The 72089-nt window shown below is 41.3% G+C and overlaps 2 protein-coding genes across 2 annotated transcripts; one reads left to right on the top strand and one right to left on the bottom strand.

The window, feature by feature from the left end:
* Window positions 1-33104: 33104 nt before the first annotated feature.
* LOC149313533 (dnaJ homolog subfamily B member 9-like) lies at window positions 33105-41922 on the bottom strand. Its single transcript, XM_089519258.1, has 3 exons — window positions 41676-41922; window positions 35157-35383; window positions 33105-33915 (listed from the first exon to the last, which is right to left on the bottom strand). The coding sequence occupies exons 2-3, from the start codon at window positions 35371-35373 to the stop codon at window positions 33482-33484; spliced, it is 651 nt and encodes a 216-aa protein (XP_089375384.1). The 5' UTR covers window positions 35374-35383; window positions 41676-41922; the 3' UTR covers window positions 33105-33481.
* Window positions 41896-51409, top strand: THAP5 (THAP domain containing 5). The gene is made up of 3 exons (XM_089519257.1): window positions 41896-42097; window positions 45080-45269; window positions 50410-51409. Exons 1-3 carry the CDS (start codon window positions 42015-42017, stop codon window positions 51394-51396), a joined length of 1260 nt encoding a protein of 419 aa, XP_089375383.1. The 5' UTR covers window positions 41896-42014; the 3' UTR covers window positions 51397-51409.
* Window positions 51410-72089: the final 20680 nt, after the last annotated feature.

Here is a 72089-nt window from a genome sequence, read left to right as displayed (position 1 = left end):
TTTCTAGCAAAGAGTTCTAAGTACTTCATGAAACTACAAATCTGAGAATCCCATAGAAGGGCTTCAATACTTTTAAAGTGGTATGGTGCAGATATAACTGAGTAGCATGCATACATCTCAGATTTCAACCTATTTTGGTTCTTTAAAATTATATATATACAATATACAAGATGCTATTTTTTAATGGAAAGGAGGTCTGGAGGATGCTGGAATTTCATATCTATTCAAAGAGTTTGGAAGCAATGTTTAGGTCCTCCAAACTGAAATTCAACTTTTGAGCCATCTTATATGAGACAGTGGAGTGACTGTAGCTGCTGATAACTTGAAGTATGTGTCAAAATGGAAAGAGACTAAAGGCATTCTGTTTTGATCTGTTAAAACAGCTTTTCACAAGTTCTTAAGAGCTTTTAAAATGAAACAGAACTGAAATTCTGGATTGTGGCAACTATTCTGCCTGTCCTCTGAAGTGATGGCTTTTTTCATCTTTATGGTTTTTCTGGAAGGCGCTAATTTGACATGTAAATGAATGGGAAAAATGGTCTAGAAAGGGTGTTCAAGCCACAGAACAGGGGAATATAGGAGCTAATCTGCCAGGAGTCTCATAGAAAATTGATCTGCTGTTGCCCTCTACTGGATACCTCAATTTACTTTGAAATGACCCACAAATAGACCATTTTCCAGCTTCCATTAATACCTTACCATAAAACAGGATATTTTCAATTCTGCTGTATAGGGGGCACACTACATGCAGCTGCATCCAACTGCAGGGCATAGGCCAATTATATGAAATTCAATAATTCACTGAGACTAGCAATATTGCAGCTTCTGGCAAAACACCATTAAAGGAATCATGGAATTAGTCTCTGCCCTATTCCATGCTCCAAGAAAAGTATGGCTAAAGCACATCTGGATAATACATGCAAACAGTGCTTGAAATAAGTCAGTTTTATTTGTTGTTTGGACACAGTTTTTAGTTGTTCATTAGTAGTGTTTGTACTTTTTCACTGTTATTATAAGCTGCCCCAAGAACAGATTTGGTTGAAAGGTTGTCTAGACATTCAATTGATAAATATTGCAGAAGACATCTTCTGAGTTCTTCTGAGTTCTTAGCCCAGCCATCTTACACAAATTTTAGACAAAACGTTCAAGTAACTAGTTACCAGTAATGTTATCATTTTTAGTAACAAGGGCATAATAAAGTTATATTGCTAGTAAGAGTGAGGTTTATGTGACTTTCGTGAATGGCCTTGTGTTCTTTCAGCACAAATGGAAAGAACCTTTCTCATCTTTAGGTCTCCACATAACTGAACACCATAACCATCATTGTAATTTCTCTTCAACCCTCTGCCATTGTGGTTTTTCCATTTGATTTTTTCCTCCACATTTACCTTCTGGGAAAGGAGCTGGTTTGAGGACATCTACAGAGTTCTTTCCTTACACAGCTCTATGAACAACTCCACCTGTCTGTATTCCATAAAATACCTGTGGTTTATGGTATGTGCTGATTGTGACAATAAGCAAGTCAAACATTTTCACAGATGCCTCTGTTTACAATGTCTTGATTATGACCACCTTTTCCTGGTTGCTTTGGTCTAGCTGACATTGGGGGCACCGGGAATCTATTGTACCCCGATTCTTTATTTTTTTTGGGGGGGGGGAATTACATGAAGATGTGTATATGTCCATTTTGTTTCTTCATATTCTGTTTATCCATCTTCAGTTTCTCCATATTCTGGTCAGATGGTGGTCTCTTGCCCAGAGTACAAGATCCAGTTTTTGCATAGCCACCTCTATTAGAGCGATCCTTGGTTTTTCCATGACCAACACCATCAAAAGCTTTGCTATAATTTATAATACGCAAGCTGATTTTCTTCTGAAATGTTCTGGTGTGGTGGCCAAATATTTGAAGGGCTATCACATTGGAAATGGGATTTGCTTGTTTTCTGTTGCTCTAGAGGTTAAAGCCTAAGCCAATTCATTTAAATTACAAAACCCCCACATTTTGGGGGAGCAGGATAGATTCCATTGGAAGCTGGAGGAATTGCTTTTGTTTGAGGTTTTTAAGCAGGTCCAATAGTGGCCATCTGCCAGGGATACTTTATCCATGGATTCTTGCACTGGCAGGGGGCTGGACTAGATTGGAAGAGGGCAACTGTTGGGGGTTAATGGGCTACAAGATCAGAAGGCTTTGGAGGGCTGCAGGGGGGAGAGGCAAAATTCCCTTCATGCTCTTTAGACATACTCTTTAGGGTGTGTGCAAAAAAGGAAGGGAGGGAGGGAGGTTTTTGCACCCAAATGCCCCTGAATACTGTCTAAGGGGCATAGAGGTATTTTTTGCCTCTACCCCCCCCCCCCCCCGGCCAGGTCCTTTAATTTAAAAAAACAACAACAGCGTTTTCTGTCTTTTTTTACAGCATTTTTACAGTACTTCTGTAAAAACATGACAAAACTGCCTCCTATGCACCTATAGCATGTTGGGGCAATTTGGGGGCAAATATTCTGGAAAACGTTGAACCCTAGGGACCCTGGGAATGCACAACAATTACCATGGGATCATATGCTGAACGTGATTGTCATTTTGCCCACCTTTGGTGTAGATGACACCTGCTAACTTCCAAGTCTGTGATTCTCCAGATCTGTTTTCCACATCCCATCCATAGTGTCTGCAAGCTTGCTTTCATGCCTGTCCTTGTTTTTCTATAGGCTATATGTGTTTACTTCCCGTTTCATCACCCCCAGTCAGCATGACCACTGGCAGTGCTGCCTAAGGATAATAATTGTTGTAAATAAGATGTGCAAAGTGTTTACTTCTTCTCAGTTGGCTACTCTTACTTGTGAATGAACACAATAAGTATAGTTTCTTGCAATATTTCCAAGGCAAGGTGCAGTGGGAGCAGAAAGAAGGGCTGCAACTATCCCTTGGTCATAATGATCCAGTTTTTAAAGTGTTAGTGACTATCTCATGTTGCTCTGTTCTGTATTTGCCTATGTTTAAGTTTGTAGGAGCCCCTAAGGAATACTTGAAGGTGGTTCTAAAGCCTAGCAATTATTGTGTTGAACATGCTGCATGCTATTATGCACTTTAGTATGTTCTTTGCAATTATGCACGCATAATGAAAATACATGAAACAATCTGAAAATCCATAACTGGGGGGGAAATGGTCCGAAGGTTGGTGGCACCAAGTGATGAGTTTTGCAGAAGTGATTCACTAACTGTAAAACTCTAGCCTTACTAAGAGTTTTCAGAAGGTTAAATAATAACACATCTATGTATCTACAAAGAAGAAGATCTCTAACATGTGAAGGAGGTTAGTAACAACTCAAAGTGATTTATTACTGAGATTTTTTTCACTGAGAGAGAAGTCCCTATCTTATCTTTACTGAAAACAAAGCCATAAAATAGCATCTGGATTACAAACAGCATCTGCTGAACATTAAACAATGTCTAATAGAGTTCAAGATGAAGAAATTCCCATTAATAAAAAGGAGTTAGCACAGTATTTTTATACCCTCAAAAGAGAATTGATGGCAGTCTGGGAAAATTTATTGGATTCAAATTTTTCAGAGCATGGTACTCAACTTGATGTTATTTTAAAAATCCAATGTCTGCTGCAAATTAAAACTGGAGGAGATTAAAAAAATCTAATCTCAGAATATTTGAAATCAAGGAATTTCAAATGATGCAGGATAAGGCAAGATGGAAGAGTTTATATCACAGTGGTTTACAGCTTTAATGCCTGAGTTCCCAATTAGGATGGGATTTCACTCTTTTATTCTAACACCTTAGGAGACAGGGATCCAATATATATCGGTCTCCCCCTTTTGCTTATTTGCAATGGCAGAACTGATTAAACTGGAGTTGTACTTGCCAAAAATATGCTGACCTAAAGATAACACCATAGAAACTGGGAATCCAGGATAACTGCTAAAGACTGACAACAGTAACTAAACCAAATTCTGCAGTCTGAAGCAGAAATGAATTCTGAGCTGAACACATCTCTCTGCCTCTTAACAAGTTGAACAAATTGAAGTCTAGCTAGGAAGATTTTCCCCATTATTATTAACTTTATTAATACAGGCTGAGATTAAGCATGTTTATCTACAAGATGCAAAGCTTTTTCATCATGTTTTGTGAGCACACTCCCCTCACAGTTGAAGTGGAAATGCAGAGCTGGAGTTAACTAGGTTCTTAGGCTTTGGCACTTGGGGAGAACTCTTCCATAGGAAGACTTAATGTTGCTGGCCTATGGGAGGAGTTGGCAGGTCCAAGACTGTAGCCCCTGCTGCTAGGGCAGTGGAGGGGAAATAAGGAGATTGAGAATGACAGTGGTCATTTCTATTTTGCTGTGTGAAGCATTACATATGAAGTTTTTGTAATGTGTGTTATTTAGATATCATCAAACTGAAAATAGTTAGATATCTTCAAACTGAAAAGTCCCCTGAATGTCAAGGGAATCTACTATCCATTTAAGAGGGGTCACCCACAGATGACAGTTAAAGATCTTAAGCCCATAGTTCTCACCTTGCAAGACTCTAGAGGGCATATCTAGTTGTAGAAGGGCTCCTAGATTTAAAAAATGCAATGGCTTTTGCCATAGTATATGCAGAAAGATGGGCCAAATGCAATTTTCCCATAAATTTTCCAAGAATTAAATAATTTTGCCTCTGCGACCTAGTTCTGGGAGTATCTCAACTGGAAAATTCAAGGGATGGATACCACAACAAAACAAAAAAGTCCTGAAGAAGCATCCGGTAGATGCTGATATGACAAAAATGTTTCAATTGTTTCAGGCTTACAGTTTGAGAAACGTAAAGGCATAGTTACATCTGGATGATTGTTCTACTTTTTACTTTGCATTTCATAAAGTTTTCACCAGAATGGACATGATCTTTATTATGGAGGATGTAATACATAAGAGGTGGATGTGGTGGCTTAGTGGTTAAGATCCTGACCTTGACAGTTGGAAGGTCAGCAGTTCAAGGCCCAAGCATCACATGACAGAGTGAGCTCCCATCACTAGTCCCAGCTTCTGCCAACCTAACAATTTCTACTATATTGTTCTAAACAAATTGTTCTTATTTTCACATTGATAAAGTTACCTTCCAATTCTGCTATAACTTCAGATATGCCTTTATCATCCTAATATATTTGCTTCTTTACTTGTATATTTCCAAATCAGTAATCCCACACATCCGATTTTGCTACAGGTCATTTTTGACAACACTGGCTCCCTCGGTTTAGTAATAGAGATGAACACCACCCTCAAGAACAACACCAATCTTATCAAAGGGGAGACCTTTACCTTTTAAATCATAAGTCTGTAGAAACAGATATAGGCCCGTTACAAACGGGCCTTTTAGTACAGACTCAGTCCGTACTAGGGTTAGGAAGGTGCAGTGCTTCCGCACCCCCCTAACCCTAGTACAGACTGAGTCAGTACAAAATGGCGGCGCCCCATCTACATGGGGGCCGCCATGATGACGTCACAACCACGCTGCCTCTATACGAGGCGGTGCGGACATGACGTCATCGCGCCGCGCCAGGGCACTTAGTGTGCCCTTTGCGTGGAGCAGGAAGGAGCTCCGTTTCGGAGCTCCTTCCTGGTTTGCATCGCTGGGCGCAGCCTTCACATGGCTGCGCCCAGCAACGCAAGGGAGAAAGGGGCCAAGCGGCCCCTTTCTCCTCCTCCCCGCCGCCATGGGGTGTCCTTGGGGCTTGAAGACCCAAGGACACCCCTTTCCAGGCTGCAGGGAAGCGGCCTTTTGCCGTTTCCCTGCAGCTTGGAAAGCGGCGGATCGGGGCCTCAGCGGCTGCCGTTCTGGCCACTGAGGCCCCGATACCCCGGGGAAAGGGGCGGGTACAGGCCACCGCGTTTTGGCGGTCTGTAACCCACCTTAGTGATAGATCATGGCTCTGACTTTGGGAGTATAACATTTTCTCCACAAGTTGTATCTACACCAATAGGGAGGTTTAGTTCATTGTTGTTATCTACTCAACTGTGTGAGCAAAGACTGCATTCAGGATTAGAACATTATAAGGATCAGAATGCCTCCAGTGCTGTCAATGGGAGTTTTTGATGGAAGGCTACGAAGGCTGTTGTCTGTGGATTACTCATCAAAGAACTGAGCATTCTCAAAGGCAAAATTAGAGATCAGGTGGCAGCCTGGAAACAAGAAATTTTGGATTTGTCAAGCAAATCTCATGAGACTCGCTCTGACAGAATTTGGAGACATATGAACAAGAAACATGCTGAATAAAACTTACTTCATATCAATAGGATCACTATGGGGATGTTACTTTTGCAGCACATACACAAATACACATAGCACATGCATAACCACACACAAACACACACACACATAATATTTGATAGTATGTAAAGGGTCCAGTTTATTGTCTACGTGTTGGATAAATTAATGAAAAGACAGGTGAAAAATAAAATAGGAGTCATAATGGATGAAGATGGAACTAGGCTTTATGTTCCTAGAAAAATTCAAGGTAAATTCAACTCTTATTTACAGAGCCTCTACAGAAAATGCAAAAATATTAAAGATTGTCAAATGGAGGGGAGGGGGTTACGTCCCTCTCTGCTGAAGCCAGAGCAAATGGAAGAGGATCTCCCCAAAGGAAATTCAAGAGGGAATTTAAAAAAAAACTTAAATCAAATGATTCTGCTATTCTCAGGGTAATTTTACAAACACTTTAGAGGGAGGTTGCTCCTGCATTTACAAATTATTTTAATTATATTCTAGTGGCTGCCTGACTTCCTGAAACTTGGATACATTCCAGAGTCATTCTCATATTAAAACTGCATAAAGACTCATTGAAAATGAACTCTTAATTTCCAGTATCTTTATTAAATAATAATTATAAGATGCTTGCATCTATTATAATTGCCTAGCTTACCATATATACGTCTAATCAAAAATGGGCAAAATCCTGTTGGGCAGCTACAAATGACACACACATCTTAAGAGGCCAGAAGCTGCACCAAAGCTGCGCTCCAGTCCTTAGGTCTGGAGTGTGGCTTTGGCACGGCTTCTGGCCTCTCAGGATACATGTAGCATTTAAACAGTATATCTCCAAAGTGACCCAAAGCAGCTTTATTTTGGCCTGTCTGTTTGGGCCCTCTGTCCCAAATTTAAATCAATTCTTTCTAGAATTTATTCACCATCAGTTCCTGAAGCATAGATCAATGATCTCGATTCTAGATCCTCTGTAATAACAAACGGTACTCAACATAGGTGCTGGTTATCCCCTCTTCTATTCACTTTAGTAATCAAACTTCTGACTAATTACATGACATCTGTTGCAGATATCAATGGGATTGAAATCCTGAAATCAAACCATATCATTAATCTTTATACTGATAATATGATTTTGATATCCAATAAATCTATGGAGGTCATTTGTTACCTTCCAGTTATATTGAAGCACTTTACAAAATTATCTGGACTTGCTTAGGCCACATCCACACTGCAGAAATAATCTGGTTTGACCCCATTTTAACTGACATGGCTCAGTGCTATGAAATTCTGGAAACTGTAGTTAAGGTACCAGAGCTCTGCTTAAAACACTTAAAATTTGGGTAATAGGTAATAAAGAAATAGAGAAAAGGTAATAAAGAAGCCTTTATTTTCAGTAACCATAAAACCAGAATGCTAATGTTCTCAGATACATACCAGCTTTAAGGGAGTGGATGAGGGATCCCCCTTTTAAAAAATTATTATTAAGCATATCAGTTTTGCCATTTATTTACTTAGGTCAATAAAAAGCAAAATCAACACAAAATAAACTGGAAAATCCTTACTTAATTCACAAATAGTTGACCAAATTCCATTTGTGAGAAAGAAGTTGTTTAAATTTGTAAATTGCCCTTATTCAACATTAAAAGCAGCATTCCAACCATGTAAATATAGATAGCTTTGATGCCTGGTATTTCAACATTTAAACCACTATACTGTCATCTAGGGTTTCATTTAGTGGGGGAAAAAGAAATCAATGTAAAACACCTTGATAAAGTAGGATTAAGTAATGTCTGTGATTTTTATACTGATGTCCAACTTCTAACACGGGATTTATGGGAAAAACCACTTAAGGATTCAAACATAAGTTGGCTTGCACAGTGTCAGGTTGGTAATTTTATCCACAAAATGCATATTAAAACTGAAGCTTTATGGAAGTTGTCCCATTTGAAATGTTAGATACAATGGACGTTTATGTTAAGTGATTTGTCCTTTTATATGTAGTCTGATTAATTTTGATATGGATCCTCCAGACAGTCTCAGAAAAGTGTGGGAAGCTGACTGGGTTATTGGTCTAGATAAGGAAAATAGTACGTTATGTTGGGGGAAATTCCCTTTTAAAAGAGTATCTGCCTCAATAAGGAGAAATATAAATAGCATTTGTTCCTGGTGCAACTGTCATATTTTTGATGGTGAGGCTGAAAAATTAAAGGTTCTTTCTAACATTTATTATTGTACCGTAGTACAGTGTCTAATCTCTGAGATGCAGATTTCCTTGAAATAAATAATACTAGCAACCAACACCATTCAAGACTCCTGAATGGCCCTCCTGGGAATTTTTTGAGGAGGTAATGCAAAGCTGTCTCATAAACTCTTAATTGGTCATTAGCTACTAGGTGGGTTATTCCCTGGTTGTGGAAAGATTTAATGGGGATATCTATAAAGGCCTGGAATAATAAGGTGTGGCAATTAGCTTTGATTGAAATTAACCTTTAAACTCCAAATGGCTAAAGGAAAGAAATAATTTTACTTATGATCTGGAATTGTTTTATTGAATTGGGTGGAGAGATAGTGCTGGATTTTCAAAGGTATTCAAGTCTTTCTTTTTAACTGTGCGAGAAAACACTTTTGGCATTCTTAACTGTTACAGTAGGACCTCCATATCCACAGATTCTTTATCCATGTATTCAAGCATCGATGGCCTGAAAGTATTTTTAAAAATTATAAAGAAACTTGATTTTGCCATTATATATAAGGGACACCATTTTACTATCCATTTCATTTAAAGGGACTTGAATATCCATGGATTTTGGTATTCGTGAGGGTTCCTAGAACCAAACCCTGGTGGATATCAAGGGTCCATTGTATACTGAGGTTCTGTGCATTTTAATACGAGTTGAAGATCATCTGTGAGTGAAGGAGAGGGAGTTTGCCAGCTTGCTGCTTAAAGCAATTGCCACCTCTTTTGCTCTGGGACTCCTTAACCACATCTGAGAGAGTTCATTTTTGAAGGAATGAAGCCCAGATAGCTATCGCCAGCAGGTTCCCCAGCTGTATTAGATAAGTTACTTGGGCTAAAGGATTTTAGGGTGATAAGGCTTGCTATGTTTTTTGACCCCAATATGGGAGATAACTATCTGTTGACTAGCCAGCTCAAGTCTGGCTGGTACACATGAGGCACTACAAATCTCATATGAACCTGGAAATCTCATGTGAGAACATGTAATGAGAAGTCTTCCTCTTATTTGACTACCAGTGGTCTTTATGTGCTCCTGTAGTCACCTGTAGAGCAAAGAGCAGAGATGGCACCAGCTGCATTTGAAAAAGAGTGATCCATCAGAGATAATTTTGCTGCATACTGAATACTCCAAGGGCAATATTTTTTGAGATTATCACACACAGCTTCTGCAGTGCAGTATTCATGTTTTTGAATAAATGTACTGGTGTTGAAATAATTGTTATTGCACCTCCACTTCAGTATCACTATGGTACTACACTGCAGTGGTGTCACTGGTGGCGGGGGTGGGCAGGGGATGCAGCCCACAGTGGGTTACACCCTAGAAGGCGGGATGTATCTAGTCAGCCTCCCCCGCACCATCCCCCATGCTCTGTCCCCTGCACAAACTCCTTCATCTGTGCACATGCACCATTCTATCCTTGCTTGCACCACTTCTCCCCCCACATGTGGTGCTCTGTCCCTGCATGCAGCACTCTGTCTGCTGAGCACATGCGTGAGCTGCTCCATCCCACATCCATGTATGCTGCCCCCATGGACACTCTGTGCCTATGTATCATCCTATCATTTTCCTCATCAGGAAAAGGACAGGCCACCATGGGGAGAGGTAGTACATGCCAACTTCCAGGTCCTGCCCCCAGAAATCCCACCTCCCAGAAGGCCCACAGATAGCCCCGCTTGCCAGAAGCTTCACCCTTCACTCTGGGTGACACCACTGCTGCACTGTATGGTGCCTCAGTATCTGCACTGCCTGATTTCTACCTTCTCCTGATTGCTGCCCTGCTTAGGGTATGCAGATCAGTCTTTGAGAGGGAAAGAGAAATAGGACAGAAGAAGGGTGGGGGGGGGGGAGATCAGGTGGCAGGGGTTATCAAATTGGGTGGGAGGAGTGAGGGGAAGAGAGATAAGAAAGCAGCAGTGGGTTGGCGGAAAGAGAGCTAAGTTTAGACTCACAGGAACACAGAATCTCTGTAAGGGTGGGATACTGGTTCCAATGATCTGCTACAGGAAGCTGATGGAACTGTATAGATTCTGGATGACTTTTGGGGATTTTCCTGTCACTATGACAGGTGATTATGTCAAAGTCTTGACTGACATCTAAAATGAAGAAATGGCTAGGGCAGTGGACATGATTGCCCCCAAGCATTCCTTCCATGGAGTGGAGCTAAGTAAGGCCCTGCTGTACTGGGGAGTTGCCAGCAATTAAACAAATGGGACAGAAACTAGAGGATCAATGGCAGAAAATATGGTGCAAATCTGACTGAACTCATGGACTGGAGCCAAACCAACCTTTTTGCTTTCCAGGTAGCTGGAAGTGATGAAGCAAGTGAGACAAAGACGAGAGTGATGTTGGCAGAAGACTCTGTGCAAACACAGGCGAAAACCTACCTGAAGGCTTACTCCATGGCAGTGCAGGCAGTAAAGATTTTTTTTCCTGCTTACATTGCACCTTTGAAGAGCTGTCTAGTGGAGATGGTTTGAGTAGTCTTGGATGTATTACATATTGCTCCCCTCCCCACCCACCCCGCGAGAATATAACACAGATGACTTGACAGTTCCTGTGAAAAATACGCATGGCATTTTACAGATAAGACCACTCAGATCCATTCCAAATTGGATGCCATAGTTGATACAGTCCAGATGGCTATAATTTTGGCTTTTGCTTGTTCAATAATAATGGATTCATCATGAACATGAGGACACGATCCTTAGTGAAGATGAGAGCCACCACTTATTTGCTAGACCCTTGCCATACTTGGCTCATCAAAAGGACTAAAGAGGGAGTAGCCAAGGGTGAAAGGAGTAGTTAATACCTCCTTGCAACAAGGTAGGATCTCAATGAACCTAAAGGAAGCAGTTTTAAGGTCTCTAAAGGGAACGTCTTTAAAGCCTTCCCTGGATCTCTCTGGGAGCCTTTAGGGCTGAAGGACGGGGTATAAATACCATAAATAATAAATAATACATAACTGTCAAACAGTCAGTATTACATTTTTAAGCAAAGAAATAGAACATATAGTGGCCACTGATTCATGGAAGAAACAGGTTATTTTTAATTTCAATCTATTTCAGATCTGGTTATGGGACAGAGAGAGCTTTGGTCACCTTGGACAACCTTTGCAAGAAATTAGACAGGGAGTATATGTCCCTATTTCTTCTGCTGGACCTATGGGTAGTTTTTGACACCATCAACTATGGTATCCTTCTGGGATTCCTTACAGGAATAGGCGACATTATTTTATAATGGCTCCCTTCTTTTCTGGAGGGACAAACCTAGAAGGTGGTAGGGGGAGATTCCTGTTGCCTTCCCTAGTCATTGGTCTGTGAAATCCCGCAAGGCCCTTTCTGCCCCTCACATTATTCATTATGACCACTAGGAGAGGTCTTATGGAGGTTTGGGATTCAGTGCCACAAGTATGTTGATGACATTCAACTCTATTTCCCTTTTCTTTCTAACTCCAAAGAAGCTGTTTCTGTTCTAAACCAGTGTTTGGTCCCAGTCGTGGACTGGAACAAAGGAGAGTGAACAAAATAAAGTTCAAGTCCTGGTAAGCCAGAACTACTCCTGGTCACTCAAAAGGCAGATCAGAAAATGGAGATCAGGAAATAGAGACCAGGGAGTATGCGCCACCCCTGAAAACCCAGGTTCACAGACTCAGTACTGAACCTGGAGGTCAAGATTTCTGTAGTGGCCAGGAGCGTTTTTCTAAATTTAAAGTTAAGGCCTCAAGTATACCTATTTCTGGAAATGCCTGATCTAACCATAGTGGTGCACACCTTACTTGCATCCCAACTGGATTATTGTAATGCACTCTATGTGGACCTTCCTTTGAAGAGTATTAGAAGACTTCAGCTGGCACAAAGAACTGCTGCCAGAGTGTTAACTGGGGCTTGCTGCTACTTCTTTGATATAACTACTCCGTGGGCTGCTGGTCCATTTCTGGGCACAATTCAAAATGCTGGTTATATTCAAAGACCTATACTGATTTGGTCCAGGCTATCTGAAGAACCATCTGAAGATCTCCTTCTCTCAGCCCCAGTACCCTCCCAGGCATGTTTGGTGGAAACAATGTAGATGGCCTTCTTGATTACTACTCCAAGACTTTGGAACTCCCTCTCTAGGAAAACTAGGATGTCTCCCTCCTTGCTCACTTTCTGCTAGCAATTGAAAACTTTTCCATTCTTTCACATTCTTAGGAACTGACGGTAATGGGCTTTTAATACTGGGTTGTTTTTGTTGATTTTTATATTGTCTTTCAATGAATTTTAAACGGTTAATGATGTTTAAAATAACTTTTATATACCTGCCTTACTGATGTTTTTATATGTTTTTTTAAAATATGTACTGAGTTTAATAAGCCATATTGAGTTCCATTATTGGGGCTGGGGGGAGACGGTATATAAATCAATAAATAATAATGGTGGTGAGGTTATGATGATAGTGATGATGATGACCAATAATGATGATATAACTTTGTGTACCACTGTTTTCAAATTTAAAAATTAAATTTCAAAATTAAAAAATCAAACAGAGACTCTAGAGAGTCAGTCCAATAAATGGAGAAACAGACTAGCACATACCTTCTAGGCCTAAGACCCGTGAGATATATCCCCCTGGTGTTTTGCATAGCCCTATCTGGGACACACTTTAATATCCAGAAGTGAGTAATCCACAAGATTGACAAGCAAATTTTCTGTTTCTGAGTAACTGCTTCTGGAAGATGAGAAGAAGAAACCAAATCTTAATGAAATTACTCAGTCGGGCAAGGGCTTGATAGTTACTGACAAAAAACCCTGTTTAATAATAACTACATTTCAGCCCCTTTATGACACAGTTTTCAGAAGAGATGTTAAATCAATGTGAAAATGAAAGCCCTTTATAAGAAAAACAAGCATCTGTATACTAGTCCTTACAAATGAAAAGCAATCTGGAACTGGTTCATTGAACTGGAGGAGAGAGAAAAAAGCAAGAGACTTCTAAACAGAGGTAACTTGCTCAGAGATGAAAGGGAAAGATCAAAGATTCAAAAGCAGTTGTTAAAGCTGGAAGAAGAATTGAAGACAAGCATTGAAAACTGGGGAAAGGGGGAAAGGGCTCTTTTTTTTATTAATGATCAGTAGTTTCTTGATTCTATGGCCCAACAAATATAACTTCAGAAACTTTGAAAATAGCATCTGTATCTTTGAAGTGAACATACTGTATCAGTGAAGAAGGATGACTCTGCAGCTCCTGCACACAAAAAGCTTTCAAAAGACTTGCAGATGTGAATACTCCAAATCCGAACAAGATGCATAAGGTAGCCTTTAACCTAACTATAATTAAGGTAGCCATCTTCAGAGGTTACATATTGACCAATACAGTTGTTGGCAAAGAGTAATTTCAAACCAACATACCATACAAAAACATACATTAAGATTTCCTCTACCAACCACTGTTACAGAACTGTAAGGAAAACAAATCCATCAAACAATTGTTTCTGATTTTGCAGAAGAAAGCTGTAAATCAAACAGCAATGGCTGGGTTCTCAATTCTGTGCTGAGGGAAAATTTAGATGAATGAACCTGTCAATGTCAGCTGACACAAGGTTCATAGAATAAAGGGGGGCAATATATACTGTAAATGCATTGTTAAGATAACTAATTCACATAAGTGGGAATCATGCCTGCCTTGGCTTGTACAGCACCCCTGTAGAGAGGCGAAAGACTTTCAAGACCATCTGGGGATGATGGAGGGGGGGCATCGGCTTTCTGCTTGTTTTTCCATTTATTACCTTTTTCTCCACTGTGGAGAATGTGTACCTATTTTCAACTAGGTACAAATGAGTAGTGCTTCTTTGCATGATTGAAGCCCAAGTCAGTAGACTCCTCCTGCTGGATAGTGTCAGCTACCAGGGCTGAAAGATACAAATTCTATTGTTTTATAGAAGGGAGAATTACCTTCTTATTGACATCTCCATATCATATAAGTTGCTAACCATTTGGAGAGGGATGTCTTGTCAACAGAGGGTGAGAGAGAGAAGATGGGACTCACAGATCACATAGTCCTGTCCTACTGGATAGATGGAACTATGGAAATGTTGTGCTACCTTCAGGAAGGGATTCACATTAGCATGTTAGTTGCCCCAAACCTGTCTCTCGGTTCAAATAGCCTGGTAGCCTTTAGTGACCATTCCCACAGGTTGAAAATGCTCCTGTTCAATTCCAGGTTTGTGAAGTATGCAGTCTGCAAAATTTGAATGTGTATATCTGATGGAGGTTGGACAAAATAGAGTTTCTGTTGGTACAATAAAATCTCTTGCACACCATACTCTTGATTTACATTCTAGGGTGGAATTTTCGGAAAACAAACAGAGGAGATGCAACCTAAGAGAGGGTTGGAGGACCAAGAGAGGCAATATAGGCAGTGTTCAGACCGCTCATTTGGGGCGGCCTGCACCCGTCCCTTTCTCCGACGGATCGGGTCCTGAGCTGCCACAGCGGCAGCCCCAGAGGCCCCGATCCACCACTTTTCCTGACCTCGGGGAAGTGGCAAAAGGCCACTTCCCCATGGCCTGGAAAGGGGTGTCTTTGAGCCTTCATGCCTGAAGGACACCCCAACAGCAGCGGGGAGAGAGAGAGAGAAAGGGGCTGCTTGGCCATTTCTCTCTGTATCGCTGGTGTGGCCGTTTAAAGGCTGTGCCAGCGATACACACAGTAGAAGGAGCTCCAAAACGGAACTCCTTCTGGTGCCGCTGAAAGGGTGCCAAGACGTAACGGCCACACTGCGGCCATTATGCCAAAATGGCAGCACCCGTGTGAACAGGTGAAAAAGACACCCCCAGGCAACCCTAGTACATACAGAGTATGTACAAAATGGCCCATCTGGACAGGGCCATTATTGCCTTGATTCCTGAAGTGTTCTCAGAGGTTTGCAAAACACTGAAAGCCAAGCCAGTGACATGGTTCAGTCGCAAGGTTTACTACTATTAGGGCTGCATCTGCACTGCATAAATAATGCAGTTTGACACCGCTTTGACTGCCATGGTTCAGTGCTATGGAATTCTGGGATCTGTAGCTTTGTGAAATATTTAGCCTTCTCTCTGGTGCCCCAGTATACTACAGATCCCAGGATTCCATAGCATTGAGCCATTGCAGTTAAAGCAGTGTCTATTTGCATTATTTCAGCAGTGCAAATGAAGCCTCAGTGTCTCAGTGAGGGAGTCCAGATTTATTAATGAAGTGAAAAGAGACACCATCTTGGCAGGAGCTAGAAACAAGGGATTCCTCTCTTACTAAGACAATTTGATACAGGTTTTACAGTATTTATGCCTGTAGAACCTGCAAAATAGAAACATAAAAATAAATAAAAATATTTCCATCAATACCAACACAAGCAAAAATTGAAAGAAGAGTTTAAAGTATCCCAGTTATCCCATGAAATTAATAGCTGCTGGGAGATGCTATAAATTTCTTAGTTAATCCCAAAGGTGCTACTGGATACTTTTGAGTCTTTTTATTCTGAAACAGACTAACATGGCTATCTCTTTGAATACTTTGCAGATTTGGCAGGTAGATTTGCCACCCTACAGTTCCCACCATGCACCACCATTGGCTATGTTGAGTGGGGATCATAGGAGCACACGATCCCCAACCTATTCCCTGCCCTAGAAATAAACACTTCAGAACACAGAAAATTTGAGCAGTTTCCATTGTATTTTGAAATTAATCTGTCCCACTTTCTCTTAATATATATATATATATATATATATATATATATATATATGCGCTCTGCACACTGAAGAAACTACAAAGATGCTTCGAACAGACACATTCACTTCTTAGGTTGGCTTGGCTTGAAACATGCATAGTACTGTAATCCAGGGACGTAAAGAATACTTGCAAAGTCTTTCAATCTTGATATTTAAAAAGCTGGTTCAATTAATCAAGACATCTTATCAAGGAAATAGTTAAATAAAAGAGAGAGAGAAAGAGAGAGATCATATTTTGGGGCTTATTTTTCTTTAAAAAATGTTCACAAAAGACATAAGTGCACAAAAGAAACAAAATGATTCTTTTTTCAGAAAAAAATCAAAATGTGAAAAATTGTCAAAGGCGCACACAAACTCTTATAATATTGGCCAGTGAGGCAAAAACTTTTGAAATTATCCATTCTTGCATACAAGACTGAACTAAGCAAAGACTTTCATCACTACAGTTGTCACTGTCCCATTGAGAAGGCACACATGTTCAGGAGAGACACAGATTCTCCTTCAAAGGCCCAAAATTATCCAATGAGTTTCATGGCCTAGTAGGGGCCAGAATTCGGATTTCCCAAACTCTATTCCTGTATTCCAATCACTATGCAATATGGCCTTAGCAATTCAATGGGAAGGATGGTGGGCCATTTCCCCCCCTGACCATTCCCTCACTCTGTGGCCCTATGTGCTCCCAGAACAGTTGCTCTGTTTTTGGAAGAATGGAGGAAGACTTTCAAACGGTGTGGGAAGTGGCACTGAGGGTAACAGAGAGAAGTGGGAATGGTAAAAATCACCTCCGCCTCACTTTTCATTTCTTGGAGCATCCTGAATGTAACTGTCCTTGGGAACATCTCTGCTGGTGGGAGAGAAGTCTGGATCTAGCCCAGTGGAGATGAGCTGACAGAGAAATAATCCCATCATAATGAAAGAAAAAACAAGAACCGGAATAGAAGACAGCTGCCAAAGCGTTGCAGTTTTAATGACCCGCCACAAGATGGAGAGTGGATTCTTTTCTTTTATAAACTCAGCATTATTTGGTAGTAAAGTCTCCCTTGAACACTTTAATTTTAAATTACCACATAAATTCAAGAATTAAACAGCAGGACCATTTTACTATGAGCCAGAAAAGAAGCATTTCAGAAGAAGACTTTGGTCTGTGGCTTTATCATACCTTTAAAGGATCTGACAAGAAGCAAGCATACAACCAAGTCTACTCTTCCACAGTTTGTATGGGATTGATATTTCTACTGGCATGATGATCAGGCAGTAACACACATCTTTAGTGTGCACTGTATGTAGAAATCCCTAATGTGCAAAGCCATCCATCATTTGGTGTGAGAGAGAATAGGAGTCACAAAGAGAGAGAAAATGACAATTTATGCAAGCATGTGAATGTCTCTGGAATTCCAGATGTAGGGTAGGTTGATCAGAGGATACATTCCAGGAAAGGATAACAACCATCTCCTACATGTTCCCAAGGAAAACAGTGTAGGGTAGAAAAATCATTTCCATAGACTTCCACAATAAATTATGCTGTAGTTGAGTATCCTAACTTGAATGGTTGAGCAGCATGACCCTTTTCGCCACTGGATTTGGATGGCTGGATGTAATGCCTCCACAATGAAGAAAAAGATTGAGCTTGTCATCTGGAAACTGCACAGCCATTGCTTGCCCTCTCAAATTAACAGTATGAAAACCTCCCATCATTGTTCGCTAGATGGGTAAACCCAAAAGTGGTGAAAAACCACTTGACTATATCACAAAGGAAAGTCCTTGACTATATCACAAACACACAGGTCACCACAAACACAAGATTGGTATGCATATAACTATCGGAGGTGTGTTGCCTGGGCCCTTACCGCCCCACATTGGATAGTGCTCAACCTATTATACTCCATTAGAGCATTTTGGAGTGAAGTGAAAAGTTGCAGGACCAACTCCTGTGAAATTTCTGTTTTCACAAGATGCTATTGCAGTGAGGGTTTAAAGTTGGGTTGTGAAATCATTGGAAGAACAGATGGAATCTACATAGAAAAAAATAAAATAAAGCTACAGCTGCAAATGTGATGCAGGAAGGCAACACACATGATGGCTGAGGTAAGCTCTCAGGTAGGGATGGAGCAACCCATCCAATGAGAGTGTAGGTGGGGATCTAGCACTGTGTGCATGCATCGTGGGAGAATGAAGACAAGAAAGGGAGGGCTGCCCTTTGGATATTTTAATATGCACATGCATAGGGGAGTGGCACAAGAAGGGACACAATAGTCTGTGTAGACACAATCTGATACAACCTGTGGATATTCTGGTTTGGCAACATCCTTGTAAACAGCTTTGAGTCCCAACCTGGGAGGAAGGTAAGATAGAAATGTTGTTGTTGTTGTTGTTGTTGTTGTTATCTCCTCCTGATTTCCTGTTGGATTAAAGGGGGGGTGCATGGCTCCAAAGCGGTCAAAGTGGCTCAAGAATACTCTACATTGGAGTTGGAAAACAGCCCTCAAATAGATTCAACCAAGGCAAATCTTCAACACCCAGGCGCTTACTTTTGTATTTGGTGAATGTGAATTCAACATCTCTTTAAGAGTGCTGTGAGGTTTGCTTAACAACTGCTGTTGTGCAAATTCCACCTAAGAGAAAAGATTGGCATGATGCCTGCAACACAGACTGGGAACCAGAATGCATTGAACAGGGAGGATATTTATAAATAAGGTGGATTTCAGTTACTATTTGCTGTATTAAACAGCAGAGCTGGAGAATAACTTTGCTTATCCTTTGTTTTATTGACCTAATTTGTGCAGATATTTGATCACATCTCACTCCCTTTCTGTGAGAGCATTTTGGTTTGGGTGGCATAAGGCATGGGAATAAATGCAAGCCAACATAAACAGTTGCATTTTGTGCATGTTCCATGATATGCAGGATATGCATATTCAACAATATTTCAGCACACTAAAGTCAAAGCCATACCACCATTCTCAGAGAATGAGGTCCTGTTGCCGCTTGCTGTGGCCATCTGCTGTTTCTACATCTTGCTGCCTCTCTCCCTAGTGGACTGCTGCATGTTGACATCTATCCCTTCCAGGACTGGAACACTTCAGATACTAAGCCAGGTGCTAGCTAAGTACCTGCCAGGCTAACACTTGTCCCCATCTTGCAAGAAGACATTGCTGGCTGCCTGAGTCTATCTGGAAGGGTGATAACAGGGCAGCACATTGTCAGTGAATGGATTTCCTGTTGTATTTCATTGGCTCATAAGAGAAGAACTTTTGGGAGTTGGGAAACGTTCTGCCTGACACAGCAAAATAATATGGGTGACTGTTGGCCACTTGACTCGTGGGAGATGGCACCATTTGCAGCTCTGCTTCACACAGTAAAATGCCTTGGGTCACCCTTGTTAACAGCATCAACCAATTTTTAATTGTGATCCCCCCGCCTTCATTAAATTGGGCAAAAAAAGAAACCCAAAGGTAGATTTTTGTGTGGAAGGACATCTGAATTTGGTTTTAATGATATAGTGGGCCCTCAGTATCCATTAGGGTTTGGTTCCATGGATACCAAAATCCATGGATGCTCAAGTCCTATTATATACGGTGGCAAAGTAACATGGCATCTATTATATAAAATGGCAAAATTGGAGTTTACTTTTTTTTTGGGGGGGGGTGAATATTTTCAGACCATGGTTGGTTGAATCTATGGGTGCAGAAACTGTGGATATGGAGGGCCAACAGTAATCACAAACTCCTGGACTGGTGATGTATGCAGAGGGAACCTTTTTCTTAATTCTTCAGTTAGATTTATGCACATTGCTACTTTGCACCTGGTTGTCTTCTGGTGGAATTCATGCCTCTGAAGGATTGGGAGGAGTAGCTGCCACAATCATGCAATCTTCCCTTCCCTTCCCTAGAGGACATTGCTTCTAAATCAGCATGGTTTCTTTCAAATGCTAAAAAATAAAAAAAGTATGGTTAACAGGGTTTAAGTCATGGGCAATTATTCCTGTGCTAGCATCCCAAGGGGTAGCCATGCTAGTCTGTTGTGGTGAGTCTGATTGGACTTGAAAGATGAAAACATTTAAGATGAACTCCATCAGAAACATGCCACAATATCTATGCTGTAATAAATCTTAAGGTTTCTCGGGGCTTTTACATTGATCGGTTAAGGAGGCTTACATCAGTCATCTAGTCCCTCAAGCTGGCATGAAGCAGAGCGAGCTCAGGCAGCAGGCTTTGAGTGTCAAGAGACAGTGGGGAATTATTACTGTTTAATTATTGTATTTTTGCTGCCAGGAATAGGAAGAGGTGCTTGTCAACTCGTCAGCCTCATGCTCCAAAATAACTTTGCTAGTTTATAGTACTACAGACCTTGAATTAGGATGAGGATGGAGATTTGCTGCTCTGCCTCAAGCCGTCTTGGGCTGGCTCCGCAGGCTGATGAGAGTTCTGCGATAGCAACAGCAGCATGAAAGTGACTTTCTTTCAGAACAATGCTACCTCTGGTTATTGGCCGCTCAAGTAGGACAAAAAAGTAAATGCTAATTTGCCTTTTCATCTTAGTGGAGAGGTGTTGGACATTCTGCTCAATTGTTAATGATCTTATTTTAACAGAGAGTCAAGGCACTGTTCCATAAAGCAGCCTTCTTGTTCTTTGCCTGATCTATTAGTCAGAACAAATGTTCTCTTCCTCTCAACCACTCTGTCAGCTTAGAACAAAATGTCTTTTTATCTGCTTCTGATGGAATAAGACTAGCAGGAGAAATACATTAACACAGGGTTTTTTAAAAAAATATAAAAAGCAGAAATTAATGGAACTCTACATGCTTTAGTGGCAAAGTCAAGATCAACTCTACCCCATGAACAGGTTGGCCAGATGTCCTCACCTCAAAGGAGGACAAGACACCATAAAACCTCAGAACATCTGGGCAGCAACTCCTTAGGGTTCCCGGGGCAAGATTATCCTCCACTTCTAGGAGGTCCTATTCCATCGCCGCCCCGGCCCTTTGGAATACGCTGCCCATAGAGCTCCGCTCAGTTACCTCCCTGGCCCAATTCAAGCGGGACTTAAAGACCTACCTGTTCCAAATTGCATTCCCCGATTAAGTCCCTATAGGCCCCCCCGCCGCACAGGCCGCACAGGCAATGGTTTGGCTAACCTGGGGGCTTTGGTTTTTGGTTTTTGGTTTTTGGTTTTGTTCTGTTTTGCTTTTGTCTTGTTTTGTGATTTATGTAATTTTTGATTTGGTTTTAGCTTGTATATTGTGTGTTTTTAAATGCTGTAAACCGCCCTGATCTTATGGAAGGGCGGTATACAAATAAAATGTTTATTATTTATTTAATAGAGGACATGACAAAATAAAACGCTCAAAAGACTCATATAAATATAAATTCATGCTTCTTAGTTATGCTCAAAACGGAGGACATTTTGGAATTTCTCCTGAACATAAAATTGAAATGTAGGACATGCCCTGGAAAAGGGGGACGTCTGGTCACTCTGCCCATGAATAATGTTCAAAAGAGTAGAGTGCTCCAAAAGAGAAGGGCTGGTTGTGATGGCAGACTAGCTTTCCTTTCAGCAAGGATAGACAACTCCAGTGAGAGTGGGGCCATTTTGCGGAGTGATCAAATGCTTCACATTTGTTTCTAAAAATCCTTTATTAAATGTTGTTTTGTTTAAACTTCCTTTAATCAGAAGTGGATTTAATCCATTTTGATGAGTAATGTAAGTTTTTGTTAAATTAATTAATATCAATATTATTAATAATAAATACAGTATCCTGACGGCCTGCTACCTTCAGATGTGGTGAAGAGCAATTTCCACTGCCCATGTTAAAGTTCATCTGCATATGCAATCTGCTTCTGAACGGATGGGGGGGGGGCAGCATTTTGACCTTTGCTTAGGCAGAAAAAGGTTTTGACTAGCTCTGATACTACACAACATGCATTTTGATGTGCACCATTGCTGCTTGAAAGTAATGGATGAACCAAGAATAACATAAAGCAAGATTCCTTCATCTTGGATTTAAGTTTCTCTTTAATGTAACATTTGTAACACTGTTTTCACATATGGTGTTTTACACCTGTTTGTCTAAAAGCAGATTCTCTGGGCAATTTTTTTAAAGAGAAACAGCTATAAAAAGAAATGTGTTGGATTGGAAAAGCATTACGTTTTTGGAACATCAAGTGCATGTCTAGCAGACTGCTAAAACAAATGCTCAATGTAATGCCAGAGAGGCTCTAGCTTCAAACTGGCAAATCTTCAGAGAATCCATAGTGATATAGAAGGATGGTCTCTATCTTAGCCAGTCATCTTTTATTTCTAACTCAGTAGTTAAGGACCAAAGGAGGTTAATAGTACTACAAACCAACAGTGAAGGCTTCCCACTCAAAGGATAAGCCATCTTACATACACACATCTTATACTGTCATATCATGACTTTTACCTTTGAATGAAGGGAAAGAGGCCAATAATGAAACATCTCAGAATGTGCAGCATGTTCACTAACAACCAGTCTGAGAAAGTCGGCCCTCCATACCTGGATTCTTTATTCACATGGTTTGGATGTATTCAAAAAAGTATAAATTTCAAAAAGTAAACCTTGATTTTTGCCTTTTTATATATGGGATATCATTTTAGTACAGTATCTTATTGGCAATTTTTATCTCTCACAGGGAATAGTACTTCACGCAACACATATTATTTGATGCTTAAGATATAGGATTTTGAAGAATGGTCATCTTAACATCTAGAATTGGGGAAGATTCAAAGAGACTATTTATTTGAATTATTCCATAAGGCACTATGGGCGAAACAGATGGCAGGATGGAGCAGCCAGGGGCCACTCCATCCCCGCCTGCTGTGGGACCATGGCAACTTCATGCCACGGTCCAAAATGGACCGTGCGAAGGAGCAGATATTTTCTACTCCTCTTAAGGCTGGTTTCGGACCACTTTAGTGCCCTAGTGCAATCCCGGCCCAGCTTCCGGCTGCTCCGGGGGCATGCATCATCTAAACACCATGCCACCGGAGCAGCTGGAAGCCCCTCTCATGTGACCATCTATTTCACTCCTATGATGGTTCTGGTTCTGGTTATAATCATTTAGGCTATAATATTGAATGCATTCATTGACAACTCTGCCATTTGATACAAGGTATATCAGAGTATAATAGAACTTCCTATGGTGGGCTTTTTCAGATAAATTGGTACATAATGATTTCCCCCCTGTCCAATATGTAGATCTTTTGTCAACAAAGTTTCCTTCTGAATGCATTTTCAAAGAAGTGTTTGTTTCTTAGATCCAGCATGGTTTAAGTGGTTTGAGTGTTGGATTATGGTTCTGGAGACCAGGGTTTGAATTCCTGCTAAGCCATTAAACTCACTGTGTGATCCTGGGCAAATCACACTCTCTCAGCCTCAGAGAATGGCAATGGCAAACCCCTCTGAACAAATTATGCCAAGAAAACTCTGTGACAGGTTCAATAGGTTCACCTTAGGATTCTCATAAGTTGGAAATGACTTGAAGCCACATAACAACAAGTTAGCTTCTTGCAGCATATGGAGAAGGGGAAGGTGGAAAGCGGATGTATCAGCACCTTGAATACTAACTGGTTTTTATTTTTGCATGAGTTTTTGTTGATATAAACTCACTTCTTCAGATGCTTACAGAGTGATAATAAATGCTCAGGCATAAAGCATATATACAGTTATGGGAATGGAATGTAATAGAATCCAGAGGGATGCAAATCATGATCCTTGCCTTAAATTTTCAAATAGAGATCTTTACAGTGGCCATCACTGAAGTGTGAAAGCAATAAATTTGCTTACCCAAAGTCAGTTCCTTCTTTGAGAAGATTCTTTTTGTTACAGTAAAAAGGACCCTTGTTTTAATGTATGTAGTGTGCCATGAAGCCATTGCCTTTGTTCATACTTCTGTTAATGGATTAGAATATGTAAATAAAATTCAATTCAGTTGTTTCTCTTTCTAGTCTTCCTTCTTCAAGAACTGCAAACTTTAAATCCTGTACTGTATGTAATAATATTTTTAATATTTATTAATAATAATAAATAATAATATTTATTTGTATCCCACCTCTCCCTGTATTGGATTGAGGCGGGTAACAACAAACATAAGAACAATAAAAATAGAACACAGCAAACCACAAGTAAAAACATAGCACAGCATATAAAATCCAATTCCCTATCTCCCTCCCACCTTAAAATACCATTAAAAATGACAATTCCCAACTGGAGAGTGAACATTCCGAGGAGGTCAATTTGGGAATGTCTGCCGGGAGAGATCCATTTTTATTGCCTTCTAAAAGGCCTCCAAAGATGTTATATGGCGGATCTCCTCTGGCAGGTCATTCCAGACTTTTGGAGCGGCAACAGAAAATGTCCTCTGGGAAGTCGATACCAGTCTGGTTTTCTTGGACAGCAAGAGATTCTTCCCAGAGGATCTGAGAGTGCGGGAAGGATTGTATGGGAGGAGGCATTCCCTCAGGTACGCTGGACCCAAGCCATGTAGGGCTTTATAGGTAATGACCAACACCTTATACTGTGCCCAAAAGCTAATAGGCAGCCAGTGTAGGGATTTTAAGATAGGTGTAATAGGTTCAGATTTCGAACTCCCTGTAACCAATCTGGCTGCCATATTTTGGACCAGTTGCGGTTTCTGAATGAGGCATGAGGGTTGCCCCATGTAGAGTGCATTGCAGAAATCGAGATGAGAGGTTACCAGTGAATGTACAACCATTTCTAGGTTTTCCCATTCCAGGAAGGGTCATAGCTGGCGTATCAGCCGAAGCTGATAACAGGCACTCCTGGCTGTCACATCCACCTGAGATGACAGCTGAAGTCCAAGAGCACCCCCAAACTATGAACACAGTCCTTTAGGTGAAGTGTGACCTCGTCCAGAACTGGAGAGCTTATCACCATTCCCGGATTAGGATTGCCTATAGTGAGTACCTCCATTTTATTTTGATTCAGTTTAAGTCTATTTTCCCTTATCCAATCCATTACTGACCTCAGATAGTCATTCAGAGGGGAGATGACATCCATGGTCACTGAAGCAGTCCGAGACATGGAGAAGCATTCCGAGACATGCCCAGGAAGGTTAAAATGTTCTGCAACTGGTTTTTAAGTATTGCCATTTTTAATGTTAGATTTGGATCCATTTATCCTCTTGCATCCTGTTTATCCAGTGTAGGAGATTATTGCATGGTTCTTAAGTAGTGGAATAGAAATGGGATTGAAGCTGTACTCACGGGATTTTATTGCACCACATCATGGCTGGGCAGTAGTTATTCTGTAGTCAATCTGTGCTTCTGCTGCTACTTTTAATGGAGAAAATCCTGTGAATAGCTGTCAATCCTACAGTTAACCCATTATTGAAGTATGTACCATTCAAGGGTAATTCAGAGTGAAACGGGATTTAAAGGAGTTTGATTGCACCTCTCCCTTTCCCAATGAAAGCAATACTTCTTAATGCTGAGGAGGCACTGGGGCAATGAAAATGGGATTTAAAGGGGTCTGATTTTATTTACTTAATCTCGGATAGCTAATGTGTAAATCAAACAATAATGTGATAAGATCCATAGCCAACCTGTTATCAGTTCTCAAGTGCATGTTAATGTGAAAAGAATTGCTATTTCAGGTGTTTATAAAGCCACAACAGCATCAGGAGGGAAGCTTTGTGTGATAATCTCCATAGAGTGTAGAGGGCCACTGCTGGTATATGTATGTGCCTTCAGGTTGCCTATTGATTTATGACAATCCCATGAAATTCATAGAGTTTTCTTAGGCAAGGAAGGGCCAGAGGTAATTTGATAGTATATTTCACATTGGAAGAATAAGTAAATGCACCCCTGATGTAGGTGATGTTATTGGCCTCTGTAATATTGTTCCTAGAGTTGGTGTGGGGATAGAGTTGGCATCTGGGGTCTTGTCCCATTCATATCTGTCCTGTTGTGAATGGGTAGCTGTTTAAGATTTGAAGGTGCTTTATAGGCGAATAAGGGCCTATGTCCCAAAGCTTGAGAGAACTTCTGGGTGTGGAAACGTGTTCCTGTTATTCACTGAGTTTGCAATCAACTATTAGATTTATGATGCACAAGTTAGCAGGATTCTGAAAATCATTATTTCAAAATCCTACTACAGCTTAGGCAGGAGGTATCTGGTAGGGGTGATCAGCAATTTTTATACTTCCTCATGTGCAAGACACCATTTGGTACCAATGAAACCAAATAAGTACACCAGTGCTAGTGCTTATGCCTGGGTCACTAGCACAAATGACTTTCTCAGTTGCCTATAAGGTCTAAAAAGTTTATTTGCATTTAACAAGATGTGCTTGAATGGCTGTTTTTTCTCCTTACTTCAGTCAAAGCAGCATGTGGTTCTCAAGCTACTGACATCTCAGTAATTCAAGAGAGTTCTGCATTTCCATAGTGGGAAATGACAACTTAATGCCTTTATTTATTTTTTTAATTGCTTTATCCTCAAGTTTCCCACACTTCTTTCTTCCTGACCATTTGCAACACTACCAAAAAAGATTCTCATACAAGAAATAACCTTGACTCTTCACAGCAGTGCTAAATGCTGAAAGAGAAATTGATGCTTCTGTTTGATAGTGTCACACTCTAATCTGTTATTCCTGAACCATCTCCCTCACACTAGGTCCTCTACATGGGTACACAGAATTTAATCCTGAGAGTCATAGATTAGGGTGGACAAATTAGGGAGATGCAGGAAATAATGATTTTGTAGGCCAGAGTAAGTGTGGAGGATTACCGAGCAAATACAACAAAGCCCTTTCTAAAATATTTGTATGTTTTATTTGAGGGGTCCTTGCAACGAAAGGGACCTATCAGTACAGGTCTAACAACTGTTCAGACAATAGGGGTAATCTGAAAGGCTCCCCCATCACCTCAAAGATAGTCAGGTACTAGACTTTGCACTTAAATTTTTCCAGGTTAAGGTTTTCAGGATCCTATATATGAGGCCTAAATCTAAGGATAGGGATAGCAGGCGTCTGCCCAGCTAAATACTAAACCAAATGAATGAATGAATGAATGAATGAATGAATGAAAATATTCATTGTCCCACAGAGTATCCTGTCAATGATTTCCAAACTCTGGTCTTCCAGGTGTTTTGGCCTTCAGATCCCAGAATCCTTCACCATCGGCCAAGATGGCTTAAGCTTCTAGGAGCTGAAGTCCAAAACTCCTGGGAGACCCGAGTTTGGGAATCACACAGTTAAACATGGAAGTACAGCTATCCTCTGTTATCATAAAGATTGGCTCGGGATTGCTAAAATATTTTAAGAACTTTGGTAGCTTTTAGGGAGACCATTTAGTTAAAACCAGCAATTTCTACTGTTGGGAGAGGGACTTGTGTGAACTGTGCATTCCCAAATATTGCAAATATATTCTCTCATCAGATGTTAAATCTTGGGACACACATAAAAACAATCTCCTTGGGATCATTATTAAACCTTACCAGTGCACCATTTTTCTTTGTTTTTCTTTTCAACCAGCTTACACTTTCAAAGCATCCCTCTGGCATGATGTGAGGCCAGATTCTGCTAATTGACTGTAGAGTAGCACCTTTATCATTACAACCAGGGACAAGTGGAGGATATCCAACACCATCCCTTTTATGCTAACAATTTCACCAGCTCAGATTTGAAATGTTGACTGTTAGATGCATTTCTCTGTGACAGTTGTAAAATGGCCATTTTTAGTTTGCTGTCCTTTAAAATTAGAAAATTGTATCACATCCAGAAAACTGTAGTTTTAGGATCCGCCTCAGTATTTGGAATACATTCATTAGAGTCATAATTAACACTAGATATTCCGAATTTTACAGTTTTCATTTGCTATTCAGCCTTCCCACCTTCACCCCATTCAACATAAGATTAGGCCAAAGAATGCTTTTCTGCATAAAACATGTTTTTGTGCCCATACCACCACCAATTTTTGCACAAAATTAGCTTTCAGAAATACCTTTTGTGGAAAATTGCTTTTGTTTTGCACAAAATAAATGTATCTGCAGCAATAGTCTTTTTTCATGGAAAATTCCACAAATTTTGTCCAAAACCCTCATATAGATTGTGCAGAGTAATTTTCCAAAACACTTGAGGATGTGTGCAAACCAGGCAAAATCACCGCAAATTGTCACCTGTGATTCCTTCAGACTGGGTCTGCCGCACCATGGGAAACCCATTTTTAAAAGATTTATTATAAGCAAACAACTATATACAAAATCCCAACAATAAAGAAAAACAAAACAATTCATCTCACAACTTAGAATTGTATTGTGGGTCTCCTTCTTGGTTTCTGTTCAATGTAAGTGGTCATTTTAAAGTCCAATGCTGTCTTTGTGTAAATCTAGTCCAGAATGTCCGACCAAAGGTTCAGATGAGACAGAGGTCATCTTCTCTTGTTTCTGTCTTTGTTTTGGGAATAATTTGTCTATTAAAGGTCCTGACTTTTGTTGTCCTGCGTAACGTGCCATTCTGTCAGAAAGTTTTTCAAGTAACAACAGGTCCTATACCTTTTCCCACCATTTATCTAAGGATACCTCCCCTGTTTTCCAGTATCTGGCAATTTCTACATGGGCTGCTGCAATGAAGAAATCTATGAGGTTTTTATGTTTCAAATTTGAGTTTGTGTCCACATGTATTGATAACAACAGCATTTCTGGACATAATTTTTCTTGTTGGTTGGTGACCAATGAAATTTGTTTAAGTTCCAATTGCCAAAATGTGTTTATTTTGGGGCAGTCTAGGCACATGTGTAGAAATGTGCCATTATCATTACAACCATGCCAATATTTAGATCAGAAGAAACATTCTTAACTATGCTGGCTAGCTTCACTGGAGTCAAGTACCACTTGTGTATAATTTTCAAGGTGTTTTTTCTAATCAATGGTGGAAGACCAAACTATAGTCCATTTTGGAATGGAAATTTAAAGATTCAAATCCAATGGGAAACCCATTTTTAAAAAAAAACAGGAAATACTACTAATAATTAATATTTATCCCATCGCATCACTACCTCTTTGTAAAAATTTGAGTCTAAACATGGCTCTATCCACAATGCAGTTAGCCTATTTTCCTTTCTGCTATTTCAAAGGTATATGTGTCCTAACATATGTTGCTGTCTCTGAATACAAGAGTGGTTAAGCAGAGCACTATGGGGACACTACTACTGTATAAAGGTTTTATGTCAACCACAACCATCTGGTTAGCTTTTAAATGTTTTGGGTAACATTTGACTTCTCTCCATGTTTATTCTTTTCACCACTGTAGTCTGGGTGTATGCAGATGTCCTATTTTAATGGTCTTCATTTTGAACTGTTCCCTTAAAACTGAGGTGGCTCTAAAGTCCCCAATAATGGCTAAGCCTCTGTCCAGTCTTCCCCTTACTGCCATGAGTGCCTAGGTATGTCACAATCAACTTTTAATACATCATCTATTGGGTGTCTCTGGGCAACTTGGTTCTCAAGACTACTTGAAACATCCCGAGACCTTGGCCCTATTGTGAATCCATGATCAAAAGCTGTGCAACTCAACAGCAGCCTGTGACCTCTGTACTTTTTTGTAACATGTGGGTGTGCGCACACACACAAAACTCTATAATTGTTTAATATAATTTAATTACCCTAATTGAATATGGTTATGTGGAGGGTCCAATCTGTATATGAATTCAGCAGCATGGCAATACATAAAAGTCAGATATGAAAGGAAAACACCGCTCAGGAGCTGAAGGGATTTCACACAACCACATATCCTTCTTGCTTCCCCGCAATGCATATTCTCTGAGTGTTAAACCATTTACCAAGCAACTATTCATTCAAGCAACTATTCATTCCCATCAATCTATTAAATAATATTCCTAGCCTGCTTTTATTTAATACATGAATATTCAGAGGCTGTAAGTTCAGCAAGACATTGAAAATGTGTGCCAATCAAACATTTCCTTAAATGCTTTTGGGAAAAACAACCAAGCCATTAGGTCAACCAGAAGCTTCCTAATGAAATAGACTTGTGAACACTTGGGACCCATAAGCTACTACAGTAGACTCTTGGTTTACATGGGGATCAACTCTGAGATACTTTTAGTCAAAGACCATAAATAAAGATTGATTGATTGATTGATTGATACATGGGGGATCCGTTCTGGACCCCCCCCCCCCATGTCAAAGAAATACTGCAGGAACTCATCCTGTTGTTTTCAATGGTGGCGCACTCCAGCGTGCCATGCCATGCGTGCACCACGGGCATGAGTGCTATTCATTTAACAGGGGCTCGCTGTCCTCGTGACATCAAGTCCATGTATGGCAAGCCCGCATATGGTGCGGGCACACTTTACAAAACCAATTCCCCCTGTAATGAATTGGTTTGGAGAGAAAGATCACTACATTATTTTCAAAGTTAGACCTAGCACCACAACACTCAGTTATGCAACAAAAAATGCATTACAAGCAGTTAAATAACTCATTTTGTCTTTGGTTGGACTTCAGCATTTTAATTTCCTATCACAAGACGAATGTTTATAATTCTGTAATTAGTTGCAGAAACCCATAATTATAATTATGTTTAGTGCAGCTAAGTACTAGAGAGGTATTTCCACTGGTTTACAGTTGTGAAAGGGAATTGGTTTCGTCACGTATGCCAAAATAAAGACTATACGTCAGACTATTCCAATCTGTGACTCTGTAAATCATTGGAATTACATTTTTATTTGCCCAGCCAACATAGCAAATTGTCCAAAGTGATGCAAGTTATAGGCTAAAAGGATTTAGAGGGGTCCACTTAAGTGAATATTGCTTTCCACTGATGTTAATCCATTTCAGCATGATCCAAAATCACATAGCATGTTGTTTTGCATCAAATGACATGCTGTAGACAATTTTTTCTTCCTTCTTAACAAACTGGGCTTCAACAAGGGAAGAAAGAGGATCCCAACAATTATTGTCCAGTTAGTCTGACATCAATACCAAGAAAGATTCTAGAGCAGATAATTAAACAGAGAATCTGTGAACATTTAGAAGGGAATGCCATAATCACAAAAAGTCAATATGGATTTCTGAGAAACAAGTCATGCCAGACTACTCTGATCTCTTTACCAGCTTGGTAGATGAAGGGAGTGCTGTAGACATAGCATATCTTGCCTTCATTAAGGCCTTTGACAAAGTCCCCCATGATAGTTTTGCAAACAAGCTAGTAAAATGTGGGCTAGAAAATGCAACTGGTAAAAAGATTTGTAATTGGTTGACTGGCCAAACCCAAAGGGTGTTCAGCAGTGGCTTCTCTTCATCCTGGAAAGCAGTGACCAGTGGGATGCCACAGAGTTCTGTCCTGGGATTGGTGCTATTCAACATCTTTATCAATAAAAGAATAGAGGGCATGCTTTTCAAATGACACGAAATTAGAGTAGCAGCTAATACCCCACAGGACAGGATCAAAATTCAAAATTACCTGTATAGATTATAAAGCTGGGCCAAAACTAACAAAATGAACTTCAACACAGAGAATTGTAAGGTACTGCACTTATGGCTAAAAATGAAATGCATAGATATAGGATGGGGAACACCTGGCTTAACAAGACGACGTGTAAAAGGGATCTAGGAGTCTTAGTAGACCACAAGTATAACATAAGTCAACAGTGTGGTGCAGCAATTAAAGAGGCCAATGCAATCCTAGGCTGCATTAATAGATGTATAATGCCTAGATCAAATAAAGTAATAGTGCCAATCTATTGTGCTTTGGCCAGGCCTCACCTGGAATACTGTGTCCAGTTCTGGGCACCACATTTCAAAAAAGATGTTGAGAACCTGGAGTGTGTCCAAAGAAGGGCAACTAAAATGGTGAAGAGTCTGTAAACCATGCCCTATGAGGAATGACTTAGGGAGCTGGGGATGTTTAGTCTGGAGAAGAGAAGGTTAACAGGTGATACAATAGCCGTGTTTAAATATTTGAAGGGATGTCATATTGAGGAGGGAACAAGCTTGTTTTCTGCTGCTCCAGAAAACAGGACATGGAACTATGGATGCAAGATACAGGAAAAGAGATTCCACTTCAACATAAGGAAAAACTCTTTGAGAGTAAGAGCTGTAAGAGTGGAACACACTCCTTTAGAGAGTGGTGGAGTTTCCTCTTTGGAGGTTTTTAAACAGAGGCTGTATGGCCATCTGTCAGGAGTGCTAACAACAAAAAGCAGAATGCTTACAGGGAATCACTACTCCTTACTTGGAATCTACGGTATGTCACACATTATATGTTTGCTATCCCTCCGAAAGGTAAGTGTCTCAGCTCACCATGTGTCACATGGCATACACACAAGGCAGAATGTCCTAAACTGAAGTAACTGTGCTTGAACTGAAAGGAAAAACAGTTTACATTATATGTGCAACACTGAAAATATAAACTCAGAAGGGGCTTAAGGAAGCATGAAAAACATGGTATACTTCAAATTCTAAACTGCCTGAGCTGAGCTGCTGCACTGGAAATGTACTTCAGATTTAAGTATTCAACTTGGTTAAAAAGGTATATTAAAATTATGAGCTGTTTGTTTCTTATCCCTGACTTACATGGTGCAGCTGTGGCTGTGTTTTTCTTTCCATTCTCACTGATGCAATTAAAGGAAACTTGCAATAAGTGAGCGAGAATTGAAAAGCAACCTGAAATGTTGGCCAGGTGTAATAGTATACTTCTATGTTTTCTACTCAGGGCCTAACAACAAGATTTGTGTGTTCACTTTTCCAAACTGAATCACACAAAATATGTCATTTAAAAAAAAAAATCTGCATTTTTTTAAAAGTTACTATGCACATCTTACACAACTTCAGTTTACAGTAGGTAAACACTGTGCTAATTAAAAATCAGACCACACAAGCATTGAACAGATTAACACTTTATAGAAATGGGAGCCTGGTAATATTTCTAATCTACCAGCAACTCAGCACTTCACCAAATGTGAAGTATAAACATAGTAAGTGAGGTAATCTGGCAGCCTATATTATTAAAAACACACCCTAACATTGTCACATGGAGATTTTTACACCAAGTGCAGTGGAATAAATTAATGTCAACCCATCTTTGCTTTGTTGCACTTCTCGTACTACGTATCAGTTTAGCTACAGCTTATTTCCAGCAGTTAAAGTGATTAAGCTATAAATCTCACAAAGTTCACAGAAGAACTTCTGTGCTTCTGCAGCAATAGACAGGAAGAAAAAGTAGTTAAGGGCAGACAGTAGAATACAGATTGCGAAGTATTACTGCCCAGAACAGTCTGTAAATGTAGTAACCATGTTTCCTCGGCGTTGAGTGACAGTTCTGCAATGCTTACTAGATCCATGGAATTTGCTCCCAGTCCGCATTGTCTGCCGGTGTGTATTGTCAAAGCCACTAAATGAAAACATTTTTTCCATGTCCTCAAATACATCGTCAAACAGTCCTGCTCCAAATGAAAATTCTGGAAAAGAACGTCTTTGCCTGCTGTGAGCCTGTTGATGACTTCGAAAGTGATTTTCAAAATGTTTCCTTGACTGCGTGTTGTGATTTTGGCCAAAGAAGTCAAAGTCTTTAAACAAGTCATCAAAATTGAAGTTGAAGTCTTGGAACGCGTTGCTGTTGCTTTTTCTTCCTTCGGCATGGCCGAACTGGTCGTATTCTCTACGTTTATTTTCATCAGATAATGTTTCATATGCTGTAAAAACAAGGGGAAAAACATTTTTAAAAATCTCATGTTCACACAGAAGTACATCCTAGCAGATGGAATCAGCTCAGAAAAAGGTCATGTTTTTGCATGTATATCAACTTTCAGTTAAAGGCCCTCATATAAGAAGAGTGAAGCAGACCTGTGCATTAAAGATACTGCAGAATGACTATGAAACCAATATTAGGGTACATAGGCAGAAACAGGGGGCAGCTTATATGTAGTCATACCGTAAGTCCAATCAGTGCCCCACTACTGAGCTATAGCCAAATAAGTGACATTATTTTTAACAAAATTATTAACATTCAAATTGAAAGTATCTCAGTTACAAGGCTGCCTCAGGTTGCAATTTTATAGCTCACCTTCTGAAGGCAATATGGCTTAGTTCTCACAGGAATGAACAATACCACAAAGCTAGAAACTATCTAGCAGAGCCTACTGGAGGACTCTACATTATTTAGCTTTGATAAAAAAAATCCATGCCAAGGATACAACAGAAAGGATTGAATCTGAAAATGCTAGTGAGTGGAATAAAGAATGCAGCCCAATATTGTACTCAAGCACATCCACAGCTATTCTTTTCCTGATCACTTCATTGGTACTTGCAAATTCAGTTTCAAAGATGCCCACAATGAACTCTTAGGTTTTGTTCTAAAAAATATGTTTAAGAGATCTCTCTAGATCTTTACTATTACCTCTTCTTGCCCTTATCATTCTTATGCTGGACTTACATCATCATCTCATGAATTAATAGGGTAAATAACTAAATAATCAGGTGCCTATTTATAGCAGCTTCCAAAGATCACTCAAAGAATAATTCAGGTAGATTACTTTTTTTCTGCCTTCATTACAAAGTAAGAATCTATATTCATTTCTCACTAGCTGCCTTGAGCCATGTACTTATCAGATCCATATGTAAGAGATGAGCATCACTGCTATCCAAAAAAGAGCATGCTTTTTTATAAAGAGGGATTAGTATTTTCTTGTTGTGTATCTTCAAAATTGTTTTCTTATTTATGATGACCCTAACATAGGGTTTTATAGGCAGAGAGTGCATGACCTAGGCTTCCATAGCTGAACTGAGATTCGAACCCTGGTCTCCAGAGTCATAGTCCAGTGCACACAACACTACACCACACTGGCTCTCATTTAGCCCTATTTCTCTGTTCACAATCTGGAAATACCTATCATAACAATGTATCCTGAATAAAACATAGTTGGATTCTACTTACCTTCTGCAATTTCTCGGAATTTTGCTTCTGCTCCAGGACTTTTGTTTTTATCTGGATGGTATTTCATTGCTAGTTTGTGAAATGCCTTCTTGATTTGTCTATCAGATGCACTTTTGGGGACACCAAGAATGTCATAATAGCTCTCTGCTGCCAGTATTAATTCTGTTATCATTAAAATACAAAGTGCAAATATGAAGATAGAGTGTGTAGTAGCCATGGTAAGATGCCTAAGGAGAAAAAAACAATCCAGTTATTATTTTGCAACAGAGATGTCCAATTATCCAAGTATTTGCTTAATTTAATATCTGCATATAGAGAACAGTTAAAAGAACAGATTTTACTTTTCTACTACCTTCTTAGGCAGCAAGAATTCACATGATCTGACATGCATTCCTTGAAATTCTTGTGGTTACATTTACATTTTTGTACAACCACCTGCAAGATTTTTTTCAAACTAATTCTCTTTGCGTCTAACTCACAAACTCTTATCTTCACGAAACAAGCCCTTGCAGAACCAACAATTTTAACAGTATATTGAAAAAACAACCTGCAACATAAATTTGTAAATCTACATTACAGATGCACATCAATGCTTAGATCACTATTTCTTGAATTAATAGGAGTTGTGTTTCATTTTGGCAAGACTATGAGAACGTTTCCAACATACGTATTATTTTCAAGCCAAATACTATATTGTGATTAGAAAGCTTATATTAACTGATAACAATCAGGGAAAGGTTAAAAATGGAGGATGCCTTCAATTTAGCCCATAATGGGAGTGTTTTTACATTCCCATATAAGAAGTCTTTATTTTTAAACATCGCAGAAGTGGAACCTAGGAAGTATCAGGTGACCTTAATTATAAAGCTTACAATTTGTGAAGCCACCTTGTGCGTATGATAACAATTCATTTCATATCTATGCACAAGAGGCATGCTAACCTACACTGATATGGCTTGAAATGATCTCAAAAGGGACAAATGTGCATCTTTTAAACTAGAATTAATCTGAAGTTTCTTTGATGCTGCTTTTCCATTTTTTGAAAAAGTAAATATAAATCTAGCCTATACTACAAGAGTTAGCAAATGTTATATGCCTGTGTTGTGATAAATATTTCTCAAACCCACACATACATACATACATAAATGCAATTGTGAGCTGCCATGAATACTATGTCCATCTATTATGACAACTATCAACCAATATTGTTCAGCTATTTATAGCAGCTAGCTACAAACTACTACTTTTTTACAGAGGGTGTGAGAAAACTGGTTCAAGGGCAAACCTATGAAAAAAGCATAGCTCTCTAGACCTTGTTGGACTACATTCCAGCATTCCTCAGCAGTGACTATGATGCTAGGGCTATTGGAAGATGCTGTCCAACCACATCGGAAGAGCTATACCATACCCTACTCTTGTTCTCAAGATTGGTTTAAATGTAATTTAACATTCTCTTTTTCATTGTGATGTTCTGGTCTGACTCCATGAAAAAGGGGATAACAGAATGCAATATATGTGAGGAAACGTGTTTCTTAAATTATGGAAAACATCACCAAGTTGAGTTGTTTTACTTTTAAAAAATGTCTTCATGTTCTTATACTATCAAAACGTAGCAGTTATTATGAACCCTCTGAGGACAGAAAGATACTGATGACTGCTATAAGTCAGCTAGAAACCATGGGACAGGGCAGGCTAGAAGATCATTTGTTCTCAGCTGTCAACGCCTGTTAAGATACTCATCTCAGAACATATTCAGAATCTATACAGGAGCCCATCTCTACCAGTACCACTTTCACAGACCACATATGCAAATTACAATACAAGCCTAAACATGCCTGTTTTGAATCTTGTTTCAAAGAGACCACAGCAGAAATGAATTGGAAGCAAACAAACTTTCTTTATCAACACACACCACTTTTCATTTCTCTTTCCACACAATTTTCTGTTCTACCCCAACCCTTTTTTCCCTGTCAAAGCTCTCTAAAGATAGATTTGAACAGAAGTTTGCTATGTGAGAAAGCTTTCCATGGAAGCAAAATTCCTGACATTCCAGGATTCCTACTTATGCATAGAGCTTCCAGGAAACAGGAAACTATCTTCAGATGTGTCATTTTTCACATCAGAAAAGCAAAAAAACACATGAGGAAAGCAGAGAGGACAAGTCTAGGCACTCCCCTGGTTGTGTGTTCAAAAAGAGTAGTAAATTAAACCTGAACAGTACTGGATAGAGGAAGAAAACTAGAATGGGGTTGGCAACTTTGATGGACCCCGGGACACATGCTTTTTCTATCTCCTTTAAAAATGTGTTCTTTGGTTTCAAAGTTAGACTGCACCACTGTTTAAGACAGAAATGAAGACAGCATGTCTACTACTGGAGACATGCATTTCAGCAAGCGACCCTCTTATGGCCAATCTCTAATTTACATTTTAAAAAGTAATAACAAATGCAACAGCTATAAAGTGTTAAAAGTCAACAGAGCAGTAGAAATTCAACTCTATGCTTCCAAGTCTGAGTCTGGTTTTAGGACTGCAAAAGTCCTGGGTTGCTAGGCTTGGAGGTACTATTAATAGCACCTCCAATCCCATCTAGCTGGACATTCTCAGATGGTGGAGCTATGTCACACTCCTTAACCTACAGGCCTTTAGGGTTTTCAAGGTGCTCTTTTCTCTTTCATATGATATCATACATCCATGAAGCCACTAGAAAAAGTCACTGGAGTTCAATGCCATCAACATGTTGGCAGCCAGCGCTTAATCTCCTTTGCAGCTGATGCCAAGGAGACTGAGGAGACTCTGAACTGGGATCTGCAGTGACAGACTGGATGTGGGCCAGCAAGTGAGGTTTAACTAAGACAAGGAGTACTACTACTACTAATTTGCAACAATGCACCAGCAGCAGCAGTGCTTTGGACAGATGTGCACTCCAAAGGTCCAGATTCACTGCCTCAGAAAAGGTTTAGATTAGAAAATGCTGCAGCCAGAAAAATATCTGGGGACTACTTTTCTGACCATATTAAACTGATCTTGGTTAAACTGCACCAGTTCTTCAGTTCATTTCCAGGCCTAATTCAAGGTGCTGACTATTATAAAGGTTATAAAGGGACTATTATAATCATAAAGGTTTACTCAGCATGGAATCAGGAAAACAAATTCCAATCACAGACACAACAGATGAACCTACGTAACAGGTCTGGGTTTGTTTGTGAGGTTTTTTTTTGGGGGGGGGGGCGGATTTGCATCTTCCAAGGAGCATGTTCAAAAGGCTGTCACCACCACCCTGACTATGGAAGTCTTTTAAAGGGGACAACATGCCTCTTCAATGTCATGTCATGGGATGGGGATAATTATGACTCTAATATACATTTATTTTGTCAGGTTTTTTTATAAACTGTAAGTCTTGCTAGTTTCAGTTTGTGCTTTAACCCATTCATTCTAGCTCTCTGTATAAGTGTCTGGTATTTTGGTATTGTAAATAATTCTAGGTAGGCTTTCTGAGGTGAAGAGGAACTATGAAAATGTTCACAAATAAAAATAAAATACAGCACATCAAGTTACAAAGTTGTCAGACAATAAGCCCCACTAAAACATCGATGCTAACATACAAAAAGTCTGGTAGTAAGCATAGTAGTACTGATCATTTAGTAAGACACAGTCTATACTTGTTTGAGGTAACTGAGCACACAGCTATATGTTTATCTAGGGAAGGACGTGTAACTAACAGAAAAAAGAAAAAAGACTACTTTCCTAATATTTGCTGAAAACTTTTGAATCATCACACAGACTATTTTGCAGAAACACTTTTCCTATACAAATTATGTGTTTACACAGTAGGATCCAAACTTACAGGCAAAACAGATCTCCCCTTTGCTCTGGCTTCGGGGCAGCGTTAGAGCGTGGTATTTAGACAATGCATGCTCTGATGCTGCCCCAAAGTCACTATCATGCCGCCACCTGACCACACATGCACCAGCTTTGCAGCGCTCTGGTGATGTGGAGTTTATACACACATCGCAGGAACACTGCAAAGCTGTGGCTGTGCCAGAAAGTTAGCTTTTGCCAGCTCAAAAAGGAGTGACAATTGCCACTTCTTTTTGCACCATTTGCCAGCTCAAATAGGAGTGACAATTGCCACTTCTTTTTGCACCAGCAAAAAGCTGGGTTGGGGCCACAGCGTACGATTGCCACAGCCCCCACCTGGCTTTCTTAGGGGTGGCGTCATGCCACCCCTTTGGGGCAGTCTATTTCGTCCCTTAGTCATACTTGGAGTGCCACAGGATCACTGACATAAGAGCATATTCAGTTCAGTAAAAGTAAACTAATTGTGCATATATGTTGTCTCCCATCCTAGTACCAACCAGGCCCAAACCTACTTAGCTCCTATAACCAGGCAAGTTAAATGTATTCAGGTGATATAGATATATACAGATTTCATCATAATTAAAAAAAAAACTTGACAAGTGACAAGCTAAATGCCAGAGTAAGTACAATTTCAGAAAAGGACTCCTAGCTTCTTCCTCTTTCTATTCCACTACGGAACTGGTGGTTAAACATACACAGCTACACCAGACAAATGGTTGCAGTTGTCTGTACATGCCATAACCTTTATACTTCCTGTGGGTGAGTGCTAGAGCAGGGCTGGCAAGAAGGAATGGGTACTCAGGCAGGCCTATCAATCCACAATGCAAAGTGTTATCCTACAAAAGAAAACCCAAGACTGGGCAAACGATATCATGAATCCAATAAGGGTTCAATATGTATACACAATAATATTCCATGTTGAAAATAATCTAGATTCGAAGCTAGTTACCCCGCTTTACAGTCTGGGAAAACTGGGCCTGAGAAGCATAAGTCCAAATCAATCAAGTATGGGACTGCCAGAAAAGTGGTTTTGAAATATCTTCATCACTTTTCAAGACCCTAACCTCCCCAGAAGTAAAGAGTCTAAGTAATTTACTAATAACCTATTTACTTTATAATGGTTTGGGTGAAGTGAATGTAGGGACAATTCATGGTGGGACCAAACTTTTTTGTTGCTAACCGCCCTTGAGCTGATCTTGATCCATGGTGAACCTGTGGATGAGACATCTCCTTCATTGCTCTGCCTAGTTCTTGCAAACGCATCCCCATTACCTCCTAATGGAGTCCATCCATCTGGCATGCAGCCTTCCTCTCTTTCTACTCCCCTCTACCTTTCCTAACATTATTGTCTTTTCCAATGAGTCCACCCTTCTCATGATGAAGTACAACAGCCTCAGTTTTGACATCTTGTCTTCCAAGGAGATTTCCGGCTTGGTCTGCTCCAGGACCCCTTTGTTTGTCCTTTTGGCTGTCCATGGGATCCTCAGCACTCTTCTCCAGCACTACACCTCAAATGAACTGATTTTCTTCCTATCTTCTTTCTTAACTGCCCAGCTCTCACATCCACACATGGTAACAGGGAATGCAATGGCTTGTACAATTCTATACACCAACTCTCTTCCATGCCAGCATTCTCTGAAGACGCTGGTGAAACGTCAGTAACAAACTCTTCCAGAACATGGCCACATAGCCCGAAAAGCCCACAAAAAACTACGGATGCCGGCTGTGAATAATAACATAATAATGATATGTGGCTCATCTTCTCCTCGCTGTTGTGTGCCCTCAAGTCAATCCTGGCTTACAGCAGCCCTAAGGTGAATCTGTCACAGGGTTTTCTTGGCAAGATTTGTTCAGAGGGGGTTCGCCATTGCCTCCCTCTGAGGCTGAGAGAGTGTGACTTGCCCAAGGTTACCCAATGGACATCTGTGGCCGGGCTGGGAATTGATCCCTGGCCTTTGGGGTCATAGAAATGACTCCTGGGAGATTACCACACTGCACTCTTATAGCACTGCTATTCCACTTTGACTGCTCTGGCTGCCTCCTGTTGCATTCTGGGGTTTGTAGTCCAGTGAGGCCTAAGAGCTCTCTGGCTGAGAATTCCAAATGCCCCTCCCTAAACTGCAAATCCCAGAATGCAACAGGAGGCAGCCAGAGCAGTTAAAGTGGAATAGCAGCACTATAAGAGTGCAATGTAGTAATCTAGCGCAACTCTTGAGCCATAGTCCAGCACCAAAATTGTTATGCCACAGCGGCTATACATTGCAGTGCGACACCGCTTGAGCTGCCATGGCTCAATGGCTACGGGGTGCCTGGGATTTGTAGTTCTGGGAGACATATCATAAAATGAAAACTTTCTTTATGTCTCACCTCTCCGCCAGAGACAACCAAGGCACTTTACACATTAAAATCTACATATTAATCCCACATCCCAATATCCCACCCTCCCCTAAAAAAACTAAAATCAATTAAACTGTTAATAACAAATTCAAGAGACCAAGCTATAGCAAATTCAGAGGGGTGGCAAATTCATAAAGCTTAATAATGATAATGATAATAATGGTGGTGCTGGAGGTATGGCACTGTGTAACCTCTCTCCTGCTACTGCAAAAGAGAGCCAGTCCCTTCTTATTGGGAGTCCTCTTTCTTATTCTTCCAACTCACCACAGAGTCCCTCTTCACCTTCCTTCTCTCAAGGGCTCCTCCTTCCTTTTGCTGCCTTCGCCCTTCCCTCCCCTCCTTTTATAACCTCGCCTCGGGCGCTGCTCCTCCACGAAGCGCTCCCTGATTGGTCGCCGGGCGTCACGTGCCGCGCGCGTGGAAGTCGGTTGTTTGAGGGGGCGTGGCCCTTCGCGAGTGACGCGCGCCGCAGCCTCTTCCGGCTCTCCTCTAGGAACGGAATAGGGGGGATTCATGCCTCTCACCGGAAGTGGAAGTGGCGGAGGAGCTTGTTGTTGTTGTCGCCGCTAGTGTTGGTGGCGTTAGGAAACCAGCCAGCCAGCCATGCCTCGCTACTGCGCAGCCACCTGTTGCCGGAACCGGGCCGGGCAGAGCGCCCGCGACCAGCGCAGGCTCAGCTTCTACCCGTGAGTGCAGCCGGGCCAAAGGGCTGGGGTTGTCTAATGGCGCTTCTCTTACTAGATCTCCGCACTGCCCTCTTTATTAGCGCTGCTCTTCCACTTTAACTGCTCTGGCTGCCTCGTCCCGTTGCATGCTGGGATTTGTAGTCTAAGGAGGGGGCGTTTAGAATGCTCAGCCACGGAACTCTGTGCATTCTGAGACTACAAGACTCAGAATGCAACAGGAGGCAGGCAGAGCTGTCAAAGTGGAAGAGTGGCATTGTAAGGATATTAACTGCTCTGGCTGCCTCCTGGTGCATGCTGGTTATTGTAGTTCAAGGGGAGGCATGTGGAATTCTAAGCCAGAGAGCTCTTAGGCCTCCCTGGACTACAAATCCCAGAATGCAACAGGAGGCAGCTAGAGCAGTCAAAGTGGAATAGCAGGACTATAACAGCGTAGTGCAATAATGCCCTTATAGTGCTGCTGTTCCACTTGTTCTGCTCTGGCTGCCTCCTGTTGCATTCTGGGATTTGTAGTTCAGTGAGGCCTAAGAGCTCTTTGTCTGAGGATTCTAAATGCCTCCCATTAAACTACAAAAACCAGAATGCAACAGGAGGCAACCAAAGTGGAAGAGTAGCACTATAAGGCTATTAACTGCTTTGGCTGCCTCCTGGGGCATGCTGGGATTTGTAGTTCAAGGGAAGGCATTTGGAATTCTCAGCCAGAGAGCTCTCAGGCCTCACTGGACTACAAACCCCAGAATGCAACAGGAGGCAGCCAGGGCAGTACAAGTGGAAGAGGAGCACTATAAGAGGGTAATATGGTCAGTCAGGGTGGCTTCCTCCTTTCCCAGGACATGTCCTCCATTCCCACCTTCTCTTTTCCACAGTGGTCCTCCATTTTTTGAGCATGACCGAGAAGCATGGGTTTATGCACAACAACTGCTGCTTGGGAGTCAAGGCTGACCAGAGGCCCTCCTATTCCAGAGGAGTGGATTTTATATTTCTATATATATATAATATTATTATATAATATTATATTGTATGGTGGGTTTTTCAGGCTAAGAGGCCATGTTCTAGAAGAGTTTACTCCTGACATTTCGAGTCAGGCGCTGCGTAGTGAGGAGGCACTTTCCTCAACCACGACACACAGTTATTAATATTTTAATTTATGTTTACTTTTTTCAATTTTTATGCCATCTTTCCCACAGAAAGGGGCCCAAGGTGGCTCAAAAGAGAGGAAAAAACATTTTTTAAAGGCTTTGAAAACAGTTAAAAATCATCCATGTGTAAAATTTACATGGATAAACATACCAGAAGTTACCAACATAACTAAAACAGTTATGTTTTGTCACAGAAAGGGGCCCAAGGCGGACCACAAGAGGCGCAAACAACATTTATAAGGCTTTAAAAACAGTTTGCAATCATCTAAGTATAAAATTAACATGGAAAAACATACTGGAAGTTACAAACATAACTAAAGCACACACACAAGCCACTCTGTCATTATTATTAATATTATTACTATGTTAAAAAGCCTACCTTAATAAAATTGGGCATCCATAATAAATAAAAGAATGCTAAAAAGGCATCCTTAGCCAGAGAGGTGTCCTTTGGTGACTCTGGCAAAAGTACAGACCCACAGGATTTTGTAGCATGTCGCCATGGCAGTTAAAATGGCCTCATAATGCTATAATACAGTGAGGTGTGAAAGGGGCCTGGCTCTGTGGTCTGAGGGCTGGACCAGGACTTTGGGGACCAGGGTTTCAATTCCATGAATGCCACTGGGTGACCTTGGGTAAGTCACACTTTCTCAGCCTCAGAGGAAGGCGATGTCAAACGTCCAAATTCTGCCAAGAAAAGCCCATGATAGGGTGTGTTAGGGTCATCATAAGTCAGAAATAATGTGATGGCACACAACAGCAACAACAATCATTCATTCTTTATGCATACATATGTTCACACACCTAATGTCATAAACCTTAGTTCTTCATCTTTGCATATTTCAGGGGATGCAGTTAGTTTCATCCTATCAGAATGAAAACAGACAGCCAAGAATAGGAGCAGAATGCATTTATTGCTTCTCTCCTCCCTCCCAAGGCATGGGTGCATTCAGCTCTTTGCTTTTTAAATAGCAGTCAGTCTCTAAAGGACTAGATAATACATTGGATATACTCTCAGTCAAATTCTTACCCAGCTAACCACTGTTTCAGCTTAAGGTACTAAGTTGCTTGGTTGCTGGGAGGATAAAATGGGTGGAGAGAGAACCTTGGGTGCTGCTTTGGACTCCCTGAATAAAGGGTGGTATGAAAGCATAATAAAGCAAGATATTACTATCAGGGAATGTGACTGTATAAATCCCCATCACCAAGAAATACGTCTATATACAGTAAAACACTCACGTACAAAATACTTAATTCATATTGCCAATTTATAGCATATTGCTCAGTTGCTAAGCCTTAAAAGTACATTCCATTTGACAGAAACAGTGTGGATTTACACTCCATCAGGGCAGTCTTGCAAGTGGTAATTTATTGTTGTCAAAGCATACATATGCATAGCTGGGTTCATATGATTCTGACACATAAACAGTTGTACACAAGTTTCTGCAAAGTTCAGCCCTGAAATAAATGTAACAGGGCTAAACCCAGGGAGATAAGAAGAAGAGCACTGGACTATATAAGAAGAACATTTTGTTGTTGTTGTTATTTTTGGACCTGTCTCCTTCACAGTTCTCCACCCTGCTATAGGATAAAGTGTTCCTTAGATACCCAAGTCATTCCTAAGCCACTTAAATTAGTACAGTATTTTTGTGCCCTCCTGCCACTTGGCTAATCAGTTATCTAAAGCGTAAATTTTCCCCAAAATCTAATCTTGCCAAATTTCAATATTTCTAAGAGAATGTTTTCCACTCTGAATAGATCCCTCCGCATAGGAAAGCTATAATGTTGCAGACAGTTCTTCACCTGAAACATAATATACTGTTTTTGTACAACTCTTTTGAAGCAGATTTCCTCTTCACGATAAAGAAAGGTTAGAGAAATGGTTACGGAATATGAAACGTGATTCTTGGACTCCCAGTAAGCATCAGGTACTCTGCAGCGACCATTTCACACCAGATTCCCTTGATGTGCGGTGGGGGATTCGATATTTGAAAACAACTGCTGTGCCAACTATCTTTTCATCGTCTGATAATCAGGTAAGATAATACATTGCATGTCGGAAATAAGTCACATGACAAAGATACAGTGGTATTTGGAGTATTTGTGTGTGTGTTTTAAAAAAATAATATTCCTATTAACAGTTTTCAGATACACTAAATTTCTACAAATACATAAAATAAAGAGAGAGAAAATGCGTTGAAAAATAAAACATGAAAGAGAGATTTAAGAATAAAAAGGAGTGACTTCCATTCTTCCTTTAAATGGCTTATAACATTATATACCCCTCTCAAAGGGCTTGTCCTCATGGACCAAAGACCCAGACTCATACCAGGCGCCCTGTTCCCACATCAAATTAAGCGATTGGGGAGGGGGGGTGGAGTTGCCAGTCTGAGAGACAGTGCAACATGTGCAAGTTCCTGGTCCAAGGATGCCATGGGAAAAGGTGTGTAAACACCCGTCCCTCCCCATGCTGATTTGGGAACCAACCTGGTTGACCACCAGGGCCAAGATAGCATTGGCTCAGCCTGTGCTATCCTTGCCCATCTGCTCAGCCCCAAAATAAACATCGGACAGTTCTCTTCTTTCCATCCCCTATTTCATTATTTCACATCAAACAAAAATATTTTCTTCCATCCTAAGGTGAACATATCTAACATTAAGATGTCAATCATTATTGTATTCCTGTCAGACATACAGACTCTTACATCACGTTACATTGTAGTAAGTAATACAGTCGGCCCTCCACATTTGCAGCTTTGACTTTTGCGGATTTGATTATTTGCGGTTCTGATTAATATTTCTCTCTAGGAATCTCTAGTTCCTCGAGTGCAACTCTGCCAGAGGTTGACCATAGAGTTTTGCTGGAGAACCTAAAACTTCCTAGAGAGAATACTTCTCTAGGATTTTGTGGGTCTTCTAGCATGATTCTGTGATCAACTTCTGGCAGATTTTGACCATAGAGTTACCCTGGAGGAACTGGAGATTCCTAGTCAGGTCTTCTCTCAGGTAAAAGGTTTTTGTGGTTTTCCCCACATTACAGGGGTCTTTTATCTCAGCAAATGTAAAGGGACCACTGTATTCCATTTTCCTCATTTTAAGTACTAAATGCTGCTTACTAACATGATTACATACTTTTAATCCTTACTGTCTAAAACTATTTGAAATCTTATATAGCATCACTAAATCCATTCTGTCTTTATATTCCATTATTACCCCCCCCAAATACCTCCAATATTTCTATCATGTTATATTTTTTAAAAATGATTTTTTTCAAAATCATATACACATTCTCATAGTGTTATATTAATAACCAAATCTCATAAGTCTTATTTCCACCAAACTTTATTTCTGTTTCATCTTGAATCTACCTCTTGCTTTCTTCTTCATCCATCCTAACCTTAGCCTACCTCACCACAATCTTGTTAGGTTGCCTTCTTTACCTCTTATTATTATTTCCATCTCTTTCCAGTTAGCTGTTTTGAGATCCTTATCCTGAGGCAAAGTATCTTCCTTTTTCATTTTATTTTTCCCACCCCACTCCCATGTCTTACAAGCTAATTTTTTCATTCAGTCAGCTTGACTTTATAGTACCATCTGTTTAGATTACCTGTACATCAATTATAATTCTCATTTTATCCTCTAAAATGTCTTGAAGCCTATTATCCTCAATTTAAAGATAATCCCTCCATTACTCAATTTAAATTTGTTTCCTCGTAAGGTTTTCAATCCCAATCATTTCCAGAGTAGTCCCACATTTCTCCCCACTTGTCATTCATCCCTCACAGTTCTGCTTATCTTCTCACAGTCTCTTCATCAGTTTTGGGAATTCTTCATCTCTTAATGAAGATGTCTCCTGCAACAACTGTTGTAAAACAATCCTGGGAAAGCTCAGTCTTTCTTAATCCAGCAGTTAAACAATTAACAGTCAGACATCTCTTGCTGCTGCCTAGTTAACAATCAGTTTTATCAGCTTCAAAGAAATAATGGTTTCATTTTCTCCCAATGGAATTTTTCCTTACTATAATTCAGTTCACTCATATAAGTAATGGAAAAATGCAGTTCATCCACAAAAATAAACACTCTTAAATTCATAATTATATTCCTTTAAACATTTCAAGCAGCAGTCTTTTGTCAGGCTCCCAACATTACTCAGCTCTTAGTGTTTTGTAAAGGGTTTCCCTCCATTTTAATCACGAATTCTTCATTTACATAATTCCAAGATTTTGTTTGAGTTTTAAGAAAGCAGGTTGCCAACTTAAGTCTGTCAGATGATCCACAGATCAGAGCAGCAGCATTTCATGGCTAGGCTTGGGCAAAATGTAGCTCCCTTGATCTCTCTCTGTTCCTTCTGCATTTACTCAAGATGAAACACAAGTAACAAGGATCCCAGACCCACAGGGGCAATCCCCTCGCTCCCCCTTTAGTCCAGGGCAAGTTTCATCAGCCATTTGTCCCTCTGGTCAATGTTTTCATTGTGAAAGCTCTCCTTGCTTCAGGATGCTAGGGAGAAATGCCACTTTGCCATTTTTCCTGCCTGGAAGTCTGTAGGTGTATTTGTTGAATTCAACAATATCAGAGTTAGAGCTGTTTCTAAATTATTCAGGATAGCAGACAAGTATCCTGAATGATTTAGGAAGAGTTTTGTAACCAGCTCAGGTGATTTTCTTAAACTGTGTGGTAGCTAAGCCGGGATTTCACAGGAGTCATATTTGCACTAACCACTGAACAGTTTTCTAGAAAACTTTGCATTGTTCTACATCAGTCAGTTCCAATTTAGCAGACTTGATTTCCACTTGGTAAATAAAACTGAAAAAGAATATTAATGTTAACATGTTGAGTAAATACAATGGGCTTTCCACGTTCACGGGTTTCCCTTTCACAATTTTGCTTATTCACAAGTTTATGCACTAGCTGTTGCTGAAATAGGTCAGTCTGCTCACCATCCCTTCCTCTTCAACAGCCCCAGCATCAACCTCCATGTTTTATAGACAGAAGCAGAAGTAGCAGCCACTGCAACCACCGGATCATTCTCCACATTCCTTCTTTCTCCTTCCTCTCCCTTCCTGCCAACAACCCCAGGACCCCTTCTTTCATAGATCTGAGATGTGGAGAAGAAATGTTTGTATTACTAATAGGCAACAATGTGTATGGTTTAGGAACTGAAATTTCTATAATTAATAGTTCCTGTGTGGAGCCTATTTTATAGGTAGTGTTACATGGAAGGCCTGGATAGTGGTGTTATAATTTGTGCAATTGTACATATATTGTTTAATAATATAAATAATACAGTATAGTGTTATTTAGTTAATTCTTACTCGGGCTTCTTGAACTGAGGACTGCCATCAGGAAAAAAAGTTAGTACAGATATACATAAATAAAATGGTTGATTTTTCATGGAAAATGTACCCTTATAAATGTCCTAATTGATATCACTGGCAGAACAATAGTTTTACATCTCCTATATTTAGGTGGGAGAGCTGCAACACATTTTAAGTTAAATAAACAGGGCTGGGCAGCACTGGCTGTATGTTGCTATTGCCAACCATTTCTTTAAATGCACACAGCTGCCTCTGGGCTCTCCCTCTGCTGCTGAATTTTCTAGCACAGTGATGCTTTATAGTTGCCATAAGTCGGAAACGACTTGAGGGCACATAATGACAACAACAACAACAAAGAATGTAAGAATATGGATTGCTTTGAGAAAAAGAATATGCAGCAGACCAGGGGAGGGGGGTATCTAATGTTTCTATATTGAAAGAAGGTACCAGTCCTGCAGCTAAAGCAGCCTAAAAAAGAACAGAGAAATAACCAGCAGTCTGCTCCCCCATACTTTGTTTTTCGTAACATCCCACAATTTCTTTATATATCTTGATTGGGTATTGGTTTCTCTAAATAAAACTAACTCTGTAACAGTAATTACTGTACCAAAACTTTTAGCAAATTCTTTGGAGGTTCTGTTTTAAAGTGTGACATATATGTTAGTTTTGTATTATTGAAACCTAAAATTTGACATACTTTGTTGTACTCAAAGATTACCTTGGATATCATTCCAGCCATGTTGCCATAAATCTGTCATTCAACTATAAACTGAACTAAAGTCCACAAATGCCTAGCTTTAGAAACAAGGGTTGAGGTATTCTTCAGAATGACATGCGATATATGTTGCATGGTAAAATATAAAGTTACAGGTTTTTAAACCCAAAACATCCTAAAATCATGTCTTGAATGCTGTGCTTGTTTAAAATATGACTCCAAGGTAGCATTTGACCAACAGTAAACTTGGCACATGGTATTCTCTGATGAAGCATCAGTCCTTTTGCAGAATTACATTAGGTATGCAACAATGTTATTTTAAAGCTTTTCCTAAACGAAAAAAACAAACAAGTTTAAACAGTATCAAACTAGCCTATTTAATATTTTTTGTTTTTACAGAACTATATAGTTATCATAGTTAGTTAATATTCAGTGATTTTCATGTCAAACCTAAAATTATTTGTTGTTGTGTGCCTTCATGTTCTTTCCAATTTATGGTGACCCTAAAGTGAACCTATCCTAGGGTTTTCTTGACAGGATTTGTTCAGGATTTGTCTTCCTCTGAGGCTGTGACTTGTCCAATGTCACCTATATAATAATAATAATAATAATAATAATAATAATAATAATAATAATAATAAATGATTTATTTATAGCCCGCACAATCACAAGGAATCCGGGTGGGTTACAGCAATAAAAATACATAAATATAAAATACATAAAAATAAAAAATACACTCTTCTTCTTGATGGAGATGGGCCAGCCTTTTCACTCACTCCCAGGCCAGAAGATGACAGTTGCCATGGACGGAGGGCTCTTCTTCTTGAACCTAGTGGGTTTCCATGGGTGAACATGAATTCGTTCAAAGCTGTAGTTTAGCTCTCAAACTACTACACCACACTGACTATGTATAGATAATCTGTCACAGAGGAAAGGCTGGTTATGGGCACAGTTTAAATTCACTTTGAGCAGAAAGTTAATTACTTCCTTTGTCACTCATTAGATAAGTATTACTGATCAAAGCAGGACTTATTTCTCAGAAAACATACATAAAAGTGTACTGTTAGATAGAGTCGGTAAAAGATTCACTCTGCAGTGTGTTATACTTGGTGTCTTCTTAATCAAAAGACATATTTCTTCTAGGAAAAAGGACTTTTCAAGAAGAAAATGGAAGATATACAAGATGCCAACACAAGTCTAACAAATGTATCTTGTAAGCTTTGCTCACCAAAGAGAAATACTATAACAGAAGAAAGCCTGTATAAAAAGTCACCTTGTATAATCACAGCCATGTCATCAGGTCAAGAAAGACTACTTCAAAATACAATCAAAGTTGAAAGTGATCTTACAGATCCATATAATTCTGTTAGACAGAAGGTGAAACAAGAAGGCTCTGTGCTGATTGCAGCTGATTTTCATGATTCCAGTTCCCCAGAAAACAGTAACTGTGTAGAGAAACTTGTCAATGGTGCCACCACAATTTTGCAATCTTCAGTTCCTGCTCTTCACTCATGTCTGGAACCTGGTTCAGATTCTAAAGCCACTGTTTTGCAAGCTACACATCTTGAACACTTGGATGCCTTTCTGGAATTTAATAACATGGCAGTACCAGTCAATGAGCTTTCATCTGATCAACTGGACTGTCACCTTGCAGGCTGTTCGGTGGAGGTGCAAGAAATGAATGAGAATTCACTGTTGCTCCACACTGTGTCAAAAGCTTTAGAACAGTTTGGTGGAAGTAAAGAGTCTGTCATCACCATTATAGTTCCTTCTGAAGCCTCAAGTGCTCCCTTGTTGTTAGAGGGATCATTAATACCAGCAGAACAGGAATTTGTCAATATACAGGCTGAACAATCTGTGTGCATCACCAGTTGCAGCAGCACTGATGTGTTACAAACAGAGCATTCATACTGTAGGCAAGACACAGACCAGGAACAACTCTGGCAAAAAATTGCAAAGCTGCACTCCAAAATAGCACTTCTGGAAGTACAGGAGAGGAAAACACTGAATAGACTCAAATCTCTAGAAGTACTGATTGGAAAACTGAAGCAGGAGAATCTTCTTTCAGAAGAGAAGCTCAAAATTGTAGAAAACTGTTTCACAACATTTGAAGTTACTATGATACAATAAAAGCTTTAAAGTAGTTGCTTTAGTGGTTTGTTGCTCCCTAGGTGACTTCTTCTTTTTCCTCATTCTGTTTAATCATCTGTTTAATGTAATTCATGGACTAGGTCCACAGATGTAGGAGTCAATCTTTCACAAAATGGACATTCCAACTGGTAGAAGGGGGAACAATTGATCTCTAAAGATTAATCCTTTTCTTGCAGCTCCATGTACCCCCTCACCCCCACATTTGCCATAGGGTGTTGAACGGTTCTCCAGATAACATGGAAGGTGACATTGGAATCTGTAGAGGCAGGGAAATCTGTGGATTGCAATTGATTTGGATCTAGCCCAACAACACTGATCAGATTCTTTCTACTTACTTTAACAGAGCACTAAGAACTTAAGAGGTACAATGCAGTTTTATGTACATTTACTCTAAAGTTAGTTTGTTAAGGCATATTCTGAAGTAGACGTATAAGGTTGTTGGAAGGCCTAGGGTTATGCAAGTTTTATTTGAAATTACTCTAGTAAATAGAGTTCAGTGAAACTTACTCCTAAGTAAGTTCGCATAGGACTTGTAGCTTGAAACCTCATAGAGGCAGGAGGGACCCCTCAGCTGAACTTGTGACAAATGTCACTACATAAAATAGTGGTGTCCTAAGCATACTGACTCAGAAGTGAATCACATTAACTTTTGTAGGACTTCCTAGTTGGTGCTCTAGAATTTATGCCCACATCTCATTAGATTTAATTGATCTTACCTTCTCACAGGTAGACCAAAATAGTCCATGGAAATTAAAAGACATTTAATTCCAAACAAAATAGATACTATCAAACGTATATAAATTTTACGAAGTCTTGAACCAATTTGGAAGAAAGGGTGGGATGTAAAAATAATAATAAATGTGTCAGTCAGATTTCATTATTGATAGCTAACTCATTATGCATGTGTAACTACTACTATTTTCTCTGGTGCATAAATTTGGGGTATGGAGTGGGGGAGGGGTAAATGCAGCAACTTTTCCAAAGGAATTTGAACCATGCTTTCCTTCATTAACTTCAGATAAGTTGTCCCAGGTACACTTATAAGTAATCACCCTACTAAGTCCAGGAAAGGAAATGCACAATGGGAGTTCTGTTTCTGAACCAGAGTTGGGATCACAAGGTGCTGTTAGATTCTAGTTCCCAGTTACTTTTAATATTTATTTCATTTCTATGCTGCCTTTCTCTCAGGAAGGGACCCAGCGTGGCTTACAAGATGAAAACATTTCAGAAAGCCCCAGCTGGCATGACCCTTTTTCCAGCTGGCATGGCCTTGCATAGCCGGTAACACCATGTTCCTAGCTGCGCAGCCTTCCTGGGAAGAGGGAGGGGAGGGGGAAATATTCAAGACCCATTGCCCTATTGACTTGACTATTTATGAAATTTCATATTCGCAGGGGGTCTGGATCGGATCCCCTGCGAACCTGGAGGAACGACTGTACAGATTTCTCATCAAAACTGTCAAATGTAGTTCAACTGCCATGGCTTTTTGAGAGTTCCATAGCTTTTCATGATTGATACAGTCATAGGTTTGCTATAATCTACAAAGCACATACTTATTTTCTTTTGGAATTCCTTGGTGTGCTCCATTAGCCATTGCGTGTTTGCAGTGTGGTCCCTAGTGTATCTGCTTTTCCCAAACCCTGCTTGTACCTCTGGACTTTAGGGAACCTAAGGTGCTGGACAGACGGGCGCTATAGGGCACCCTTGTCATGTGCGAGGGGCAATGCTTCCAGATGCCCCTCGCACGTGACGAGGGCATCAAAATGGCGTTGCCCTGTACAGATGGGCACTACCATTTTGACACGATGGACATTTAGCATCTGCACGTCACAGTGCCACAAAAAGAACCCGCTTTTTGCTGCGCGAGGAAGACACACGGTTTGTCCACTGCAGCTTCCTCGGGCAGCAAAACAAGGTGCGGGCAGACCGCCCTTTTTGAGTGGTCTGTATCCCACTAAAATAACACACCAGCAGAACGTTCTTTACAAAAGCATGGTTGGTTGTTTATTTTGACACAAGTTTGAGTGTTTTGTGCAATGCTGGTACTGGCCAATATAATATAAATCAGTGAAGATGGAGGTATGGACCCAAAATAAGTTTTTGGCTACCCTAAATCCATTCACTGAAAAAAGCAGAAAACCTGCCTTCAAAATGCTGTGGTGCCAATGCAGTGTTATGTCTACATCATCTAGAAGGATGGATCTGTGCCAACATATGTTAACAGATTCATAAATTAATTAGAAGTTTGCAGTGTAATTCCCAAATACGTTTGAACAAATTCAGAGGAAACAACTTGCTGAACCAGTTTTTCATTGTACAATTGTTTCAGGAGAGCTGGTGAACAGAAAAATGATAATGATGCACACTAATAAATAGAGTAGCATTCTCTCCAGTCCAAAGGTTTAATTTTTTGCAATGCATGTAATATGTGGCACCCCAGGGCAGTGTTTAGAAATATGTAGAATGAGCCATTCACAAAATCACATTGTGGTAGCTGATTTTTTTTATGCACCTACTGATTATGTATTGCTGTGAAAAGAAGGGTGGTGGTTATGAGGGTTAAGTAATCTCACACCTATTTTTCTGAATTAAAGTACCAAGCAGCTGCACTTATCAGAACTACATAATAGTATGACAAAAATGTTACCTATGGTTGTTCAAACAAATGCTTCTCTTTATATGGAGCATGTAATAATCTCAGTATCTGAAGGCTTGATTTGCCAAGTTCGCTTTCCATTTAGTGTTCAGACTCTTAATCTGCTCAGCTTTTCATCCACAGATCCTTGAGCTTGGCACCATAATATTTACCTTTAGCACATGATGATACACTAATCACTTCAGTTCTAGCCATCTAAGATATGCTTTATTGTATTATGAAGTAGATTAACCTGGACCTCAGAAGGAAATTAGGATGTAGAAACCAGTGTCTCTTTGTGCTGAAGTGTTATTTTATGTTTAATTTTTAATAATAATAATAATAAAGTTTTTATTTGTATACCGCCCTTCCTTCAGATCAGGGCGGTTTACAGCAATTTAAAATACAATACAATGTAATAATAACAATAAAAGCATAACACAATTACAAAAACATAAAAACAAAAGGCCCCAGGGTTAGCCAGTCCCATTGCCAGTGCGGCGGAGGAGGCTTATAGGACCTTATTCAGGGAATGCGGTCCAGAACAGAAAGGTCTTTAGGTCCCGTCTGAATTGGGCCAGGGAGGTAGCTGAGCGGAGCTCTATGGGCAGCATGTTCCAAAGGGCCGGGGCGGCGATCGAAAATGTCCTCCTGGTGGTGGAGGCCAATCTCGCCCCGGGAACCCTAAGTAATTGCTGCCCAGATGTTCTGAGGGTGCGGGGCGGAATGTATGGGGAGAGGCGGTCCTTCAGGTATCCTGGGCCCAAGCCATTTAGGGCTTTATAGGTCATCACCAACACCTTATATTGCGCCCGGAAGCGAATGGGCAGCCAATGGAGATCTTTTAATACCGGTGTTATATGGCTGGCCCTGGACGTACCAGTGACCAGCCTGGCTGCCATGTTCTGCACCATTTGAAGCTTCCGGGTTTGGTATAAGGGTTGCCCCATGTAGAGTACATTGCAGAAATCCAGTCTCGAGGTTACCAGGGCGTGTACCACAGTTTCAAGGTCCCTCTGGGCCAGGTATGGGCGCAGCTGGCGAATAAGCCGAAGCTGATGACAGGTGCTCTTGACCGTCGCATTCACCTGAGCAGTCAGGCGAAGGGACGAGTCAAGAAGCACCCCCAGACTGCGCACGGAGTCCTTCACAGGGAGCGTGACCCCGTTCAGGACAGGTGGAACCACCGCCATTCCTGGACCAGGGGAACCTATCACGAGTACCTCCGTTTTCTCTGGATTCAGCTTGAGTCGGTTTTCCCTCATCCAGCCCATTACTGACTCCAGACAGGCCACGAGAGGAGAGACGCCATCCTCAGTCACTGCATCAGTCAGAGACATAGAGAAAATTATTTGGGTGTCATCAGCGTACTGATAACCCCGCGCCCCATGTCTCCAGATGATCTCTCCCAGCGGTTTCATGTAAATGTTAAATAGCATGGGAGACAGAATGGCTCCTTGAGGGACCCCAGTTTTAAGGGCCCTCTCGTCGGACACACGTCTCCCAGCTGCACCATCTGGGACCTCCCGGAGAGGTAGGACCGGAACCACTGGAGCGCAGTGCCCCCGATTCCCACCTCTGCCAGGCACCCCAGAAGGATACCATGGTCTATGGTATCGAAAGCCGCTGAGATGTCCAAGAGCACCAACAGGGACACGCTTCCCCTGTCGATGCCCAGACGGAGATCATCGACCAAGGCGACCATGGCCGTCTCAACCCCGTAACCCGCCCGAAAGCCAGTTTGAAATGGGTCCAGATAATCCGTTTCATCCAAGACCCCCTGAAGCTGGATTGCAACCGCCCTCTCGATCACCTTCCCCAGAAATGGCAGCAGTGATACTGGCCGATAATTATTATACACCAGGGGGTCGAGGGAGGGCTTTTTCAATAAAGGTTTTACTATGGCCAATTTAAGATCAGTTGGAAATTGCCCTTCCCTCAGAGATGTATTAATAATCCGGCGCAACAATAAAGTTACAGCCGGACCCCCCTGGGCTGCTAGCCACGAGGGACAGGGATCGAGAGAGCAGGTTGTCTTCCGAACACTTCCGAGGATCTTGTCCACATCATCGGTACTTACCAACTCAAACCGATCCAGTTTAATAAGGTCCACGGAGGCCCTGGATGCCTCTACCCGAGGTTCTGCCTGAATGTCGGCATTAAGATCTTCGCTTATCCGAGAAGTTTTATCCGCGAAGAAGTTGTTAAATTGGTCGCAGCAGGCCTTAGAAGGTTCAAGGATCTGGTTCAGGGCAGGAGGGAGCTGAGTTAGCTCCCTGACTACCCTGAACAACTCTGCTGGACGCGACTCCGCGGACGCGATACGAGCACCATAGAACGAGTTCTTTGCTGCTCGTATCGCCTCTCCGTAGTCCTTTAACAGTTGGGCTAGGAGAGTCTTGTCGTCTAAGCGAAGGTGTTTCCGCCAACGGTACTCTAACCGTCGCAGCTCCCGCTTCCTTGCCCGGAGATCTTCCGTATACCAGGGCTTGCGTTTGGAAGCGGGTCTGAGAGGGCTCTTGGGAGCGATACTGTGTATAGCCCTTGAAAGACCGGTATTCCAGATACCAGTCAGGGCATCAACAGAGTCGCCGTCACTACCAACCATGTACCCCTCTAGGGCTTCCTGGAACCTTTTGGGTTCCATTAGCCTTCGAGGGTGGACCATCCTAATAGGTCCACCACCCCCAGGAGGGATCTGGGCAGAGACCTTGACTTTCGCCTCAACCAGGAAGTGATCCGTCCATGGCAGGGGGGAAATATTAGATATTTCCACCCACGGATTTTCCGCATCTGAACAGAAGACCAAATCGAGAGTATTACCCGCACAATGCGTAGGACCCAGAATCAGCTGGGACAGGCCCATGGCCGCCATGGTATCCATGAATTCGCGAGCTGCACCAGGTGGAACATAGCTGGCCGTGAGGGAGATGTTGAAGTCGCCCAGGACAAGTAGCCTGGGCGTCTCCAGCATCAGTTCAGCGACCAGCTGTGTCAGCTCATTAAGGGAGTCCGTTAGCGCACGGGGTGGCCGATACACCAACAGAATCCCTAGACTGTCCCTCGCCTTTAGGGTCAGGTAAATACACTCGAAATAGGACGTCTGTCGGATGTGGTTCCTGGTGAGGGACACGGTGTTCCTATGTATCAAGGCCACGCCCCCCCCGCCCACCTAACCTGGGCTGGTCCTTCACCGAGAACCCGGCAGGCAGGGCCTGAGCCCACACAGCATCACCTTCAGGCCCGAGCCAGGTCTCGGTAATGCAAGCCAGATCACAACTTCGGTCCTCCAATAGATCATGGAGGATGTGGGTCTTGTTGTTAATTGATCTGGCGTTGCACAGGAGCAGCGACAGGGTTTGTGGCACGGTTGGAGTGACCCTCAGGTCCCTTGGGTTGGGAGGGGGACAGGAAGGGGAGATAGATATGAGGCATCGATCTCGCCTTCCCCCGGAACGCAAGTCCCTCCTCCCACCGCCATACCTCCCCCTGCCCCACACAACCTCAATGGGAGCTCCGCTCAAAGTGATGTTATCCTCTTCCTCCCCAGCCCATGCATCCCCTGCGTCCATGCCCTCCCCCCCGCCCTACACCAACAAATTAAAGAGCAGAGGTCAGCCACCACAGGCATCCTCTGCTCTAAGCTAACCCACAACCTCCCAAGCCCAGTAAAAACTGCGCAGCTGCGCAGGGGCGGAGTCCCGCAGCGGAGGCCCTTCAGTCCGTGGGCGGCACTCCTGGGGCGGTGCGCAGATGCGCACCTCCGACACCCCGGGAGGAGGCCGCCCGGCAGAGGCGCGGCGCTGGCTGCGGAATCCGGCGAGAGGCGGAGGGGGCGTGTTTTGTTTCATTTTGTTTCTCATTTAGAATTTGTGTATACAATCAGCCTTCCCCTTACACGGGGGATCTGTTCAGGACCCCTGCGTAAGGGGAAAACCACGTATGCTCACGTCCTATTGAAAACAATGGGGAGCGTGCACGCAGTGCGGTGTGGTGCATACACGCCATTCATTTAATTGTACCATGGCTTCAACATAGGCTGAAAGCCATGTAAGGGAAGCCCGCATATGGTGCAGGATGACTGTACTAGAGGGGAAAAAAGAGAGAGAATGCATGAGAAGTATACAGGGAATTTGCTATCTTAAGAAAGACTTCTTAAGACAGGATTGGAAACATGGGCCCAGAGCTTCATATGCTCTTTTGTGGCTCAAGTGGTCCTCTTTGAGTTCCGTACTAACATCATTCCTCTACCAGTACTCCTCCAAAAAGTTTGACTAAAAATGGGGGTTGGGTGTGAAAACCCCTATTTAAAAACATCTCCTGACACTTTAAAGTGTTGTATGCATGTGCATAACAATAGCATAGCAAGTACATTTCTGTACCGCTTATCAGTGCACTTAAGCACTCCCTAAGCGGTTTGCAAAGTGTAAGCTATTTGCCCCCAACAATCTGGGTACTCATTTTAGTGACCTTGGAAGGATGCAAGCCTGAGTCGAGCTTGAGCCCTTTTGCTGGTATTGAACTCGCAACCTTATGGTTTGTGAGTGTATCTGCATTTAACCAGGGCATGTGTATGTAGAGTATTTATACCCTACCTTTCAACCACAAAGTTTTCCAGAGCAGTTTCCAATTAATTGGTCTGATAATTCTCTTTGTGCAGGCTTACTGTATAAATAAGATATGAAGGTACAGAAGAAAAGGAGGATGGCAAGAATTAAGTTCAACACTTCTTGGCTGCTTCCATTCCCTTTCAGAGGTCACAGCAGTGGCAGTTGGAATATGAAGAGAGGAGCTTTTGCCAGCTGCTGGGACCAAGGCATAATGGAGTTTTGGAGGTCCCCACCCCCAAACAAAACAAAACAAAAGGCTCTAAAGATGGCTACCTGGGAGTGTTATGTCGCTTCTGGTTATCCAAAATGGCAGCTGTGAAGATGTGCTGCAGCATCCTAGGGGAGCCTAAAATCAGGTGGTACAGCCCTCCAGACTCTGGAATGTGCCCACTCTTTCTTAAGGATTTAAGATGTTTGACTCTCCCCTTATTGGTTTGACTGTAACAGAGTGGGAATTGTTCAACAAAATTGCCAGTGTATCTGCTGCTGCTTCACTGTTTTCTTTGCTAGTTGGTTCAAGTTAACTCTTAACGTTTCATCCATCTGACTGTGTCTGCCAGCCAGCCTTGAGTTGTTGGGGAAGGATGCATAGCTCAATACAATGAAACTCTGCTATTGTATGCATCCTGGGCTAAGGATCACCACCATTTCTTGGAAAGTTTTTTGTTTATATTGATGAAGACTGAACAAAATGCTTCAATTGCTTTGTCTGATAAAGGGAGAGGCTGCCCATTCTTTGTCTGAAGGGAGAGGCTGCCCATTCTTCAGATTTGTTGTCTCTGATAAGAGTTAGCTTATCTCCGATTATCTCCAACTGCAGCTTTACAAGTATACAACCTCAAAGTATTTTAATCTTGTGTCCACTTGGAAAACAGCAAGGGCCTATTCTCACTATGCAATTATAGCACAGTTATTTTCACTTTAACGGCCATGGTTCTGTCCTATGGAGTCATGGGATTGGGAATCTAGGGTGAGGTCTTTAGTGTTCTCAGCCATCAGCCAGAGAGTGCCAGTGCCTCTGACCAAACTACAAACCCCAGGATTCCACAGGACAGAGCCATGGCAGTTAAAGTGGAATAATAGTGCTATGTGTAGGGTGAAATATGCCCCAGATCCCATTTCATGTTCAAATCTAAGCACAGCCCTTGTTAGTGCTTGGATGGGGGACTGCCAAAGAATACCAGGTGCTGTAGCCTGCATTCAAAAGAAAGCAATGCCAAACTACCAATGAGTGTTCTTTACCTAAGAAAACCATATGAAATTCATAGAGTTGCCATAAATTGATAGGCCACTTGAAGGCACATGCACACACATACTTGTCAGAGAAAATAAATGGGAACCTCTAGCAACGTTTAATACCTTGGAGGCTCAAAACCTTTAGTTTCTGAAAGTGAGATTTGGAGACAGTTCATAAGGGATCCTGCTTATATTTTCAGTTTCCATATTGCAATTTTCTCTTTGTAACCATATTATGAAGTGTTCAAAATATATGTAAAGGAAACTGTTTTACTCAGTGTACATACCAGAAGGGACCATGTGTTGCCCAATAAGAATCTACAATGAGGACCACTTCCAGGTCTTTAGAGAGGAGGCTGCTATTAAAAAGCAATCAAACAACAACAAAAGAACCCTATTGGGGTTTATTTGTAATCATCACTCTTATTTATTCTATATAATATTAAAGAGGCAATTACCACTTCTTGAGCCAGAGAGGACCGAGTTTTAATGATTTCATTTTAATTTCTCCTCTATTGTTCCCCATGGTCTATTGTATGGATTTATGAAAGCACAGATATCTCTCTAATGTTGGACAGTGCTGTTGCTGTATGTTACTTCAAACAGTAGAGGTGGAACAAAAGGTCCTCAGTGAATATATGTATGAAAAGAGCTTCAGATTCTTATCAGAACAGGAGATGGTATCACTTCATTGCTGGATTTCTATGGTAAGCACAAAATAGGCCCCAGGTTGACAATCCAACATCACCTCTTTTTGATAGAACAGTCTTATCAACACTCATCATCTGGATTTGTTATTAGAAAGAATAAGGATAGCCAATGGATCCTTCAGCTTCAGAATGAATCTGTATGTTGAATGCCAGTTGCTGATGGCGACAATGGAGCTGCTGTCTTCATGCCCTTGACGTGCCTTCATGATTTTGTGGAAGTATCTGTGTGGCAAAGCCACTCAAGGAAAAAAAGATGCTTTGACTTGATGGACCTTTAGTGTTACCAAATAGGGCCCTTCTCATGTCCTCTAAATCTGTACTATCAGGTACACATTCCCTCAGAGTGTAATGTAGTCTCCTTCTTTGGAGGTTTTTAAACGGAGACTGGATGGCCATCTGTTGGGGGGTGCTTTGATTCTCTGTTCCTGCATGGCAGGGGGTTGGGCTGAGTCTGAGTGGCCCTTGAGGTCTCTACCAATTCCATCATTCTATCATTCTAAGTAGATTGGCCATAGTAAGGGTGCAGTGGATAAAAATATTGTATATACTCAACTATAAGTCAAGAAATTTATGCCCCAAAATGGACTCCAAAATCTTGGGTAGACTTATATATGGGGCAATAAGTTAATACTGCTTATAAATTTCCTGAAAGAAGTGCCCACCTTCCTCTGTAACCAGGGATCTTGTAACAGCTCCCCATTTGACTCCCCAGTGCACTCTCCCCTCTCCTCTCTCTCTCTCTGTGGATGTGGATGTTATCCCTCAGAGTTGTCTCGCAGCCAGAACTAACAAGCAGTTGCTGAGCCAAGGGAGAGAGAGAATATGCCCAGGCGTGGAACTTGTTTTGCAAGCCATGAGCCTTGGGAATGCTTTTGGTAATGGGAAATGTGTGTGTGCGCGCATGAACCGAGGTTTGTTTCCTCTTTTCCATGCTGAGACTATGACCCTTAGGAGAGGTCCAGAAAAGGAGAAAGAGGGAGGGAAGTAGTGCTTTGTTTCCCCCTTTAGATCTTTTGTAATATGCCCCAGTGCTTGACCCTCGATTTATCCACGTGCCATATCAAAATCCATGATTTTGGCCCCCAAACTGCCCTTGACTTATATATGAGGTTGACTTATACACGAGTATATACAGTAATGTAGCCCTCCAGATTTTATTGGATTGAAAATCCCAGTATTCCTCACCGTTGGTTGTTGGGATTTGCAGCCCAACAACTTCTAGATGATTGCACGTTTCCCATCCTTATTATAAAGGTCTAGGAAGGAGTTATAACACCCACTGTTACCTCAAAAGAACACTGTTGATATAATATTCTTAGGCGGGATACACACCGCCATTTAGTACGTCTTCTATACGTACTAGGGTTAGGAAGGGGCGGTGCTTCCGCACCCCCCTAACCCTAGTACGTATAGAATACGTACAAGATGGCGGCGCCCCTTCCACATGGGTGCCGCCATCTTTACGTACTGGACGCACAGCGTCCAGACGTGTCGCGCCGCTTCTGACGTAGCGAGCGCGCCCCTGGCGCCTCGCTACGTCGCAAACGCGACTTGAAAAGAAGCTCCATTTTGGAGCTTCTTTTTTTGGTCCGCGCGGGAGTCGGGCCGTCTGAAGGCTCCGGCTCCCCCGCGGACCTACTGGCGGCGGCGGCAGACCGCCGCAAATCGGCGGTCTGTACCCCGCCTAATTTTGCACATATAATGATGTACATTGTGAAAGTGAAATAACACAACCCAAAATAAAAGTGGCAGTAAATCTGAAATAGTAAACTTGTGCCCCTCCCCTTGTACCTTTGCTCTGATGTTCAGTACATAGAAAACCAGAAATCAAAGTTTGACACCTCCCTAACATATTTTTTTAAAGTAAGGAATTCAGTAGGAAGACCCATTTGAAGTCTAGTATAGTACAGCAGTGATGTATATTTAACATTACAGTAAGAATTAGACCTAAGTGTGGCTGGGACTATAAAACCTCTGATAACCTTACATCTAACAATGTTTTTGACACATTTGCTGTCTCACTAGTCTTGGGAAATGACACTCTTGCTTCAAGACACAAAGGAAAGATAATGGCTAATGTTCCTGTTCCTTCTCATTTCTCCCACTTATCCATTTGGGTCCATCATAGAATTTCCTTCTGAAAAAAAATGGAAATGATGATAGAATTCAGTTATCATTTGGACAGTTTCCTTAGAAAATTAGACAATCTACTTTCATGTTTATTAGTGGTTTATCTCTCTCCAGGATCTTGGTCTGGATGGATTTATTTTGATTGTTGTCTTTCATGTGTAGTTACATATATACTGGTTTTTGTATGCCTTCCATTATAATTATATACATTTGATTATTTATGGCTTTGTACAGTTGGCTCTCCATATCCACAGATTTTTTTTATCCATGTATTAAGCATCCATGGCTTGAAAATATTTTAAAATTTTATAAATTACAAAAAGCAAACCTTGATTTTGTCATTTTATATAAAGACACCATTTTACTACCATAAGGGGTCTTGAACATCCACAGATTTTGATGTCCACTGTGGGTCCTTGAACCAAATCCCAGCAAATACCAAGGGCCCACTGTATTTTAATTCCTCATTTTGGTTTTTAGGTCCTTGTCTGTTGCTTTTGTGTTTCCTTCCTTTTGTGTTCTCGCATGTAGTCTTAGGCTAATAGTGAATGACTGTTGCAAAGCAAATAGTGGGGGAAATTTGTGTTGCTTTTATTCAGTACCTGAAGAAAGAGTTTATCCACAATCAAAAACATTTTTTATCCAAACATTTGTTTTTAATCAGTTGCTATACAATATCTATCCTATCTCAAGCCTTCATTGAAATTGAAAGCATATGGAAAGACTAATCCCCATATCTCATGTAAAGAAATATATAATGGCATTTAATTGTAATAAATTTCCCTGCAAGTTTTTGAAAAGTGAGCAGAGAGCTACACTAAAAGTTCTTGGTATAAAGGATATTGCCTTGGAATCACTGTTGCTTTTAAAAACTTCCGTGTTCAAGATAACGTACCCATCACAGGTCACCTGTGGAGATGGGCCAGTGAATGAGCATGGCCACCTTAATAGGGAGATGGAATAATTGCAGATAAATCTTCTTCACAGTGGAAGATACATGACGTAATATAATGACATTTTATTCTTTCTAATTTGTAAAGTAGAATTCCTGCCCTTAAGTCTATCATTGCTGAATCTAACAATGTGCAGGATTAAAAATCAGTTTTTAGAAACCATAAATGATGTGCCTTAATGCTTCTCTAAAGGGGCAAAAAAAGATTGCAAGAGTCTTCTGGACTATACCAAAGGTGTTTCTTATCAAAATGTTTGGGCATGCAAATTCCAAAAGAACCGACCCAACTAAAATGGAGGAACCACCTACCTCTAACTGAGAGGACTAAGCAAAGCTGAAACTGTTGCTTCCATGCAGGACAGCAACAAGAAAATAATGGTTGTTGCAAAATGTCTGTACCTGATACCAATTACTTCCTTGGCAAATAGATTCATGACATTGCAAAAATGCTTGAATGTTTACTATTGCAATCCCTGATTCTAAATTGAACTATGTGGCCTTCCAATTAAGGCTATTGATTAATCGCATCAGAAATGAGGATGATGTGGCCTGGTAGCTAATGGAGCTGTTAAAGACTCCACTGTTTCAAATGATAACTTTACAATTCAACTTGGGAGAGATCTGAAAAACATTTCTGTAAAGAAATGGCTAGGATTTGGAGAGACTGGTGGAAGAATTTAGCGCGTCCCCCCCCTCCTGTCCTCTTTTCTAGCCCAGCCTATGTTTTTAAATCAAAATAAATATGTTCTGTATAGCAGTTGGAAAGGAGGGGCATTTTTCTTATTCATGACCTATTTGATAAAGGCAAACTAAATCAACAGCAAGTATAATGAAACACATTACATTTTTTTCCTAATTTATACCCCACTTCTCTCTCTCTCTCTCTCTCTCTCTCTCTCTCTCTCTCTCTATATATATATATATATATATATACACACACACACACACACACACACACATATATATATATATATATATATATATGGATGGATGAATAGATAGATATTAATAATGCAAATAATGCACATTATCACTTTTGAGTAACAATAAAGAGAGATTGTGAACTTTCCCTTTATACAATTATACATGGGACCTCTGAATTAAGCAAAGCTTTTACTTTGCAAATTAGTTAACCAGTGGCTAATTGAGGAAAGATTTGGAACCTCTTGTGGTCTGAGAATGCTGTGCAAGATGGATCTGAATACTGCTATAACTAACAACCAGGGCTGGATTATTCTGGTGGTTAAAAAAAAAATCTCTAAAGTTTTAAATTCAAAGAATACTATCTCCAAATTAAGAAAATTACCATACAATATGACAGTGTTAAAAAGTTATAGAAATGAAGTGTATGAAGAAACATGGCAACATGTTTGCTAGTGAAGATGGGGAGAGCCAGAGAAGATTATCGCACTGCGTTCTGAGAACGTTCCGTATCATCACGTGATGAGAACGTTCCTGGAACAGATATTACTGCATTAGTAAACTAGAACGTGATCAGAACGTGATCAGAACTGCATTTTACCGCACAGCGATTCCTTTTTCTTGAAACCGTTCTCAGAACGGTTTGCTGTATTACGTTTTGTGGGCTGTGTTCTGATGACGTCGCCACTCAGAGGTTGGACGGCTCGGGAGAGGCGCTGCTCCCAGGAAAGAGGAAAAAGGGAGGCTTGGCTTACTGAAATCCCTCACCTCCCTTCCCCATAGGAATCAATCCAAAAACGGAGGTTAAAAAAGAGCAGAGAGCCCTTATGGGTCTTCATCTGAGGAGGCAGAGGTTGCTTGGCTATGGGGATGTCCTGCCATCTCTCTCTCTCCCCTCTTTCCCCATAGAAATCAATCCAAAAACGGAGCTTAAAGAGCAGTGAGCCCTATGGGTCTTCATCTGAGGAGGCAGAGGTTGCTTGGCTATGGGGATGTCCTGCCATCTCTCCCTCTCCCCTCTTTCCCCATAGAAATCAATCCAAAAACGGAGCTTAAAGAGCAATGAGCCCTATGGGTCTTCATCTGAGGAGGCAGAGGTTGCTTGGCTATGGGGATGTCCTGCCATCTCTCCCTCTCCCCTCTTTCCCCATAGAAATCAATCCAAAAACGGAGCTTAAAGAGCAGTGAGCCCTATGGGTCTTCATCTGAGGAGGCAGAGGTTGCTTGGCTATGGGGATGTCCTGCCATCTCTCTCTCTCCCCTCTTTCCCCATAGAAATCAATCCAAAAATGGAGCTTAAAGAGCAGTGAGCCCTATGGGTCTTCATCTGAGGAGGCAGAGGTTGCTTGGCTATGGGGATGTCCTGCCATCTCTCCCTCTCCCCTCTTTCCCCATAGAAATCAATCCAAAAACGGAGCTTAAAGAGCAGTGAGCCCTATGGGTCTTCATCTGAGGAGGCAGAGGTTGCTTGGCTATGGGGATGTCCTGCCATCTCTCTCTCTCCCCTCTTTCCCCATAGAAATCAATCCAAAAACGGAGCTTAAAGAGCAGTGAGCCCTATGGGTCTTCATCTGAGGAGGCAGAGGTTGCTTGGCTATGGGGATGTCCTGCCATCTCTCCCTCTCCCCTCTTTCCCCATAGAAATCAATACAAAAACGGAGCTTAAAGAGCAGTGAGCCCTATGGGTCTTCATCTGGGGAGGCAGAGGTTGCCTGGCTATGGGGATGTCCTGCCATCTCTCCCTCTCCCCTCTTTCCCCATAGAAATCAATACAAAAACGGAGCTTAAAGAGCAGTGAGCCCTATGGGTCTTCATCTGGGGAGGCAGAGGTTGCTTGGCTATGGGGATGTCCTGCCATCTCTCCCTCTCCCCTCTTTCCCCATAGAAATCAATCCAAAAACGGAGTTTAAAATCTCTCCCAGATGCAGACCCAAAGGGCTTGCCTCTGCTCCTTTTAAACTCAGTTTTTGGATTGATTTCTATGGGGAAGGGAGGTGGGGGATTTCAGTAAGCCTAGGGACTCTGGCCGGGAGAGTGCTTCTCAGCCTCACTGAGAAGTCTTCCCTCCGAAGATTCCCTTGGGAGGGAAGGAAGGCAAGCCCCCCTCCCCAGCTTGTCTTCCCTCCGAAGGGAGTCCGAGGATTCTCTTGGGAGGGAAGGAAGGCAAGCCCCTATAAAACGCTGGGGCTTCATATGCTGGCATATGTTTGAAGAAAATAGGATAAAACTTATGTAACTTGATGGGCCAAGGGCAGAGTCCCCTCCTTGGCAGCCTGGGCTTTAAGGGAGCTCCACGGAGGTCCCTTCAAGCGGAGGGAAAGGGAGGGGACTGGACCAAGGGGAGAGCCCCTGCAGCCATTGCAGCTCTTTAAACCGGTTAGAAAAGAAGAGTCCTCTGCTGTCATCCCATTTCCTCCTGTGTGTGTGCATGTAATGTGTGCCTTCAGGTTGTGAGCTTCCCTCCCCGCTTTAACTCTTGTCTGGCTCTTTGCTATGGAATTCTGGGAGTTGTTTGCTTGCTTTTCTGTGGTGCTCCAAACAGAGGAGCTTTTGTGGGTTCCCTCCTGGAGGGAAGGAGGAGAAGGTCCTGGGCATCCCTCCCTCCTGCATTGTGACAGCACAGGAGCCCCACTGGACATGACACTAGAGGCCCCCCGCAGAAGCAGCCAGACCCTCTCCCTCTTGCTCTCTGCTCTGGTCTCTTCTTTCCCTCTCTCTTTCTCTCTCTTTCTCTCTCTTTCCCTGCTTTCCTCTTCTCTTCCTTGTCCCACCTTTCCTCCCTTTTCCTTCCTTCCCTCCCTCCTTCTTCCCCCCTCTCCCTTTCTCTCTCTCTCTCTCTCTCTCTCTCACACACACACACACACACACACACACACCTTCCCTCACTGCAGTCGCTCGCCTGCCTGCCTCCCTCCCTGCCTGTCATTCTTTCAGCCAATCAGGAGACGGGGGAATGAGAGAACGGATTTGAGAACGGATATGAATACCGCACACACTTCTGTTGGAACGTTCTCATCACGTTTCAGCTCTCTGGGAACACATTCAATCTGTACCCTCCTGGAACACATTTGGAACACATTTAAACGTTCTGAGAACCCGATTGGAACACATACGTGCGGTATACTCAAATGCGTTCCGTTCTCATCACGTGATGAGAACGTTCTCAGAACCCAGTGCGATAATCTCCAGAATGGTACAGTGGTGTGAATCTTAGACTAGAACTAGGATTCCTGGAAATCAAGGTTCACATCCCCCTCAGCCTTCGAAACCCACTGGGTGACTTTGGGCAAGTCACATTCTCTCAACCTGAGAAGAAGGCAATGGCAAACTTCCTCTGAACAAATGTTGCCAAGAAAACTCTTGGATAGAGTTTACCATGAATCAGTCAACTTGAAAGCACTTAATAACAGGAAAAATGTGGTCCATTTGGTCCTCCTGTAAACCAAGTGAAGTTAGGGAACAAAGCTTTCTAGATACAACTTATCTTGACAGATCTGAATTAAAGAATAAATAATGGTGGTGGTTCATCTGCAGAAACAGATATTTGAACCCTACCCTGCCAATACTCATAGTACAGAAACAGTCGAGTCATTAAGGGGGCGCGGACCACACTAGGTGACGTCCCAGGGGGACACCTGGAAGGACTGGCGTGGCTACTGGGCAAGCAAGAAAGGGCATCTCTCATTTGTCTAGCAGCCATACTGGACCCTAAATGGGCCCTCCAGCACTGCCCTCCCCCATAGTGGTGGCTGCTGGGGGGGACGCTTCTTTCAGAATCTGACGTGACTGCAGCTGCACTAAATCCTGAAGGCTTAGTATGGGGGGGCCTGCTTCATCAGCAACCTGGGGATTGAGTGGGTGGGAGTGTAAGGCAATTTGTCCCCCTGCACCAGGTGACACCTAGGTTAGCAGTGCCACTACATAGAACACTTCTTACATCTTTTGAAAGTATAGCAAGCTTTCAAGCTCCCGGAAAACATATTCTGAAATAAACCAATGAGTCATAGAACCATAGAGTTGGAAGAGACTGCAGTCCAACCCCATTCTGCCATGCAGGAAATCTAAATCAAAGCATCCCCGACAGATGGCCATTCAGCCTCTGTTTAAAGACCTCTAAGGAAGGAGACTCCACTACACTCCGAGGGAGTTTGTTCCACTGCTGAACAGCCCTTACTGTCAGGAAGTTCCTCCTAATGTTGAGGTGGAATCTCTCTTCCTCCAAAAGAGCTACTTTTTCTTCTTCTTTTAAACTCTAAGCAGTAGCTCTTTTGTAGGAAGAGAGACTTATTTTTTAAAAAAAAAAAAACAGAACACTACTACAGGCTGTGTCTCTTTTATCCAAAATTTCAAGATCCAAAATATTCCAAAATATGGTGGCTGAGATAGTGACACCTTTGCTTTCTGATGGTTCCATGTACCCAAACTTTGTTTCATGCACAAAATTACTTAAAATATTGTGTATAAAATTACCTTAAGGCTTTCTTTATAAGCTGTATACAAAACATAAATGAATTTCATGTTTAGACTTGGGTTCCATCTCTAAGATATGCCATTATGTATATACAAATATTCCAGAATCTGCAAAATTCCAAAATTCAAAACACTTCTGGTCCCAAGCATTTCGGATAAGAGAGACTGAACCTGTACTGACCAGACAGCAGACATCTGTATGCCTGGTCTGAATGGCAAGAACATTCATCCTTCTACAGATGCAAGATGCATGGATTCTCTCATCAATATTGTTAGAGATGGAACAGAACAAGAACAGCAGTGCTAATGCTAGCACCAGCATTTTAAAAAATTTTTTTTTGCACAAATGACATTATCAGTTGCTAAAAGGCATAAAAAGGCTCTTCACTTTAAATAAGAAGACATGCATGAATGGGTAGTCCCCCCCCCCTTCCTTCACTCAAAACAGCATGTGGTTAGCAAGCTACTGACATTCCAGTAATTCAGCAAAGAAAGTTTTTCATTCCCACAGTGGGTCTGAATGACAACCTAATGTTGTTATTAAAGAAAATGCTTATCCTCAAGTTTCCCACATGCTTTCTGACAGCCTGCAGTTCTACCCCAAAAGATGCTGGAACTTGAAATAACCTTGATTCTCTTCACCAGTACTGAATGCTGAAAAAAGATTTGATGATTTCCATTTAATATTTTCACATTGTGGCATGTCAATGACTGAACAAGTGTCTCCAGTACACTAAGTCCTATGCATATGTACATAAGCAAACATGTATGAAAGGTACACAGGAATTGTCAGCCAGGATGAGAGCATAGACATTGAGAAGGCTTATTCCTGAACAAAAGATTCTGTTGTACACCTATGAGTCTCCAGTGAACAAAGCACTTGCATGTGACTCCCTCAAACGTTTTGGATAGGTATAATGAAGCTCTCCCTAACAGTGGTTTCATGAGTTAACTGCACACAAACATTTGAGAAGAAGATGGTTTAAAAGGCCTGAGAATGTTAAATGACACCTCTGCATTACTGGAGCTGGTTTTAAATGAGCACATAAGGGCTGCAGAAATAATCCAGTTTGCCACCAGTTTACCTGCCATGGCTCAAAGCTATGGGATTCTGGGAATCGTACTTCATTGCAGCACCAGAGGTCTTTGACAGAGAAAGCTAAATATCTCACAAAACTACAAATCCAATAATACCATAGCATTGAGTCCTGGCAGTTAAAAGTTTTGTCAGCCTGGATTGTTTCTACAGTGCAGATGCAGCCTAGGTCCCTTACAATTCCAGGGTGAAAGAAATTCTCTCCTTGCTAGAGAATGAAAGGAGGACTGGAAGCAGTAGGGCCCAATGGTATTGCTTCCTTGAATATAAAAATATTAAATAATACTGGATCCACAGCTACACCCAAAATTTTCCACTCTGTTCATGGTTTGGGTAAACCTGTACAAACTCCAGATGCTGTATAAATCTACCAGTTTTTCAGACACAGATGGAAAAAATGGGAGGTTGGGTCTACTTTCAGTCTGAATGTATGTTTCCTGTTTTCCCCTCCTCTAGGCAATGTGTCAGTCTGTCAGCTTGCCTGAGGTATGAGCCAGTATAGGTTGAAGCGGAAGGGCTTATGTACTTGGGGTTTTCAGTAAGGAGTAGAGTTATACAGTCAATCTCAACTTTCCATATAGGGTGGAGAAACAGACAGTAGCAGCAAGAGAACAAATGTTGTTTTGGGGGGTGAACAACTGTTGTAGACTTTCTAGCCTCTTTGCAACACCAAGCAAAGGTTTTTCAGGGTGTTGTCCATTTGAGAAAAAGAGCAACCATACAACTTTGGGCTATTACCTTTTCTGATTTCCTCCAAAACTTTGAGGTTCCTATGTAGACCTTTCAAGTTTATCCTTGGGTGCATTTTTCAATGATTCTTCACATTCTGAGACCTTTCTGCAAAATGTTTGCCCCCCAAAACATTGAGCTTTGCACACTTTTGCACAAAAACATTAATTGTGCAGAAAAACATTGGATTTTGTGCAAATAAAAATTTTCCCCAAAAGCCCACAAATGCAAAAAAACGAGGATTTTTAAAGAAAATATAGTGGTCAGTAGTGGCTCATGTTGATGCAGCATCTCACTATGTCAAGATACCGTTTCTCATTGAGAACCAGAACATTTTCAAGTATTCAAGATTGAAAGTTTCCATAACCTGCCATAATTCCTAACAAGTGGTCACTCTGAGTTAGACATTATGGGAGCTGTGGAGAGCTAGAGTTTGAGCACTGTTGCCTTAATCAGACACTTTTCTCAGAAATGTAGGCAAAAGCTGTAGAGTAAGGATTGGAGAATGTTCTGAAGCCACATTCAGAGTCTATTCCATATTGAAAATTGTGTTTGTTCAATGGAAACAGAGTATCATGTCCTAACAAAGAAAGTCTTAGTACTTGTCACAAAAATGGTGAATGAATGGCAGGCATCTGACGCAGAGAAAAAAGACCTGTGGACAATTTTGGAGGCCCTGCTTTAATTGTATTCTATTTTCTGTGTGACCTTACAATCAGTGTAAAAGGCAACCTTGATAAATTGCAAGATGCATCTCATTGCAAAGACAATGCTGAAAATGTTTAATATGATTTCCCTAATACCTGGAGATCTCTTTGAGATAATGCACAGAGTATTGTTGCACTTGGCTGTAGGGAAAGGGATTATTTGATCAAATGGATCAATATAGGGTGGTTCAATTGCTAGAAGCAGGAGCAGAGAAAGTAGAGCCTGCAGATATAAACCCCCAAACTGTTTTTGCAGTCTGACCCTCTGAAGACCATGCACTCCCCCACCCCTGAAAAAAATCAAGCAAAAAATCACCAGAAAAAGCAGAAATAAGGGTAAATGCCAACACCTGGAAATCTCCAGAAGTGATGGATTTATGTGTATGTGTTACGGGAAGGGAACTAACTTCTCCAAAAGTCATAACGGGAGGTTATGACAGAAAGTTATGATATAACAGAAAGTTTGCCAATTTCCC

This window comes from Sceloporus occidentalis, unplaced genomic scaffold, assembly GCF_023333645.1.
Source record: "Sceloporus occidentalis isolate IW3139 unplaced genomic scaffold, rSceOcc1.0.p SCAF_4, whole genome shotgun sequence".
Taxonomy (NCBI): Eukaryota; Metazoa; Chordata; class Lepidosauria; order Squamata; family Phrynosomatidae; genus Sceloporus; species Sceloporus occidentalis.
Note: the sequence above shows the minus strand (reverse complement) of the source record. Positions and strands in the feature narration are given on the sequence as shown.

Coding starts and splice junctions, on each gene's coding strand:
- LOC149313533 (XM_089519258.1), bottom strand. CDS start 35,373: ATGGCTACTACACACTCTATCTTCATATTTGCACTTTGTATTTTAATG. Junction 33,916..35,156: donor ATTCCGAGAAATTGCAGAAG/GTAAGTAGAATC, acceptor TTGTTTTTACAG/CATATGAAACATTATCTGAT.
- THAP5 (XM_089519257.1), top strand. CDS start 42,015: ATGCCTCGCTACTGCGCAGCCACCTGTTGCCGGAACCGGGCCGGGCAG. Junction 42,098..45,079: donor CGCAGGCTCAGCTTCTACCC/GTGAGTGCAGCC, acceptor CTTTTGAAGCAG/ATTTCCTCTTCACGATAAAG. Junction 45,270..50,409: donor TTTCATCGTCTGATAATCAG/GTAAGATAATAC, acceptor TATTTCTTCTAG/GAAAAAGGACTTTTCAAGAA.